General features: G+C 37.7%; 3 protein-coding genes and 2 pseudogenes across 5 annotated transcripts; 3 read left to right on the top strand and 2 right to left on the bottom strand.

The window, feature by feature from the left end:
- Positions 1-16,740: 16,740 nt before the first annotated feature.
- On the bottom strand, positions 16,741-18,210 carry LOC132314810 (probable F-box protein At4g22030). Its single transcript, XM_059813623.1, has one exon. It carries the CDS (start codon positions 18,136-18,138, stop codon positions 16,843-16,845), a length of 1,296 nt encoding a protein of 431 aa, XP_059669606.1. The 5' UTR covers positions 18,139-18,210; the 3' UTR covers positions 16,741-16,842.
- A 5,939-nt stretch (positions 18,211-24,149) lies between these two features.
- LOC132313840 (uncharacterized) lies at positions 24,150-25,214 on the top strand. The gene is made up of 2 exons (XM_059812784.1): positions 24,150-24,482; positions 24,711-25,214. The coding sequence occupies exons 1-2, from the start codon at positions 24,150-24,152 to the stop codon at positions 25,212-25,214; spliced, it is 837 nt and encodes a 278-aa protein (XP_059668767.1).
- A 5,695-nt stretch (positions 25,215-30,909) lies between these two features.
- On the bottom strand, positions 30,910-68,899 carry LOC132311134 (dihydrolipoyllysine-residue succinyltransferase component of 2-oxoglutarate dehydrogenase complex 2, mitochondrial-like). 3 transcript variants are annotated; one of them, XM_059808874.1, is made up of 16 exons: positions 68,743-68,899; positions 68,441-68,512; positions 68,238-68,315; positions 53,909-53,969; positions 53,746-53,773; positions 53,013-53,083; positions 50,289-50,321; positions 49,906-49,980; positions 49,749-49,804; positions 49,605-49,649; positions 49,222-49,497; positions 48,991-49,085; positions 32,851-32,941; positions 32,592-32,702; positions 31,550-31,744; positions 30,910-31,376 (listed from the first exon to the last, which is right to left on the bottom strand). In XM_059808874.1, exons 2-16 carry the CDS (start codon positions 68,492-68,494, stop codon positions 31,185-31,187), a joined length of 1,461 nt encoding a protein of 486 aa, XP_059664857.1. In that variant the 5' UTR covers positions 68,495-68,512; positions 68,743-68,899; the 3' UTR covers positions 30,910-31,184. The 3 variants fall into 3 exon arrangements, with proteins under 3 accessions (XP_059664857.1, XP_059664858.1, XP_059664859.1); XM_059808875.1 differs by lacking the exon at positions 50,289-50,321; XM_059808876.1 differs by lacking the exons at positions 50,289-50,321; positions 68,441-68,512; positions 68,743-68,899 and having other exon boundaries at positions 53,909-53,980.
- On the top strand, positions 67,425-67,534 carry LOC132315119 (U2 spliceosomal RNA; annotated as a pseudogene).
- On the top strand, positions 67,885-67,994 carry LOC132315120 (U2 spliceosomal RNA; annotated as a pseudogene).
- Positions 68,900-72,089: the final 3,190 nt, after the last annotated feature.

The raw sequence follows: 72,089 nt of genomic DNA, 5'->3' as shown, positions 1-72,089 counted from the left end.
GATTATTGTTTAATGATTTTGATCTTTGAGATGCTACACTTTGCACATATTCACACTTGCAAGAAGTCTGTGGGGTAGAAATTGGAAGTCTTGTTTTGTTTTGAGTTAGACTGAAATGACTAGGTAGAGTTGATAGTTTTGATAACCAAGGCATAGTGAAAAAAAAAAAACAGAAGCAATTTACTATGTAGGCAAAAAAAAAAATTCTTCACCAATGTGAATGAATAAGAAAAAAAAAACAAAAGGAAAAGAAAAAATGATGAAAAATGAAAAAAAGAGTAGAAAATGATCAAGTTCAGGTTTGTACTTAGAATGCTTAAGTGATTAAGTCTTTAGGGGTGTGTTCTGACACCTAATGCCCTAAGATTGTCTGGTCTGGGAGTCATTGGCTGAAAGTTTGTTACACAAGGGGTTTAAGTTGCCTAGACTACTTGAACAATTAAGTCCTTAGGGGTGTTTTAACACTTAACGCCCTAAGATCATCTGGTCTGGGAGTTGTTGGCTGAAAGTTTGTTACAGGGGTGATTTAGAAAGCTTAATAGACCTGAACATTGCACATATCCTTTTTGAAAAAATGCATACCTATAAAGAAAAATAAAATGCCTTGGGAGTTGAAATTTGAAAAGTTTGTTTGTGAATTGAGGAATAACAAGGAATTAATGCAAGTATGGACAGTAAGCCATACGTTAAATTGTAGGATCACTATTAGCAAGTGTTTCAGAGATTAAGATTGTTGAATAAATTATTAAATTGATATGTGGGGACTATGGTTGCTTAATTGAAATTGAAAGTTGAAAATGGGTCTGATTACATGATAGGTATACTTGCTGTATTTGATTGATTAATGAACTGATAATATGATTTGAAAACAGGCTTAAATTAGCTTGATGTGTAATAGGGCACTGACATGAGAAGTTTGTGGGTATCTTCACTGGAAACCCTCACGAGATTATAACTCGTCCACTAGGGGTAACTTAGGGGTTTAAAGGCTTGTTGCATAGGCTAAATGCAACCGTGATTCCCACAAAAGTGGCTTTTTAGTTCTATATTGCTAAGGGACTAGCAATATGTAAGTTTGGGGGTGTGATGACCGCTGAATATATGCATATTCGAGCCCCTAAATACATATCTGTTAAGGCCTAAAGTGATACTCCCTGTGGGTTCGACATCTCTTTTTATAGCACTATTCTGCAAGGAATCGTTCTATTGCGAGTAAAAAAATAACAACATATGTGCGTGGAAGAAGATCTCTTTATAATCCTCTCGTTCCTCTAGACCAAGAAATTGAGTCTTCTATTAGGAAATTAAGAGATTGTGAAAGGAGAACTATTCCCATTTTTTTTATTTCATTCTTAGTTGTATAGTTGTTTCATTTTGTTTCATTCTTTCTTCATTGTTAAGGGACTAACAATATTTAAGTTTGGGGGTGTGATAAGTACTAAAATATGCACATTTCAACACTTGATCTTGGGTTTATTAGGACCTTATTCTATCTTATTTTCCCACTTTAGTCTTATTTTACGTCATTTCCCCTTTTTAGGTGCATAAGGTTGACATGAGCTAACTCAATAGAATTAGAGCCTTGGGATGGTCAAATAAAGTCTTGGTGGGAAGATGGAGCAAAATGGAAGCAAAAGATGCAAAAATTTCCTCTATGATCTGTCGAACTTCCAGTGTGATTAATCGTACTTTGATCGTTCTGATAAGTGCTGAAAAGTGTACATTTAAACCCCTTAAGCTCGAGTATTCTAGGACCTTTATCTATCTTATTTTTTCGTTTTAGACTAATTTCATGTTTTTTATCTATTTCAGGTCAATAATATTAAAACGGGCTAAAAATGGCCTCTTAAGGCCTTTTTTGAGTCAAGCTAAGTCTTAGTGAGAATCTGGAGCAAAAGGAGGCTGATCTGGAGCAAAAAGAGGTTGATACTGAAAATCTGCCAAGTCTGATCGATCGAACCAACTCTGATCGATTGAAGAAAAGTTGAATGATCGAACCCTGATCGATCGAAGAAAAGTTGGATTGATCGAACTGTTCGCGAAAGTTATTAAAAAGCACATCTAAAGCTCATTTTGAACCAACTTGAGCTGTGCTTGAAAGAGGAGATCCTAGGGCCAAATTCTCACATTTTTGGGCTCTCAAAGCCTTATATATATGAGAGATTGAATCATTTTTGTTAGGAGATTCATATTTTTACATTGTAATTTCTATATTTTCATTAGTTTCTCTCTCTAGAAAGTTAGAGATTAGGGTTAGAAGAAAAAAAGGAAGTGGAGGCACATCTCAAGAACACATCTCTAAATCCACATACTCTCTCTCTCTAAAGCTTCAAAGAAGAAGAAGATGGAGCCATGTTTGGAGCTTGACTTTGAGGGTTTCATGACCACATCCACCTCCTCCATGATTGGCTAGATCTATAATTTGGGCTTGGATGAGCCCTAAGTCTTGTGTATTCTAAACCCTTGTATTTCTATTTTTGGGGATTTATATATATATTGTTGTGATTAGTGCTTAGCCTTATGATTGTTGATTTAATTCTTCCTTATGATAACCTATTTTAATTACATGTTGTCTTATATGTGATTATTTGATAATTGATCTCTACACTAGATTCTCTATGTTGGTTGTATGTCTATGTGTGATTAATTAAGGATTTAGTGATGGCTAAGCATGGGTTTTCATTAAATGGATTTTTCAATTAATTTGATGGATTATACTTATGCTTGATGGGTTATTCTATAATTTAATTCATGTTTGTAGGTAGGTAGACAATCTATTCTTGATTTGATACTCCACACTTATTATTGCAAATTCTACGATTCTCTAGATTGATGTGTGCTCTCATTAGACCCATTTGTTAACTAATTGATGGATTATACCTTTGTCTTGGTGGGTTATTCTACATTTAGTTTACTTGTTGGTTAAGTAGACAATTCACTTTTGCATTAGATAGTTCACACTTTTACATGCAAATTATGTTTATGTTTATGTTTATGGCCACATCTTGATTGCAATAATGTATTCCCCATTAATGGAAAGCAAGTGGCTAATCACATGAGCTTAGTGGTGATTCCAACACCCTAAGACCTCTCTTCATATTTCTTAAATCCCTATCTTTCACAGGTTTACTTTAATTGCATTTTAAATTAATTGCATCTTAGTGTAATCAATCAACCAACCCTCCTTTGCAATCATTTGGTACATTAGAGTCAAAGTTAAATTCCAACATGTATAATCTCTGTGGACGATCCCTACTCGCTATACTTCATTAGTTGTAGTAGTGGTTTTTATAAATGTAAATTTGACTAGAAAGGTTTCCGAAACCACATTCATATTTTGACTTTGCGAAGCGAGCTCCGCATTAAAAAGTCCATTTTCTTAATCACTTAGAAAGGGGCTCGTCAAATTTTGGCGCCGTTACCGGGGATTAACGGTTTTGTTGGAATTAGACTAGACAATAGTGTTCATTTGATTGCTTCTATTTTTATTTTTTTTTATTTTCCATTATATATTCTTTTCTCATTCTTGATACTATTTGTTAATTAGGTACTTGACTAAAAGGAAGGCAAACATTGGATCTTAAAGCATTCATTGGAGTTTATGCCCCTCCACCATATTTTGATCCTTATGAGATTGAGTCTAATTCATTTCATGCATCATCTTATTATGGGCTTGATCACTCTTTTAATCCTCCTTGTGACTATTACCCTCCCCCACCATTTTATGAAGAACCAATTCCACCACCTTCTAGGTACTCACCCAGATTTGAAGAAAAAGTGTTAGCTTTACTTAATGTGTATATTTTACAAACTCCACTTATTAATTCACATTCTCAAATTTTAGCCAAGCTTGAAGCTCAAGTTGAGCAAATTGCAAGTACTCTTTCTCGTCAAGAGGAGGAGGAAGAGACAAATGAAAAAATGGCAAGAACTTTAATTTATATAGATGAGGATGATAAGAGTGAAGAGGAAGAAGTAGCAAGTGAGCTAATGCTTAGCACTATCTTGTATAGAGGAGGAAGTGGTAAATGAGTTAGTGGCTAGCCCAATAGAGCACAACATGATTAATAGGGACTTTCCTTATTTTGATCATTATTTGATCTCGGCCATTGATACTTTAGAGAGTGAGGAGATGTTAACCACTATAGAGGTAGAAGAGGAGGAGGAGAAACTTGTTGAAGAAGGCCTTCCTTCTATTATCTCCAAAGACCCTCTTAAGACATGCTTTTTTAAAATGTATAAAAATTGTGGTTTTGACCTTGAAAGCTCTAAAAATGAAGTGAACTCCTTAATGGACTCCTTAGCTAACTTGGAAGGTAAGGAGATGGTGATTTTTGAGGAAGAGGTAAAGAATAAAGAGAAAGTGTTTCTTGATATTCCAATTGAGTCTTTGAAAGTGCAAGGCCGCTCATCATTGATTTTATTTTCAAGACCGAGGATGAAAGGAACGAAATCATCTCTTTCATTTCTTTTCAAGTCATTCTTTTGGAGGATGATTTCATTGTTGTAAGTGAGGCATTAAATGAGAAAATGGAAAAGAAGGTCAATAAGGATGTTTCATACCTAGTTTTTGATTCGTTCGACTAGTGAGTCGACCCAACGTCTTGCTAGAGATGTTAAACACTAGTATTCGTAGAGTTTAAAAACTCTATTCCTCCCTCATTTTTTTTTATTTTTTGTTCTTATGTATATTCTTCCATCCATTTTTCAATCTGTATTCTTGTTACCATTATTGGGGCTTAGCATAGGATTTTCTGCATGATGAGCGCTGAAAAGTGTGTATTTAAACCCCTTAAGCTTAGGTATTCTAGTACCTTTATCTATCTTACTTTACCATTTTAGATTAATTTTGTGTTATTTCCATTTTCAGGCACTTATCCCAAAAATAAGCTAACTCAGCCAAATAAGAGCAGAAATGAAGCAATTCTGGGATGAATCAAAGAAAGGAGCCAAGTGGAAGCAAAAGGAAGCAAAAAGTGGAATTCAACATCTTCGATCGATCTCAGATCAAAGTTCGATCGATCTAACATGATCGATCTCAGCACTTCAAGATGGATCAGAGCCATGATGACATTTTCAGAGATCTCAAAAGTTCGATCGATCCAATATCATTCTTCAATCAATCGAACTACCTTATCCTTATCCAAATGATTGATCTTATCTAGTTGTACCACCCTACCAATCACTTTTGTCCTTTCCCAAAAATATCTTCAAAATATCTCAGATTTATTTTTATCCAAAAAGGCGCCGCCATTGAGGATCGATCCAACTTCAGTTCGATAGATGAAAGTACAAAGAATTTCCCCCAATTACAAAGAGAAATTTTTCACTCCCAATGCTTTCTAACCCCTTTTCCCTCTCGATTTCCTTTATTTATAGACGGTTACAAACTCATCTGGCATGGGCCTTATCTGCTCCCTTTTGCCTGGACTCAACTTCTCTCATTTTAATATGGGCTTCTGCAATAACCTTATGGATCTGGGCCCATCCAGCGTGAACTTGCTCCATCCTGTCTATCCATACCCGACCCGTCCTTTGTAACACGGATCATACCAAGCCCGGGTCATTTTGGTGTCCTCATCTGCCCCCAATAATCTCTCCCCTCATTAATGAGGGTGAGATTATTGAAAAAACACGATCTTGGTCTGACGGCTTGGAGCAATGACACGAGGAATCGAACGGCTGGCACAAAAACCCAAGCTTCGAGATCTGCAGCGCCACTTTTTGCCTTGACCTTTTGAGTTCCATGTCGCCTTTACTTTTCCTCTTTATAAATTCCGGTCTTTCAACCTTCACCCTTCTTCTTATATCTCGCTTCTACTCTCCGCTGCCTTTCTGCACATTCCGGCGATCCTTTTTTAATTTCTCCGGCGAGTTTTTCATTTTCAATAAGTCTGGTTCTCACCCTTGTTGTTCGGTCTAGTTTCTCATGGTCAATCTTCACTTCATGAAGGGGTTCTGTGGTCAGAACTGGTGGCTCCTCCTCCCCATCTTTGCTGGGAGGAGGGTTCTATAATTGCTATTTTAGACTGGCATAACGGATAGGATTTTTTCCTTTTCCAACAGATTTCAAAGTTACTGAATAACATTCCTTAGTTGCAACCTGGTCCCCGTGTATGTCTATCACCTTGGTCCCATCTGGACCCAAACATCGTATCACTTGATGCAAGGTTGATGGGATGCCCTGAACTCTGTGAATCCATCCTCTGCCCATCAAGAGGTTATAGGATGGATGAATTTCCACGACCATAAAACTTTTAGTCAAAACTCACTCAGTAGCTTGTACTATCAATTCTACCATTCCAATGGGTTCCACTCGCTTCCTATCAAATCCGAGCAATGGATTTCCTATGGGTTTGAGTTTTTCGGGTTCGATCTCAAGTCGATCGAACGTTACCCTGGGCATGACATTAACACTACTTCCTGGATCAATCAGAACTCTTCAAACCAGGCATTCTGCAACTGTCAAACTGACGACTAATGGATCTTCATGAGGAATCTGAACGCGTAGCAGGTCCGTTCTATCAAACTTTATCGATGTGGACGCGTTCTGCTGGTGCAAAGCATGCACATTGCCAATCCTTCTTTTCAACTGGGCTTGGCATAACCGCGTTCTGAGCAACTCTTCTGACTCCGTCGTCTGTTCAAGCAGGCCATGAATTGCATTTATAATCTAAACAGGCTGAGAGTTATGTTGCTTCGGCCTCTGGTTCCGCTTGATCTGCTCAGTTGGGCGATCTACTCTTGTGCCAGACCTTAAACATAGCTTGCAAATTCCCCCTTTGCGATTAGCATCTCTACCTACCTCCTTAGGTTCTTGCATTCGTTAGTCTGATGTCCAAAATCACTATAGAAAGCACAATGTTTAGTTTGATCCCCCTGTTCAAAAGGTTACCTAATTGGCAGAGGAGGACGAAACTTATCTTTGTTCTCTTGGTATAGCCTTGCTAAGGTGACTCTGAGTGGAGTGACTGATTCCTCCTCCTTGGGCCTCTTCTCCGCCTTCCATGAGGTGTGACGTTGCGGCTGAGCTTGTTTTTGCCGGATCTTGGCTTTGGACTTCTCTTCCATCGAAATAATTGATGTCTTCCTCGAATTAGCTGCCTCTTCCTCCTCAAGACGAACAAAACCGTCAGCTCTCTCGTTCAACTCGTCCATGGTCTTTGGCGTATTAACCACCAAACTGGTGTGGAACGGCGTCCCCCAGTTCATTGCGAGTTTAAGTGCTTAGACTGCTGTGGACGGATGACACTCCATTACCATACTTTTAACGAGGTTGAACCGGATGAGAAAAGCTTGGAGCCGTTCATCCTCATGCTGCTTCATTGTAAAAAGGCTTGATACATCCTTAGCCGGACATTTATTCCCGTAGTACTGGCTTATGAACTTATCGCATAAGTCCTGGAAACTGGCGATTGAGCCCTGAGCCAGATTCTTGAAACAATTGAGAGCTGGTCCAGCCAAGCTCGTAGGGAAGCATTTGCACATCAAAGGATTATTGTTAGTATTCAGGGCCATTTTCAACTGAATATGGTAGATGTGATCGACCGGATCGGTTGTTCCATCAAACAGAATAAAAACCGGCATGGAGAACTTCTTTGGATTCAACGCGTTCAGAATTTCATTAGTGAACGGAAATGCAACCGTCCTTGCTAATGAGCGCAATTCTTCATTTTCCCTTGAAAACCATGACGGAAACCCCCGATCGGCAGATCTCTTTTCTGAACTGTGGTAATCAAATATTGCTAATGAAGGTCGGTAAGGCGGATCGAACGACTTGTCCTCCGCAAACTCACTCTGCCACGGTGACGCAACCTTATGTTCATATGCCGGTGCTTCCTCCCTCATAATCCGTTCGTGATGTGGTTCCAGATGAATAGATCCTTCTCGATCCTCTACTCGACGGACATTCGGAGGCAGATCACCGATTATAACTTCATCACAACATGGATCAACATGATTGACACCTTCTGGATCACCTTGACGATCAGCTTGGGACGGTAAAGCTCCCTCTCCTTCAGGAGGTGGCCTCGGAATTGCAGGAGCCTCACAACGCTCCATTCTAGCTCGTCGCTCTACATTTTCTTTCCTCAAAGTGTCGATCATGTTCATCAGCTCATCGAGCTTCATCTGCTGGCCGTTCTCCAAAGGATTTGAGTTCGCCTCTCCGATCATCATTCCAGATCGGAGCAAAGTCATAAACTGCAAATTTCTTGACCAGATCGGAGTTCCGCTAACGCGCACACACCAGATCTGAACTCACACTTGCTGAATTCAGTCCGCTACTGGCCGGATTCAGTAATCACAACAGATCGCAATTGTGCAGTTCGTCGGATCAAGCACAGATCTGATCTGCTTGGATCGGATGCCAACTTCTCGAAATCAACCGGAGCCTGGACTCATCGAGACAAATCGTACTGTTGCCAATGTTGATTCAGCTTTTGCAGATTAATCGTCTTCCTCGCAGGGTGCTTTGAATCGAATCGATCTGGAACAACATCAATCAATCCTTCCTGTTCTTCCCACATACGACGCCAATTGAAAGTACAAAGAATTTCCCCCAATTACAGAGAGAAATTTTTCACTCCCAATGCTTTCTAACCCCTTTTCCCTCTCGATTTCCCTTATTTATAGACGGTTACAAACTCATCTGGCCTAAGCCTTATCTGCTCCCTTTTGCCTAGACTCAACTTCTCTCATTTTAATATGGGCTTCTACAATAACCTTATGGATCTGGGCCCATCCATTGCTCCATCCTGTCTATCCATACCCGACCCGTCCTTTGCAATACGGATCATACCAAGCCCGGGTCATTTTGGTGTCCTCAATAGATCTCAGCCATGTTCGATCGATCCAAGTCCAAGGTTCGATTGATCGAACTTCCTCCAGTGCGAAAAAGTTAAATTTCCAGCTCATTGAAAGTTGTCCTTATCCAATCATTGGGGAATATTTTGTGCACGACCCCAGCTCATTTTGTGTGTCACTTGACCTACCTATATATAGAATCTGATACACTTTTTGAGGAGGATTGATCTATCACAATAGAGGCTATTCTTAGGGAGGAAGAAAGGAGGAAAAGGCTAGAGACACAAGCTTGGGAGCTCTTCATCAACCAAGGAGTAGATTTCTTCCATGGAGTTTTCCCTTGAGGGTTGGAGAAGCATTACCATGAGTGGCTAGACAACCTCTTGGGGCTAGAGTTAGCCCCAAGCATGCTTTCTACATGTTAATTTTGTGTATTATTGAGAGATTAGTGTTGTAATACATGTTTGGGCACTTTTATATATATAAAACCTCTCCAAACAAGTTATACCATCTCAATGTGTTTACCACGCTTATGTTGCGATGGATCTCCAAAATCTACTATTATCCCATTATCATTAAATTTAATGATAATTGACAATTTAACTTTAGGTACCTATTCCAAGATCCAAGAGGAAATTCCTTAATCATACATCAATGATTATCTAACAGTTTCCTTAAGGGTCAACACATATCCATAAGTATCTTTTTCTGATTGAACATCAGAATCTATGTGTCCGACTGAAATTAGTTTATGTCCAACACAAACTGTCTTTAATCTCTTGTCCTTCTCAAAAATTTGAGAAGGTGTGATATTTCCATCCAATACCCTCTACCAATATTGAATAAATATCAAACTGATCATACCAAACGCATGATCTGATATTCGGTCTTGCACACAACATAACATACTTGAGACTACCAACTTTCAAACCTTTTGGTACCAGTCTCATCTCTTCCTTTTCATTTGATGACTTGGGACATTATCCCTCTAGAAGGGGTATTCTAAGTATGGAAGGTAGAAAACCTTTTTTGTTGGAATCCTGGATATCAAACCTTGATAAGACCTTATACCATCCTTTTACTACCACCCTTCCTAGGGATGGCAACGGGGCGGGTTTGGAGCGGGTTTCTCTAAATCCCGCCCCGCCCCTTTTAATTTTTGTCAAGTCCATACCCGCCCCGAGACCCGCGACGGGTTGGATTTTCATATCCAACCCCGCTCCGTTAGGAAATACTGTACCCCCGTGCCCGCCCCACTAACAAATTTTTTTCTCCCACTTTTTGGAACTTAAACTCCTGCTATTTAAATGTGCAAAGCCTAGGAATGACACAACATAAATAAAATTATGTATCCTAATAAAAAATAAATAAATAACATACACATAACATAATTCAGAGAACATAATAAACAAAAATAAAAGTTTAATACAACCAAATCACAAGAAGTTCTAAGCTCCAACTTCCACCATAACCAAAACAAAAGCAAATTTAATACCAAGTTTACATCCCAAATTAGGATTATAAGAGATGGGTAATTGGGTAAGCCGCTAAAATAACTTATTAATATATATATATATATATATATATATATATATATATATATATATATGCGGGGCGGGGCGTGGCGGGGCCCCTAGGATATGTATATTGAACCCTTACCCGCCCCGTGACCCTCGACGGGTACAAAATTTATATCCATGTCCGCCCCAATGGTATAACAAGTGTTCCCATATCCGTTATTAACGGGGCGGGACGGGACGGGGCCCCGGCGGGGCGATAAAAATTGACATCCCTAACCCTTCCCCATTTTTCTCTCTCTCACACATATGGACAGACACCAACACACAACATACACACCTCTCCTTTCAAGAGGGGCAAAAATTGTGCCCACATCAGATAGTTCGTGTTTGTAAAGGGGTAATGATTGATGGCAGATCCACATCCAACTCGTGGATGATTCTAGAATCAAATTTGACTCTAATTTACCCATGCGTATAATACCTGTATCTAGGTCCCTAATTTATGGAATCATGTACTCTGTAAAGAAGTCTACCTTTTATAGTTCCATGATTCATGCACTCGATATGGAAATGTAATAAGTGTACTGTGTGTGTGTGTGTGTGTATAATATTCTCGTATCTCCTCACATAGACATAGGTGAGGCATTCTGAGTATCTCCTTGTCTATTTTTTCTCTTTCTATGGTATCAAACCCAATTCCCTTATTCACCATGGCTCAGAATTCGAGCAACAAGAATGTTGACAGCTCACTGCCTTTTCTCCTTTCTCCTTCCTACATCCTACACGTTATCAATGTCAATGCCATTATGGTAACTTTGTACTTTAGAAACATACCTTAATTAATGACTCAAAAATCTCATCTTCTTTCACAAATTTAATCTTTATACATTAAAGCACCTTTGTAATTTCAAAGTGACCTTGATTATGTTTTACTCAAAAGTCTCATTTTCATCCAAAGACTCCAACCAAAGTTCAAGAATTTTTTTTATCTATATAAGCATCTATTCAAGTATAAGCATCCATATGTATAAACGAATATATGTACATATATATTAGATAAAATAGATTATAATAACATTACAAACAAAATAAATATTAATACATCTTTAATTTATTTAAGGAGTACTTTGGTTGACCTTGATTGGTTTGACGAAGATTCTTAGTTAATAAAAATATAATTAATTATTATTACTTTCTTCATCTCAAAATAAGTGTAATGATTTTTTCTTTTTGTTTGTCTCAAAATAATAGTCTACTTTCTTTTTACAAATAATATATTTTACATCTTTCTATATATGTGTTTTTATTTTAAAATTTTAAACTTGAATATTCAAAATTTAAAAGGGCAAATTAATAATTTTCCAAACAAACAATGCATGTCCTACGTGTTCCCTTAAAAATTACTACTCTCCATAAACGACACTTAAATTGAAACGAAGGGAGTACTAGAGTGATGATATTGGTGTTTCAAAAAAAAGCCCTCATTATGTTTTAAGGGTTTCTCTCTCTCTCTTGTTTCCATTCTTATCTCACTTCTGTCTCTTCTTCTCGTGTATCATCATCTCCAACTTTTTTTCTCTCTCATAATTCTGAATTTTTCAACTTTTTTTCTCTTTATATTTTAAAATTTAATGAGGTCATTAAAAATTTGAATGAAAAATCAGATGATTCCTTGGAGTGAGATAACATTTCTTATATCTATTGTTATTTATATCATTTGCTAATACTTTATCAATTGGCATTTACATTTGAAGACAAATATGAAACCAATCACATACAATAAAAAGCTAAAGGGTCTTATCAAGAACTGGCAAATTGAAAGGAATAAAAAATAATAATATAAAAAAACAAAAAAAAAAAAAACAAACAAAAAACAAAATCATGACTAGAACTTTAGAGGAAACAAATTGATTTGTTTGCATTGATATTCCTTTATACAACGATGTTTCTTATAGAAGACATTACATTTATTTAGATGAGCATTCTCATACTATTTTTTTTTTTCTTTTTTTCAAAGATGGGTGGTTGGCAAATTGTTGTTTACAATGACTTCAACTTGTTGAACATATAGAACAAGACAAGAAAGAGTAAAATCACAAAACTTCATCGATTATTAAATTGGTGTAAAAAATTCCACTCAAATTAAAAATAAAAAAATCCTAAACTTAAAAAATATTATCAAGTTATCCTAAATTCATATGAATTAATAAAATCACCCTTATAATTTAATGTTAAATTAAAAACTAATAATATTATTATAAAATTATAAAAATAGCCAAGTATACTTCTTCAACAAAGTCACTTTCTAAAACTCTCACCAGACTCAACACCACCAACAAAAACGAGTTACAGCACCAATTCCACCACCACCCAAATCAAAACCATACCCGTCACCATACCCAAACCACGTATATCAGGGGTTGAGGGAGAAGAAACGGTGAAGAATCCCAAACTTCTCGCCGGGAGTGAAGAATCTATATATATATATATGTTTTTTTTGGTTAAAAGTGAAGAGTCTATATATGCTCTGTGTTGTGAGTATACTCTTGTAATTTCGAAGAAAGTTGGTCAAAGACATTAAACATTTACTATTCAACACATCTATTAAAAAGAAGGGAAAAAAAACGTTTATTAATTAGACAATAAAATAGTATTCACGTGAAACATTCATCTCGAAGAAAGTTGGTCAGAGCCACTGTATACGTTGCTTACACTTTCAGGTAGGACTAAATTAAGTTGTACAACTTAATTGTACGATCCCATGCTAGATATCTTATTATTTTTATTTTTATTTAATTTAGGATATATTCATCACAAAAATTTGTTGTAATTTCATCTCATAATATCAAATCATATAAATTTGTTGATTAAAAAGAAAATACAATTAACAAGGTTATCTGATTTAATTTTTTTTTTTTTTTCCCATATCTTCTCATAGAAATGTAATTCTACACATAATTTTTCCAAAGACAGATGAATTCCTAATTATATAAGCTCAAATAGAAGATCAAATAAAAGACTTAGGATGATTTGTAGTTGCGGTATAATTCCATCTCACAATATCAAATCATATAAATCTGTAGATTAAAAAGAAAATAGAATTAACACAATTATGTGATTTGATATATATATATATATATATATATATATATTTCACATCTTCTCACAGAAATGTAATTCTACACATAACTCTCCCAAATAAAGATGAGTTCCTGATTCTATAAGCTCAAGTAGAAGATCAAATAGAAGATGACTTAGTATGATTCGCAATTACGGTGTAATTCCATCTCACAATATCAAATCATATAAATTTGTAGATTAAAAAGAAAATAGAATTAACACAGTTATATATCTGATTTGACCTTTTTTTTTTTTTTCACATTTTCTCATAGAAATGTAATTCTACACATATTTCTTCCAAAGACATAAGAATTCCTGATTCCATAAGCTCAAATAAAATATCAAATGGAAAATGACTTAGTATGGTTCGCAATTGTAGTGTAACGAACTTTGACAAATATTGGTGTACGTGTGAATCAGTTTATAAAAATGTGTAATAATATCGGACTCATAAAAAATTGTTACGAACCAGACACTACATTGCATATCAGCCTATACAAAGAATCATGCTTATAAGTAGTCGAATAATGAAATGAAAAATAAGAATCTAGACATGCTCTGTGTGAACAATTAGGTAATTTTTATTTATTTATTTTTTTAGTATAAAAAAAAAAAATGAAAGACTGACTCCAAAAACTGAAATATCTACCAACTAGACGACGGAACTATCTACCAACTTCACTGTTGTAATTTACTAGTAAAAAAAAAAGGAGTTGGTCAAAGCCATGTACCATTTATTCAGCAGCTCTTACATCTATTGAAAAAACTATTAATTATTTGAACACTAAAATACTATTCACGTGAAACATTCCTTTCATATAAAGATGAATAGATATGCATAACTGAAATAATTTAAACTGTCAAAAAATAAAATCAAAATTTAAATGCCAAAACATAGTAATGTATTCATGATGAGAAAGACTTGTCAAATATGCCCACTAACTTCTTTATTTTCACTCCCACAAACAGAATAAATAAATTAAAATAAATTAAATTGGTACATAATCTGTGGTTCAATCCCGCTACGAGCCACCACTACAAAGCTGGCATGAATCAAGGAAGTTGCTGGAGATTCCTCTTCTGCCCCGGAATGGTCCAAAACAAAGATCTACAATAAGATCATTTGAAAATTAAGCTGATTTTTTAATCCATTAAAAAAATATGTCAAGCTAATTGTAGATTAATTGACATGCACAAAGTTGGAAAAAAAAAATATATATATATATATATATATATATATATATATATATTTATTTATTTATTTATTTATTTTTGCCGTATATATATATCTAGTCAGGTATGAGTCATGATGACATGGATTTAAAAAAGTGAACAAAAATATCACATATTTATTGTCAAAGACAATATTTTAATAAAATGTGACACAATACGTAAATAAAATAAAAGCATCTGTCCAAATAATCCAAAAGTTCACATGCACATAGCATCAAGATTTTATTAATGAATATTAAACCACAAATATAGACAAGAATTAATTAATAAATGTGAAGAAAATTATACAATTATCATTAATCTAATATCACAATGATCAATTTAGCAACCCCCAAACCAAGGTGATGTTTGATAAAAACTTAAGTCATATAATTCTTTTTAATTGATGTTGCTCTCATGTTTCGCGTGTTCATGTTCTCATGTTTCGCACATGTTTTTGCTTATATTTTTCACTATTTGTGATTTAATGTAAACCATGTTAGGCAAAAATGAAAGACAAGTTACAAGGTGTCAAATAATCGGATTAGTGCAAAAAACCCCATCTGCTATCGATATAGTGCAAAACAATACATGTGTGGTATAAAACCCCCCTATACTATCAATATGGTGCAATTACCCCCTATTCACATAAAAAGACACTAATACCCTCTCTAATATAAATTTTTGGGTTAAGTGCGAAAAATAACCCTGATATATAGGGTTTGTGAAAAAATAGTCCCTACTTTTTTAAAATGTGCATTTCAGTCCATAAAATTTAAAAAATATGAAAATTAATAAGCCCCTCTGTCCACTTTTTGATCAAAATTGACATAAAATAAATTCAAAAACCCTATTTTGCCCTTTTCATTTCCTATCCTACCCTTATCTCCTACGCTCCACCACCACCACCACCACTACGTTTATCCTGGCCATTCAATTCAACCCCATAATCAAAGTTCAGCGCCGATCTGTTGAGTTAACTCAGTATGTTATCAAACAAAACCATATCATAAACCCAACTGTTGGTGGCTGTTGGTGTTGGTGAAGGACGGCGAGCTCGAAACGCTGTTATTGTGTCATCGGTGATGGCAACTAATGAGAAAGGTCTGGATTTGTTGGTGTTTGCCATCCGGTGAGGATGAGAGCTTGCCGCCAGAGTTTGGTTGACGGTGAAAGGTTGAGGTCTCATTCTACAACGATGAGATGGCGAATGGTAAACCTCTTGAGGTGGCTCCAAACGAGAGTAGTTCGATCCGCCGCCTTTGAGGAAGAGGTTAGTGGGGTTGGCCAAGTACAGTCTGGCGGCGATGAGGGCCTCTGCGATGTCTATGAGGCTCAACCACTACTTTACTCCCTCCCTTCATTCCACCACCACATCCACTGCGGCCACCTCTGCCCCTTCATCTCCCTCCATCACCTATACCGCCACTACAGCTTTTAAAGCCGCCGCCACCTCTGGGGCCTCCAGGGCTTCTTCCTCCTCCAAAGCCCCTTCCTCCTCTCCTTCCATCACCTCTACCGCGGCCACCTCTGCCCCTTCCTCTCCCTCCATCACCTTTACCACCACCACGAATTTTAAAGCCGTCGCCACCTCCGAAGCCCCTTCCTCCTCTTCCTCCTCCGAAGCCCCTTCCTCCTCTTCCTCCATCACCTCGGCCGCCTCTGAACCCTCCCCACGACCTACAAATCAATCAACCAAATACAAAGAGAAAAAAAAAATAATAAATAAATCATCTAAAATTGTAATTTTACATTGTCTAATTTTTTAATATTATTTCATTTATATGAGAGAGGGTATTAATGTCTTTTTATGCGAACATGAGGGTAATTGCACAAAATTGATAGTATAGGAAGGTTTTATACCACATAGGGACTGTTTTGTACTATATCGATAGTAGAAGGAGTTTTTTGCACTTAATGTACCCAAGGGCAAAATAGAGTTTTGGAATTTATTTTACGTTAATTTTGACCATAAAGTGGTCAGAGGGGCTTATTTGTACATTTTTTGAATTTTATTAACTAAAATGCATATTTTCAAAAAGTATGGACTATTTCTATACAAGGTGGGTTTTTTTGCCCTTAACCCAGTGGAAAATACAAAAGGAATTAAACTGCGAGCCAGTGTTAGGTTGAAGTTGAGTATTACACATTTAACTCACAAAATTAACTCATACATTGGTAAAAATCAGAAGAGCCTGCTTGCAAACTCTTCTGTACTGGAATCTGCATTTCTTGAAGAAGAAGAAGAAGAAGTTGCAAGGTTTCTGAGCTCGGCCAAACTCCGACCGAGTTTCAAAGCCACTTCTGCTTCAAAGAGTTCCCCATTTTCTCTTCTGCCAACCTCTCCTTCCTTCAAAGTTGATTCTATTGTCTCCTCCATGAGCCTAAAGAATCCGGCCGAGCTCCGATACATCTCAAACACCATCCCAACCTGACCACCATGCTCTAAAGTGTTAACCACAGTGGCCAAAGCTCCAAACACAACTCCAAAAACAACAGCCCATGACCCACCATGCCAAGCCGATCCCGCGAAAGCAGACCCAATCGAGGCTAAACCAGTAAACAAAGGGCCACAAATAGCTAAAGCCTTGTTAACCTTCAAAGCCAATTTGCTTAGCCTCACATATTCTGCAGTGTCTTTCCTTCTCAAAACCCTAACAACCTCCTTCATCTCATCCTCAAGCGTCTCACTCCACCCATTGTTCTTCACTTCACCATTAACAGACGAATACTTGTCTTGTTGATGATGATCAATACTTTCCAATTGCTTTGGCCACCACTCACTAGGTTCTACTTCTTTCGGAAACTTTTGTAGCATTGCTCCTAGCAATGGAAGTGGATAAGCTCTATCAAGAGCCAAAACCTTCTCCATTGCATCGTTCACATCCTTCATCGTGGTCGGGACTCGAAGAGCTATACTGGACTTGATCTGCTCATGCAGCTGCTTAAATAGTCTAGCCGCATTCCGTTGTTCCTCTGCTAACTGAGAGGGTTGAATCTTGTTCATCGCCATCAGAAACCCAGTGGCAAACACATAGAGTAGAGTGGATGAGAGCTTTAAAGCCAAAAGTGTTGCTCCCAATCCACTCATTGCTGCGAGTCCTGCCATGGTTGCCGCCGCGATTGTCATTCCATTGATGGATGTTAGGAGAAGGTGGTTCCAGTTATCGCGCTGCGCTCCAATGTTCTTGTGCATTTCAGCCCTGTCTGCAACAACATCCATTATTGCATAGAGCTCTTCTACCACCTTAGAATTGGTGGTGGATTTATAAGTAGGTACTTCGTATTTTGTGAAAGTACTCACTCTGTGCTTCTGGGTTGAAGTTGTCATCATGGTTTGGAAGCCATTTTGTATGTTCAATCTATGAGGAGCTGAAAGTTCAGCTTTATGAAGTTTTTGGGAACAGAGATTAGCTTTGAATAGTACTTTATGGGAAGAAGAAGAAGAAGATGAGAGAATTGAAGCTTGAAGGGTGGCCATGGTCTGTAAGGTTAATTTGTGATATATATATATATATATATATATATATATTTAGTTGTTGCCGGTGTTCTGAGGAAGTTTGCGGACAGATAGATGAGTAGTGATTTTGTTTGAGGTTTCACTTGAGCTTTATATAGAGGTACTGGAGTACTAACTATGAAATGGCAGTGGGTTGGTTGGCCTTCAACGTTTTGAATGGCTATTTGGGTCAAAATCTTTTTTTGCTTTTTCTTGTGTTACTTTTATTTAAGGTTATAAGTTTGACTTTGAATGGCTATGGGAAAAAAAAAAACAAAAAAGGTAAATAAATATAAACACTTATGCACTAAAGGGTCAAAAGTTGATAGGAAGTTGGGAATGACATATTGCAGGCAAACTTTAATATTATTTTGGACAAATTACATTGATCTTCTTTAAAGTTTGGATAAATTACATATAAGTAGATTATTTAAAATTTATTATTTTTGATAAATTACACTGATCTTTGGAGGTTAGTCGCACATGGCACCTAGAGGAGTAGTGAAGCTGGTTGTGTGTGCTACCAAGTTTGGAGGGCCTTAGTATTTTCTTTTTTTCTTTTTTTTTTTTGAAGGCCTGGCTCCTTCTCCTCCTCTTTTGTGGCTTCTTCAGTTGCGGGTGTTCTTGCTTCGTGTCTGAGGTTGTTGATGGTTGTTTTGCGTATGTGCTAGGCATAGCGTAGGTTAAATGTGTTCTCAGGATTTAAATTCAGAAGAGCACAGTGAAGAAAAAAAAAATTTGAAGAATTTTAAGAAATAGAACGAAAAACACAAATAAGAAGAAAAAGAGAAAGAAAAATGATAGAAGTTTGAAAGAAAAATGAGGAACTTAAAAGAAATTTACAAAGTAAATGAAAAAGGAAAAAATTAACAGAATTTTGGAAATTTAGAGGGAGCATAATATACAAATGTCTATATACATGTACAAAAAAATTATAAAAAACCGGGGGGCAACACATTTTGATGGCATGTAAATTATAAAAATTACAAATGTCTGTTCTCCTATGTATGATGGGTGGTTGGGGATCTGTAGGACTGATGTGGTGGTTTCTAAAAGGTGTTGCTAGTATGAGTTTGTTGGGCTATTTTTAAATTGCAAGGGGACCAAAAAAACACAAGATGCTTATATTTTTGGAGGAAAAAAAACTTATAGCGAAAGTGTAAAATTCTTTTTTTAGATAGAATAATGATTTGTAGTGCCACAAATTTATGTGGGTGGGGTGCTAATGTTATCACAATGTTACTAATATTCTTAACGTCGTCATAACATTAGCCTGTTCATACATAAAAATTTTAATAAATAAATAAATTAGAAGTTTAAAACTCTTGTTTTAAATAAGATAATAATTTAGTGTGAAAGTCGTACAATTCAGATGAATTTATACCAGTGAAACTAACGTCATCATGCCATCAAAATTTTCTTGTAGAAAATTAATTTGGTTTGTCTGACCGTAAAAAGAAAATATGGAGTAACATATTTTACTTTCCCTTTGTGTCAGAGTTAGAATCTGCCCACGAGACAGCCGTTGATCACGTGAGAATGGTACAAGCCATGGCCGGCGAACGCGCCTCCGAACCAATGGTCCAATCCCCACGCGATGTTGTTGACCATCGACCAACTGAACCGCAATTTACATGCGCACCTTCTCACATTATGAATTTCTGCATATCATCATCTACTAATACTGACTTCTTTGTTTTTTTTGTTCTTTTGTGTAAGCAGTGTCATAGAGACTTTGTAGAAAGTGGCTTTTAGTCAAAGGTAGAAATTTCATGTCACCAACTGCCCACAAGAGCACAGACTCTTTTGTGTGGATACGGTTAAGACTTTTGTCTACGTGACAAACGACTTTTTTTTTTTTTTTTTTTTTGTTAAAAGTGACAAACGACTTGTTTGAATGTTTGTTTTTTTATTTTAGACACCACGAGGATATAGCAACATGGGGAACACGCATGTCTAGAATCGATGCGAATTAACACCGCAATTAAATGTGTCATAATTGGTTTTGACCTACTAATTTTTTTGCAATTTGTATAACAAAGGGTACATTTAGTAACGTTTTTGTTATTTGTTTTTGCAGTTTTAAGAAAATAGAAACATGATTTTGTTTTCTTGAATGAAAAAAATAAAATAAAATAATGATATTTATTAACGCTTGTTGTTGTCACAAATTTGAAAATATAAAACAATAACTGTATTTAGTAATACAACATATTTGCTATAAAATGTACATAATATTCTTTAAATTTTTTATTTTATTCATACCAAGAATTTTAGGAGTTAGTAATTAGAGGGGAGGGTAGATAACTTGAACACAAACTCTTAGATACAGAGAGCAACCCAACCACTAAGGTACCACACTTGTTTCCATTAATATAAAAAAGGCATAAATCTAGAAAATCTAATTTAAATTTATAAATCTTAAAAATACACAATACACTATAAGTACAAAATTAAATATACCAAGACAAAAATATTCTCACCAATTATGTATATAAATACATATATATGCATGATGTATACATTTATTATGTGATATATAATATATTTAGCATATGATAATTTATTATGAATAAAAATAAAAAATAAAAAATATTAAATAATATATCATATATGTAATAAAATATATATTTTGTTATAATATTGTAAATTAATTATAATTTAATATTTACATATAATATAACATAGATATGACATATAATAATATAAAATATCTACTGCTTAATAATTTAATAACATTATATTCTATATATAAAATAATTTACATTATTATTTAATATATTATATATTAAAATATATTTTTATCAAATAAAAAATAATATACAATATTTAATATATTCTGTATTAAAAATAAATATTTTTATTAACATTTAATATGCAACTTAGTATATAACACAAATAATATGAATTTTATTTGAAATGAATAGTGTCTGTGCAGTAACATTAGTAAAAACGTTTCTGCGCTACAGTGCCAAAAACATAAAAAATATCATTTTGATGTTTCCTCTTTATTCACAAAAATTAAAAACGTTTTCGCTTATAGAAAAACAAAAACATTTTATTGAACGCGATTTTTTTTTCTCGTTTGCCTTTTTAGAGGTTAATAACAAAAAACAAGAAACGTTTCTCGTTACTAAACGCAGCCTAAACTTGTTATATACGCGTCATATTTATGTTAAAAATGACCCGTTTAATTAAACGCCTAAACGTGTTGAATAAACATGTCGTATTTGTGTAAAAAAAATTACTTAAATGTGTCATATCGTATCATATCAAGTATTGACCCATTTATTAAACGGGTTATACGTATCGTGTTACCCGTATAATAATCGTGTCATATTCGTGTCAAGGTTTCTTGACACGAATAATAATCATGTCATGTTCTGTCGACTTATATAACAGATACCCATGCTATGACATGACACGAACACGACCTGCCAACGCGAATTGCCATCCCTAAATAGTTTGAGCTTGAATTTGAACTTGGCTTGCTAAGTAATTGGTTTGTGTTTATTTGTTTAATAAACAAATCTAAGTTTAAACATAATTTTTAGGAAAATGATTCTTGTACCGAATAGTTGTAGTAAATTGCTAGACCTACTCTTTTAATTGACCAATTATGCAACAAATAAGGAAGTGGAGTCCTCTATTTAGGTATATTTGGTATAAATAGCCAATTAAAAATTATTCGATTAGGCAATTCATTACCAGTATGCGGTATGAGTAGCACTTAGGGCTGCAACTTGAGCGTGCTAACCCAAGCCCAACCTAGAAATTTTGAAATTGGGGCTTATATTCACAAATCGGATTCATATTCAGGTTGGGTTTTGTCAAAACCCGAGCATATTCGGGTTAGGCCCGGGCTCAACTCGAACCCAACCCGAAACCCAAAAAAAATTTTTTTTTTTTTTTTTTTTATCTTTTCCTTTCTCTCTTCTCTCTCTTCTTTCTCTTTCTCTCTCTGCCGCCGTCCATGCACTTCTTGCAATCCTAAAACGAACGGCGAAGCTTGAAAGTTAAGAGGGGGGCATGCTTGAGAGTTGAGAGTTACAGTACCACTGAAGGGTCGGAGCTTGATCGTCCGGGAAGAAATTGCAGGACTCATCGCCACTAAAGAAATTGTGTTCCTTGATCTTCACAAACTGTGGCTGATATACTTTCTGGGCATCTCCCAAAATCGCTTTCGACTTCGAGAATTGGAAGCAATTCATCGCCGACAACAGCGACGAAAATGACAAGCAGTTGAATTTAAACATCGCGGGCGGTGGCGACACCGTGAACGGGTGGTTCTGAAATGGGTTTTGATTTTTTAAACAATCTGAAATGATATGCCGATATGGGTTTTAATATAGGTACTAGGTTTTGAACTTTTGATTCTTGCAGACAGATAGATAAATTGAAATATATGGGTGTTGAACTTCTGATTCTCGTTGATTTTGTAGTTTGCATTTGCACAGAGAGAGAGGGGGGGGGCAATTTCAGAGTTGAGAACAGAATAGAGATGGAGGTGATTGGGGGAGGCTGAAATGATTTGCCCTAAAAATATATTTATTTTTAATAATAATATAATAAAATATATATAATAGTATACGTACGTATATATATATATATATATATATATATATATATAACTTTACGAAAAAAAAATTAAAAAAAAATCAACCCATCAACCTGACCCAACCCACCCGAAAATATTTGGTTCGGGTTATGACCACAACCCATATTGGGTACAATTCGGGTTGTCCCAACCCAACCCGATTCGGGTTGAGGTTGGGTTCAGGCTGGGCTGGGTTAGGCCAGCCCAACTTGCAACCCTAGTATCACTACTTTAATTTTTAAGATTATTTATTAAATGAGTCAATCTGAAAAACCCTAATTTATTTATTAAATGAACCAATGTTACTTGAAAGCAATATTGTTTAAAGCCATTAAAATTTAATTTCCCTTAAAATTAGTAAATCTCAATTGTATGTAATATGTTTTATACTATTATATTTTCATATATTTGTCATGTTGGTGTCATATTGTTTTTAAAAAATTCTTATTGTTATATATATCTTATAAATGTGTGGGGTCCCCAAATGTTGTATATCATCCATGAGCTCACAGTTTTAGGCTTACAAAGGAAGGCAACATAGTGGCGTACGGAGGAAGCCAATTTTGAAGCCTACAAAAGGCATTGTGCATGTACTGATAAGAGATACAATTGAATACGAAGCAGTTATCTCTCTCACTCTCTCTCGTCCTCTCTTCATGTTCTCTCTCTGTCTCACTCTCTCTCTATCTGTGTGTGTGTGTGTGTGAAAATTTCTATAACAAATATTACTATAGATATACACACACATATTCATTACACGTTATCAGCACGAGGCTCTGTCAACTGAGAAGAAAATTCTATTTTTCTTTCTCACTTCAAAGGGTAAGAAAAATAATTATTTCTATGAAACTGTTGTTGTTCAAATTTTACATATAATTAAAATTGTTGAGCCTGCAGTCTCGCAACTATTTACTTATTTATTTATATTAGAATATTTTTGTCCATTCTTGAAAAGTAAATTGCTGAGCCCGAAGTCTCGCAAATACTAAATTATTTAATTTGCAAACTCGAAATTTTGCATATATTAATATACTCCTTGTGAGCCTGAAATTTCACAAATATTTGGTACTCTTTGCAAACCCGAAATTTCGCAAAATTTATTGGCCTGAAGTCCAAATGAATCTGAAATTCTTTGACCTGAAGTCATTTACACTGAGTACCCTTGCAAACCTGAAGTTTTGCAAAACGTAAAAATAAAAATTATATATGCCTTTTAGTGCAAACATATTTTGTTTTTTTTTATTGTTTTGTTTACTGAAAGCACATAATTAACTTTTGACATTATATATTTACTGACAAATCACATTATAGTGACTGCAATATTTTTATAATCTCAAATTGATTATTCTTTTGTGAAATAATTCTAACTATGTTATTTTATCATTTATAGTTCATAATGTCAAATCTTACCAAGCTTGAATTTGTGGCACATGATATCTCGGGCAAAAACTACTTGTCATGGATCCTTGATGCCGAGATCCACTTGGATGCCATGAATCTCGGTGAAACAATTAAGGAAGAAAATAATGCGTCCCTGCAGGACCGCGCAAAAACCATGATCTTTCTTCGCCATCACCTCCATGAGGAATTAAAAATAGAGTACCTCACGGTTAAGAATCCACTTACACTGTGGAAAAATCTGAAAGAACGATATGAGCATCAGAAAACTGTGATCCTTCCAAAAGCTCGCTATGACTGGATCTACCTGCGATTGCAGGATTTTAAAAGTGTAAGTGAATACAATTCAGCCTTATTTAAAATCAGCTCTCAATTGAAATTATGTGGAGAAAAAATCACTGATGATGATATGTTGGAAAAAATATACTCCACATTTCATGCCTAAAATGTGCTCCTGCAACAGCAATATAGAGAGCGCAGATTTACCAAATATTCTGAGCTGATTTCTTATTTATTGGTGGCTAAACAGAATAATGAGCTTTTCATGCAAAACCACTAGTCCCGTCCCACTGGATCTGTACCATTCCCAGAAGCGAATGTGTCATCATTTCACGGCCATGGACATGAACGTGGACGCAGACGTCGTGGTGGTCGTGGATATGGTCGCAATAGAAATAATTATAATAATCGTGGTGGTCATAATTCCTCATTGGTTCCCAGAAGGAACTCCACATCGTCCCACCAGAAGTGGAATCCAAATGCGACCAAGCAGGCAAAAGAAAAAGCTTTGCAGAACAAAGCTCCTGAGATATATGATGACAAGCCTTGCTATAGATGTGGAATGAAAAGTCATTGGTCGCGTACCTGTCTTACGCCCAAACATCTAGTTGATCTTTACCGTGTCTCAATGAATGATAAAGGAAAAGGAAAGGAAATTGAAATGAATTTTATAGATGACGACTTGCCTGTTGATATTACTCACCTTGATGTATCTGACTTCTTTGCTGATCCTAGTGATAGTATTAATCATTTGATTGGTGATGGAAATGTCCATACCAATTAATGTGTCCTTCTCTAGCATGTTATCCCGTGTGTGTTTTAGCTTATCTGTATCAATATGTCTCTATCTAGGTTGTACTATTATGTTTTTATTTTGGCTATCTTGCATGTAAATCTAGTTTGTATTTCAAGTTTGAAGTAATGAAATATATATTTTGTGTATATGAAAAAGCATGGATCTGACTAAGGCATTGACTGTACCCAACATAAATGATGAAGATATATGTCTGGCAAACAGTGCAACAGCGCACACTATACTCCGAAATAGAAAATATTTTTCGAGTATAACATTAGTTGAAGCTCGTGTCAATACAATATCAGGTCCAGCAGATCTAATTGAAGGCTCCGGAAGAGCTATCATTGTGTTACCATGTGGAACACAATTGAATATTGATGATGCTCTATACTCTACCAAATTTAAAAGAAATTTATTAAGTTTTAAAGATATACGTCTCAACGGTTATCATATTGAGACTATAAATGAAGGAAGCGTTGAATATCTCTGTATTACATGCCAGAAGCATGTATTAGAAAAACTCCCTGCTTTATCTTCTGGATTATATTATACAAATATAAGAGTAATTGAGTCACATGCAGTAACGAACCAGAAGTGCTCCGACCCAAATATTTTTATACTTTGGCATAATCGCCTTGGTCATCTTGGGTCAACAATGATGCGCCGAATCATTGAAAATTCACATGGTCATCCATTAAAGAACCAGAAGATTCTTTTAGCAAATGATTATCCTTGTACCACTTGTTCACAGGGTAAATTAATAGTCAGACCATCACCTTCCAAGGTCGTTGTTGAATGCCCACCATTTTTACAACGAATTCAAGGGGATATATGTGGACCAATTCATCCAGCGTATGGACCATTTCGGTATTTTATGGTTTTAATTGATGCATCAACACGGTGGTCACACGTAAGTTTACTTTCTACTCGTAATGTTGCATTTGCTCGACTCCTTACTCAAATAATCCGATTACGAGCACAATTTCCGGATTATCCAATCCAGACTATCCGTCTTGATAATGCCAGAGAATTTATATCTCAATCATTTGATGACTATTGCATGTCAATTGGCATCCTTATTGAACATCCTGTTGCACACACTCACACCCAAAATGGTCTTGCAGAATCTTTTACTAAACGTCTTCAGTTAATAGCTAGACCATTACTCATGAGAACTAAACTACCTGTTTCTGCTTGGGGACATTCGATATTACATGCAGCATCACTAGTTCGCATTAGACCAACTGCATATCATAGTTTTTCACCACTACAACTTGTGATGGGTCAACAACCAAGTATCTCTCACTTATGAGTTTTTTGTTGCGCTGTATATGTTCCCATTGCACCCCCACAACGCACCAAAATGGGTCTTTAACGACGACTTGGTATTTATGTAGGTTTTGATTCTCCATCTATTATTAGATGTCTTGAACCTATGACAGGTGATGTGTTTAAAGCGCGGTTTGCTGACTGTCATTTCGATGAATCTGTTTTCCCTCCATTAGGGGGAGAAAAGAAAAAGCCAGAAGAGCAACGAGTTATTAATTGGAATGTCTCGACTTTATCTCATTTCGATCCTCGCATAAATCAATGTGAACTAAAAGTTCAAAGGATCATTCATTTGCAAAGTATTGCAAATCAATTACCAGATGCATTCACTAACACAAAGAAAGTGATGAAATCACATATACCAGTTGCAAATATTCCAGCAAGAATTGATGTCCCTGTAAGACAGTCTATCAGTGTTATTGCAAATGCATCTAAGACACGCCAGAAGCGTGGTAGACCAGTCGGTGCAAAAGAAACTGTTCCCTGGAAGAGGAAAACACAAAAGAAATCAAATAAAGAAATTCGCACTCCTGAAGAGGTCACACTTGCAAAAGGAACAACGAAAATGATTAATCAATCTAAATTTTATAAGTAAGTAGCCCCAGAAGATATGCATGCCCCGGAAGTGGCGCATGCACCTGAAAATAATGAGATCTCAATAAACTATAGAGAATTGTGGGATAGAAATACAGTTATTATTAACGATATATTCTCCTTTGCAGTTACTCTTGATATTGCAGGTGATAATGAGGATCCTAAATCTCAAAACATCGAAGAGTGTCGATGTAGAAATGATTGGCCAAAATGGAAAGAAGCAATACAGGCAGAGCTAAACTCATTAGCAAAACGTGAAGTATTTGGACCTGTAATCCAGACACCTGAAGATGTCATGCCTGTAGGGTACAAATGGGTATTTGTAAGGAAATATAATGAGAAAAATGAAATTGTAAGATACAAAGCCCGACTTGTAGCCCAAGGTTTTTCGCAGAGACCTGGTATTGATTATGAGGAGACATACTCTCCTGTGATGGATGCAATCACATTTCGCTTTTTGATCAGTTTGACAGTCTCAAAAGCACTAGATATGCATCTAATGGACGTGGTTACAGCTTATTTATATGGATCACTAGATAGTGACATATATATGAAAATCCCTGAAGGATTTAAAATGCTTGAAGCAAATAGCTTGAAACCACGTACCATGTATTCAATCAAGCTACAACAAGCTTTGTACGGATTGAAACAATCCGGACGCATGTGGTACAATCGACTCAGCGAGTATTTACTTAAAGAAGGATATGTGAATAATCAAGTTTGTCCATGCATTTTCATCAAGAAATCAAAATCTGGATTTGCCATTATAGCTGTATATGTTGACGATCTAAATCTTGTGGGAACTCTTGAAGAGCACACCACGACTGCTAATTATTTAAAGAAAGAATTCGAAATGAAAGATCTTAGTAGAACAAAATTTTGTCTCGGCCTGCAGATCAAACATTTACCAAGTGGAATTCTTATCTATCAGTCAACATACACTGAAAAAGTCCTGAAGTGCTTTTATATGGATAAAGCTCACCCCTTGAGTTCTCCAATGATTGTCCGATCACTTGATGTTAAGAAAGATCATTTTCGTCCTCTGGAAGAAGGCGAAGAAGTTCTTGGTCCTGAAGTACCATATCTTAGTGCAATCGGTACTCTAATGTACCTTGCAAATTGTACCAAACCTGATATAGCATTTGCAGTCAACTTACTAGCACGGGATAGTTCTGCACCAACTCGAAGACATTAGAATGGAGTCAAGCACATTATGCGTTACCTTCGGGGAACGACTGATATGGGGTTGTTTTATTCAAGAAAATCAAAGCCCCAGTTGATCGGATATGCAGATGCAGGTTATCTTTCTGACCCACATACAGCCCGATCACAAACAAGGTACTTGTTTACTTGTGGTGGTACTGCTATATCATGGCGATCTATTGAAACAGACCATGACTGCAACTTCCTCAAATCACGCTGAGATACTTGCAATTCATGAAGCAGGTAGAGAGTGTGTTTGGTTGAGATCTGTTATACAACATATTCGAGAATCATGTGGACTCTCCTCAATCAAAGATAGTCCAACAATATTATATGAAGATAATACAGCATGTATTGCACAAGTAAGAGGAGGATACATAAAAAGTGACAGAACCGAGCACATTTCACCAAAATTCTTTTCCACACACGAGCTCCAGAAGAACCGTGATATCGATGTTCGGCAGATATGCTCTAGTGATAATCTAGCAGATTTATTCACTAAAGCGCTTCTAACTACAACATTCAAGAAGTTAGTGGACAACATTGGAATGCGTCAACTAAAGGATCTTCAGGATTGAACTAATGAGGGGGAGCAATTGATCAAAGAGGTATTAGCATACTATACTCTTTTTCCTTCGTCCAGGTTTTATTCCACTGGGTTTTCCTGGCAAGGTTTTAATGAGGCAGTTTTAATCTATGCAATACCATACACAAGAATACTGTACTCTTTCTCCTTCACTAGGGTTTTGTCCCACTGGGTTTTCCTTAGTAAGGTTTTAACGAAGCATATTCTTAGTGAAGTTTTGTGGACCCCAAGGAGGAGTGTTATATATATCTCATAAATGTATGGGGTCCCAAATGTTGTATATCATCCATGAGCTCACAGTTTTAGGCTTACAAAGGAAGGCAACACAGTGGCGTACAGAGGAAGCCAATTTTGAAGCCTATAAAAGGCATTGTGCATGTACTAATAAGAGATACAATTGAATACAAAGCAGTTATCTCTCTCACTCTCTCTCGTTCTCTCTTCGTGTTCTCTCTCTGTCTCATTCTCTCTCTATTTGTGTGTGTGTGAAAATTTCTATAACAAATATTACTATAGATATACACACACATATTCATTACACTTATTGCTTTGTCCATGTTATGTCGCATTCTTATCGTCTTGTACATACAGTTATTGCTTTGTCCATGTCATGTCGCATTCATTTCATCTTGTACATACAGAAATTCCTTCAGCACACACATGATTAACAAAAAATGGAATTTAAGATAGCTCATAAATCAACATTCAAAAAAAAAAAAAAAAAACTCTTTAATCAAATAACTGTCTCTTCATACATGAGGGGGTTGATAATGAGTAGGGGTGGCAATTATGTGGATCATAACCCTATCATTTCAAGTTTGTATCTCTCTTTTCTCTTTCTAGAAACCTCCACTGACCCCCTCTTTCAGTCGCCACCTCCCACTTCGTCTTCTCTCTTTTCTCCCTGCTCCTTTACATGGGAGTAGGGAGGTGATGTTTCCTGCCTCCCATAGGCTAAATAAAATCGGCGTGTAATAGTAAGTACGCTCCGTGGGAGGTTTTCACGCCATTTTTGCTTTTATTTTGCTAGATCTGCTTTGGTTTGGCTTGTTTCCAGCCAGACTGGGTGGCTCTGTATTTCTTTCTCCGACTAAATCTCAGATCTATGTCAATTTTTGTGTTCCTCGACTTGTGCGGGATTTTGGTAGTTTTTCCACCAGTCGGAGGCGCCTTGTGAATGGAGCTTTGGAGCAGTTGCCTTGCTGATAACCTGACCTTTATGTCATTCCTGTTGATGCTCGTCTCATGTGCTGGCTTCCGTTATTCTTCTCAACAAATCTGGAGACTGGTCTTCATTTTTCTTCTTTGTGCTTCAAGTTTTGTTTGCCTTTTTACGGCTTGCCTTTATTGCATCTTTACTGTCCTTTATAAATGTGTTGTGTAAATGCCGTATGGTAGTTCTCTTATTGCCAGGCCAAAAAAATAAAAATAATTGTGTCATTTAAATATAAGAGTATTGGTAAATCTAAACCCAACCTATTTAATAATCGTGTCAAAAACCTTCAATATTAACCCAACCTTTTTAATAATCGTGTCAAAAACCTTCAATATTAACCCAACCTTTTTATTAAACGAGTAAACGTATTAACTTGTTTAATGACGTATTTATCAAAACGAAACATTTAATATTTAATCAAATAATAAATAATAGAAAAATATTATCACTCTGAACCCAAAGAAAATTTATGTTAATATGACTTAACTATCTATAATAATTAGATTTAAACAGGTAACATATTACATAAGTCATATTCACGATTATAACATATTGAGTTAAACGGGTCATAAACGAATTACACGGGTTGAACTCCTCAACCCTAACCCGACATGACTAAGTAAAAAGATTAATCCGTATATCGTGTAAATCCGTTTATGACCCGAACTCGTTTAAAGTCTGCCCAAATCCGTTTATTTCGTTTCGTGTTCAAGTCGTGTCATAATTTGCCACCCCTAATAATGGGAGTACTCGGCTTCCATAAACACCACCATTAGATATAAAAATACATAAAAACACTGTTTGGGAATACAAAAATATGTTTGCTAACAAGGTGCCCCTCCCTCATTTCAAATTTAAACATAGCTCGCCGCAATTGAACAACTTGCTAAAACAGAGAATCAACAATGAAAAACAAAAACAAAAACAAAAAATTGTCAATCTTGAGAAATTTATTCTGGTTTGATGAATTCCGATTATATGAAATCCAAGTATATATCATGAAATCAAGCAACAGCTGCTGCTGCTGTCTTTAAATATCAAGGAGCAACCTCCGTGGATCCTCCACCACATCTTTGATACGGCGCAAGAAGAACACAGCCTCTCTTCCATCAATCAGCCTATGGTCATATGTCAGGGCAATGTACATCATTGGTCTCGGAACTACGTTGCCTCCAACCACCATTGGACGGGAAACTATCGAGTGCATACCCAGGATTGCCGACTGTCAAAAATCTAATTCAGATACTGATAACCAAAGATAAAGGAAAACAACGGAATTGACAATAGAGTAACCCACTTTTATGTAGTCAAATTAATGGGAAAAAAAAAATTCCAATTCAAGAGAAAAACCACTCTTTCATCAGATAATTCTCTCTATATATGAAGAGGCCATACCTGAGGGGGGTTGATAATGGGGGTACTCAAAAGACTTCCATAAACACCACCATTAGATATTGTGAATGAACCTCCGGCCATCTCATCAATTGATATTGATCCATCAACTGCCTTCTTAGCAAGAGTGTTGATCTCCTTTTCTATCTCAGCAAAATTCATCTTGCCAGCATTGCGGATAACTGGAACAACAAGCCCCTGAGGAAAACCAAAAGATCAAAGTCTGAGCCAAGAAGCTTAGCAAAATTCATACTTTCTTCCAAATATTTTTTATTATTGTCAATCAGTAGAGCAACTTAACACAAGCCACAGGAAGACAAACAAAAAGGACTGGGAGGAGTCGAGTGGTATCAAGCAGACAAAAAAATAATAATAAAAGGGGAACGCATCCCAAGAACTACACAACGGCTGAAGCTAAGAAAGGCCCTAAGAACCCAAGGAGCCCAACTTGAAATCGTCAAAAAACCAGCAGAAACATGCAACTTGAAATCAGTCAAGCTAACATGATACATATTTGAAGACAAGCTCCCCAGACTAATTTGAATGTAGTGTTGTTTATGGGACAAGAAAAAAAAAAAAATTTGTTTGTAGTATAGCCCATTTCTGAAAATATTTTGAAATAGATGAATTATACATATCAGACGTGGCTTCATTTTGCCAAAGGTTAATGGAAATGAACACTTGAAAAATAAAATAATGTGGCCGGCAATTTGTGCTCCCATATTTGGATTTAGATGGAACGAAACACCATATATACCTTTCCATCTTATAATTCAACAAAATATACCTTTCCATCTTAGTTATGCTGATAACTTCATCTGGCATTTCAAAAAATTCTGGGAATGTGATAAAAAATACAAAGCGCAAAAGGTATATTAGAAATGATGTAAAACACTAAGGGCTATTCAGAACAAGCCCCAAATTCACCCCACCACCAAGTAACAAGCCCCAAATTCTCTTTAACCTAAATTTCAAGGCATGTTCTCCATGTTCAATCTTTCTATATTATGCTAAAATTAGAACTAAATCATAGAAACTGACAAACCTTTGGAGTTCCAACAGCTATGCTAATATCTATGTAGTCTCTATATATGATATCATCACCATCAATAACCGCATTGATGATTGGTTGATTCTGAAGCCCACTAACAGCAGCCTGAAATTGGAAACAGGAAAATATATACATCTCAGAAATCGAACAATATACACAAAAAATTAAAAAAAGAATCTCAAATTCACACGTGCAAATATACATCTTCATCCATTTCCCATTTCTAGCTATTTAATGCAAACAAATTACATACTTTCACAAATCCTGACATAAGACCCAATTTCACTCCATGCTTTTCAACAAAGGCGTCCTTGTAATCAGAACGGAGTTTCATCAAATTAGTCCTGCAATAAGCAGCACATCAAGGAGGGAAATGATGTAACTATATTTTATCACAAGAAGCGAATGATAACCATATTAAGATTTGGAACATAATTTGAATAAATAAACAAAAATTACGTAAAATTACATTAATCTCTACTAAAGTTTAGGGTAATTTTCACACGCATGATAAGATTGGCCAAAATTACAGAACTAATCTGAAGTTTGACACTGAGATCTACAACCCCACTCCCGTCAGCTCGCCTTTAAAGCTGTTAACATGTATCTTTTGCAATACAATACATGCCCTCAGAGAGTTAAATGGTCAGAAAAACAGCCATAACAGTGTTCCTAACAGTATGGATTTACCATAATGAAAAAGATAGACATACCCTTTGTTAAATTTGCTAAAAAAAAAATCAGAACTTAATGGTCATTGCATCACCAGCAAAGCATTGCCCCTATCATCCCCATTCACCACCACTAATTGGCAAATATAGGCTGGAAAAAAGGAAAAACACATAAAGAAGAAAAGAAGAGAGAGAATGGCTGTTGGAGAGAGACATGTGAAATGGAAGGGGCAAGAAGATATCGGAGAGTGTCATGCCGGAGAAGGTTGTAGGTCATGGTGTGGGTTACAGAATTGGGAGGGAGAGTTTCAGACCCAAGAAATTGCCAATCCCTTTTTTCTGTCTGTTTCTCTGTAAATGGACCCAATCCTTATTCTTTCTAGCTATTATTGCCTCTTTAAATTTGACCCCAAAGTAACCAGTAAACCACACCATCTCTCACCAACTTCATTCTCTGCCTAACCCAGCATTGGCACCACCAATGGTGGGTGGTAATGGGTTTGCCATAAACGATGTATAAGGGGTGTTGAGTGGAGCCATGGGAGCTGTGCCAAAATGTGAGATAGTATAAATAAAATAACGCGAGAGAGAATCAGTATGCTCTCTCATTCTCTCTGCCATCACATTCTTTTCTTTTCTCCCCTTTCTCAGTTTTCTTCTTCTGCTTCTTTTTCTCCGATCTATTTTCAATCTCATAAACCAACTTGGTATCAAAATGACGAGGAGGGACTGAACCAACAAACCAGAAACAAAAGCAATGTTGATATCAGTGTACGGATGCTGACAACAGCATGGAAAAACCTGCCACCATGTTGGCCACTGTTCGGGGATCCTGATCTGACTCCATTTGCTATTTCTTTATGATTTTTTCAAAGAGTGGGTTTGAAGGAATCAAGATCTAGGGTTTCTTGACGCGATTTCTTTGCTCCAATCTGTAACAGAAGAGTTTGATTAGTATGTTTGTGCGGTTGTGCATATTTGAAGAAATAACTGAGTTATGGATTTTTATTTCTCACCAGGTGATGGGTTTGTTTATAAATCTGCTACAGTTACTATTCTGTATGCCTAATTTCAATCTTTTGATACAGTAGCACAAGGTTACACTTCTGTTAATCAGATTGTGTCTTCCTAGTGGTTGTTTAATATTCTTTTTTTGCTTATCTTGTGTGATTGGAAGAGATTAATTTGTATTTGAGACTGACCACGAGATGTCAAGAAAGTGAGATCTCCCAAATCCCAAAACAGGGGATAGTGGGTAACCGGCTTCGCAATATTGATATCACAGAATCTTGCCTTTGTATTCCTTCTTTGTACATGTCTGGGAGTGCTGGCGAGGCAGTACTAATGTCAAATACGCTACTCTCCAGATCATAACAATGAAGTTAGACAATGGTGATCGTCCATTGTCCTGCTCCTTTCCTAGGCTTTTTAGGATTGCTGTTGATAGACATGCCTTGGTTTTCAACTGTTATCGGCTTGATAACGGTAGGACTACGTGTGATGTGCAATTTCGGTGTCATTTCAAAGATTGGGAGTTGGATGATGTTTGTGGATTTCTAGACCTGGGAGCTGGATGGTAGAGGCGCTGACTCCATTTTTTAGGTGCCCTCTCCTCGGGAGATTTGAGGTTCATTACTTGCTCTATTGCCTTTTCAACTTCTATGGCTCTGATTTCCCTTGGAAGATGGTTTGGCGCTCGAAGACTCCTCTCAGAGTGGCCTTTTTTTGTCTAGACTGCAGTTTGGGCCAAGATTTTGATGACGGATAACCCAAGAATAAGGAAACAGGTTAATGTCAATTGGTGTTGCTTGTGCAAGAGGGATGGAGAGTATGTGGATCACCTTCTTTTGCATTGCCTTATGGCTCATGACTGTTGCAGCTTTATTTTTGGTTTGTTTGGCATCCAGTGGGTTATGCCTTGGTCTTCGAGAGGTTTGATTAACGTTTGGAGAGGCTGTTTTGTGGGAGCCCACGCTCGTGATTTTTGGAGGGCGGCACCCTTTTGTGTTTGGTGGTGCATTTGGAAGGGAGTAGAATAGAAGATCTTTTGACAGGGAGGAATCTTCCATTGGGGCTTTGAAATTTTATATTATTAGTTCTCTTTTTAGTTGGGGGATGGGGAGACATTGTAAATCTATAGAGGAGTTTGTTGATTTTTTGGGTTCCTTGGGTCCTTAGGACCTCTTTCTTTGGCTTCAGCTTTTGTGTAGCTTTCAGGATGCATTCCCTTATTGAATGCTTTCTAATATATTCTTACTTAACCAACCAACCAACCCAAAAAAAAAAGAGTAAAGGAAGAATGGGTTATCTGACTATTAAGATAAAGGAACCAAAGGTTGATCTCATATGAGAAATGGGAGGCTGAAAATTCAACGGTTATGTCATGGCTTCTTCACTCCATGAAACCATAAATTAGTAATGGATACCTATTCTTAAGAACCGCCAGGAAGTTTGGGATGCCGTATCCCAAAGTTATTCGAAGATAGGTACAGTGTTGTTAAAGGCGCGCCTAGCTAGGCTCACTGATGTTTACTAGGCGCGCGTCTCGGTTGCACCTCGTCCTGTTTGTGAGGTGCGCCTAGGCGCGCCTCACTGATATTTGCTTAAAAAAATACGATTGTTTTATTTCTTAAGCCAAAAAGGGTACTTTTGGCAACTTAATTAACAAAAAAGAAAGCTCAATCATACGATATAAGGAACTTTTGTTCAAAAGAATAAAAAAATAAGAAAGCCCAAGAGTCAAAGTGTTAACCGAACAACGATAGAATGAGATTGTGAGACGAAGACGAAGCCTTAGTTGCAGAGATGAACGACGAAGCCACGTCAGTTCTTTCTTTTCTTTTCTTTTTCTCTCTTCTCCTCTAGATCTCTCCTCTCTTCTTATCTTTGTTTACATCTCTCTCTTCGTCTAGTTCTCTCATCTCTCTGTCTTTTTTTTTTTTTTGCTCTGTTTTTTCTTTTTTCTTTTTTTCTTGTTAACATTTTTTTTTTTTTGTTAACATATTTATTTCTTTTTGTGCTTTGTTTTGCCATTCAAAAAACACATGTTGCTTTGCCTTTCAGGAAAACAAATTTGTACTCTGTTTTATGGTTGTTGGATGCTTGTATAGTTGATGGATTTACTTTTTTATATTTGATATTAATTTTTAGAATATTGATATGACTTATGAGATATGGATGTTATTATGGTAGTTTAAATTTTCAATTGTGCGTCTCACTTCACTCAGGTGTGCGCCTCGCGCCTAGGCTCCAAAGGACCTCTAGCGCCTTGGTGCACCTTGGGCCTTTAATAACCATGGATAGGTAATCTGGCACAAATTTATGATTTAAAGCGCCAATTCCATGACACCGAACAAAGAACTTTATCATTGGCAACTTTCATACTCTGCCGGATTTATGGCACGAGTTAGATCACTATCAAAGGCTAGATATGAAGTGTTCTGCAGATGTTGCTAAATTGCAGAAGATGATTGAACAAAGCATTTTTGAGTTTTTAGCTGGTTTAAATCCTGAATATGACCAGGTTAAATTTCAGATTTTAGGTCAAAAGCCCCTTCCCTCTCTGATGGGGGTATACACATAAGTTCAAAAGTGAGGAAAGTAGACGTGTTGTTATGCTCCAGTCAATGCCACAGAAGAGCTCTGCACTTGTAGCCTATACCCAGCGAGATAGAATGGAGGGACTAAGAAATATGGTAAGAATAAATTAATGGTAGTTGACAAATTGTTTTGTGATTATTGCAGCAAAACTAGACATGCTAGAGAAAATTGTTGGAAGATACATGGTCATCCTCAGTTTGGACGTAGAGGAGGTCGGTCAGGTGGTGGTTCTCGATTCCGTGCTCACCATATTACTGTTGTTATCTTCTTCAGCCACTACCACTCCACCAACTCAATGTAATACACCTACTCTTACTAAGGAGGAAGTTGAGAATTTCAAGCCCATAATATCACAATTATAGACTCCTGCAATAGCATCCACCTCTTTTGCCCACTCAGTCAACTTGTCTGAAGCTCTAAGTGCATTTTGTAGCACATTTAATCACCATTGGATCATTGGTTCAGGGGCATCCGATCATATGACTGGCTTGTCTACTTTATTTTCTTATACTAATTGTTCAGGTACACAAAAAGCTCAGATAGCATATGGTTCTTTTTCGTATGTCTCTGGAAAGATTTTTTTTTTTTTTTCGATAAGTATGTCTCTGGAAAGATTGTTGTAGACAAAAATAACCAAGTTGCTAAAGTTATGGAAGGTGCCGAAGAAAATGACAATGGCCCTAACCTGAGTGTTATTCCTAATTCACTTCCTAGTGAACCGGTTACTGCACCTCCAGATAGTCCTCCCAGTCTCCCCACAAATGAAGAAGCAGAAGCCGAGAGACCTAAGACTCCCACTTACAACGTGTACTCCAGGAGGAAAAAGTCCATCATCAGCTCACCAGCTCCAATTGTCAGCCTTGAAACGGGTAATGAAAATAATCCAAATTCTAGTTCTAGTTCAGAAATTCATTCTAATAATGACCTAGATTTGCCCACTGCTCTTAGAAAGAACTTGTACCCGACACCCCATGTCTAACTTTGTATCCATGCAGAGTTTATCACCACAATACTGAACCTCTCTCTCTGTCTCAGCAAGTTCCCTCATCTGTCAAGAAGCTTTAACCTCAAAACCATAGAGGGAGGCCATGAACAAGGAGATGAGAGCGCTGAAAAAAATAATAATAATAAGACCTGGGAAGTTGTTGACTTACCGGAAGGGAAAAGGACAGTGGGCTGCAATTGGATCTTTACAGTCAAATACAAAGTTGATGGCACTTTGGACAAATACAAGGCGAGGCTAGTGGCCAAAGGGTACACTCAAACGTATGGAATAGAGTACCACGAGACGTATGCACTGGTGGCAAAAATGAATACAATTAGAATTCTTGTATCTTTGGCAGCAAATAAGGATTGGCCTCTACATCAGTTTGATGTGAAAAATGCTTTCCTCCATGGAGACTTAGATTAAGAAGTCTATATGGATATTCCAGCTGGGTATGAGCTGAAATCGTGGAAAAATAAGGTATGCAAACTTAAAAAATCACTCTATGGCCTTAAGCAGTCTCCACTGGCTTGGTTTGGGAAGTTCACTAAGTCAATGTTAAAAGGGGGGTACTTTCAAAGTCAAGGTGATCACACCTAATTCATAAATGGGTCCCCCACTGGAAGAGTCACTGCCTTAATTGTATATGTAGACGACATTATTGTCAACGGTGATGACATTGAAGAAATGATGGCGTTGAAGATTTATTTAGCAAAAGAATTCGAGATCAAAGACTTGGGAAAATAGATATTTTCTTGGAAATGAAGTTGCTAGATCTAAGCAGGGGATCTTCATTTCTCAACAAAAATACACTAAAGATCTTCTTCAAGAAACAGGTATGCTCGGCTGCAAACCCATTGATACTTCGATAGAACCCAGCCACAAGTTAGGAGGAAAAAAGGAAGAAGAAATGGTTGATCGTGGAATGTACCAGAGAATGGTTGGAAAACTGATCTACTTGTCACATACAAGGTCGGACATCACATATGCAGTAAGTGTAGTGAATCAGTTTATGCATGCCCCACTTAGATCACACCACAATGCAGTTTATAGAATCATTAGATACTTGAAAGGGACATCCAGCAAGGGACTCTTATTTCGGAAAGATAAGGAGCTGAAATTAGAAGCATATACAGATGCCGATTGGGCTGGATCCATGGTTGATAGGCGGTCAACTACTGGCTACTTATGCATTATCTAGTGGCATTGGATTGTTGGTGTCTTTTGCTTGGAATGTTTGGGATTTCATGGGTTATGCCTTGATCTACGAGAGGATTGATGGAGGCTTGGAGTGGGTGCTATGTGGGAGGCCATGCTCGTGGGTTTTGGAGGATGGCGCCCTTGTGTTTATGGTGGTGTTTGTGGAGGGAGCGGAATAATAGACCTTTTGAAGGAAAGGAATCCTCGGTTGTTGTTCTTAAGTCAGCTTTTATTTCATCTTTATGTTTTTGGGGTTCTGGTAGGCTTTGTTCCTCCCCAGAGGAGATGATTGATTTTATTTCTTCTCTGGGACCATAGGATCCCTTTGTTGTCATTGGGACACATTCCCCTTTTGAACGTTTTTGAATGAATTTGCTTAATTATCTAAAAATAAAAACTACTAGCTACTATACCTTCTTAGGAGGGAACTTAGTTACGTGGAGAACTAAGAAACAACCAGTGGTTGCTCGCTCTAATGCAGAGGCAGAATTCAGAACTATGGCTCAAGGGATATGTGAACTAATCTGGCTGAAAATGATACTCTCTTATTTGAGGGTAGAAGTGAAGGACCCAATGATGTTGTACTATGGTAATAAAGCAGCTATAAATATAGCTCATAATCCAGTACATCACAACTGGACTAAACATGTGGAAGTGGATAGACATTTCATCAAGGAAAAATTGGACTTGGGACAAGTTTGCACTCCATACATTCCATTCTCTAAACAGATTGCTGATGTGCTCACTAATGGATTATCTAGCACAATTTTTCATCAAATTGTTGACAAGGTTGGGAAGCAAAATATCTTTGCACCAACTTGAGGGGGAGTGTTGGAATAGTTGACTTATTATTCTTTCTGTAAATAGGCTGCAAAGATACGATTGTAATTTAGATCCTAGTTTTTAGCTCTTAATTTAGGAGAGTAAGGAGAGTTACCTGGATTAGCCTAACGTAGGTCTACTCTTGCACGTATATATATCTGTGCAATTCTTCTATAATAAAGGAGAGTGGTTCATTCTTCACAAACTAACACTTCTCTATGTCAATAACATTACAAAACATCTAAAAGGTAGTGTAACTTTCTTTCCCTCACATGGTGTCTTTCATGACCAAGTAACGAGGAGGATCATTAGCAGTGGTAGAGAGAGGGATGGTCTTTATTTTTTGGATGCTAAATTGGAGAAGATAAATCAAGTTCAACAAGCACTTCAGTCAACAAGCTGTGATTACCTTATGGATCAGATTTGGCTATGGCATCGACGATTAGGACACCCATCATTTATTTTGTTGCAAATACATTTTCCTTCTTTATTTCCAAGAATAAATGTCTCCAAATTTCATTGTGAATTGTGTGAACTTGCAAAACGTCATAGAACTTCATTTCCTTCAAATTCTAATAAAAGTTTCATCTCCTTATGTTATTGTTCATAGTTATGTATGGGGAGTCCTTCGCATGTTGCTAGTTTATCTAGTTTCAAATGGTTTGTTACATTCATTGATGATTATTCTCGTACCACTTGGGTTTACTTGCTAAAATAAAAAAGTGATGTTTCTATTACTCATCTCGTTTATCACTCTTTAATTCTTTCTCAATTGCGTCCACACCCAATACTTATAAAAATAAAATAAAAAAATTTAGCCCTGGCCTATTAATTTTCCTTCATCTTTACATGTAGGAAATTAAATAAGCCGGTGAGGTGGTATTCGGCTCGTCACTCTGTAGCATAGTTGTTAAAGGGCGCAAGGCGCCTCCAGGCGCCACCATGTCGCCTCCAATGGCTTAAGGCGCTGGGGTTGAATAGGGCGGCCGCCTTTGTATAACAGGCGCAAGGCCACAGGCGCACAGAAGGCGCGCCTCTTGAAAAAGGGAACTTTTTTATAGTTGTTTTGTTATTTTTTCAGTTTTGTATTCTTTATTATTTGTTTATTAATTGTTTATTATTACTTTTTATTTGTTTATCACACAACTTACGAGTTACAAAACGAAAAAATAAAAAGAAAACCAAAAGCAAAAGTGGAAAGAGACAGATCTGCCGGCATCGAAGACGATATCTGCGAAGCTCTCGAATCTGCCAGCTCTCTCAGTCTCGGTCCTCTCAGATCTGCCGGTCAGTTCTCCTTCTCTCTCTCCTTCTTTCCTCCTCTCCTCCTCTCTCTTCTTCTTCTCTCTTCTCTTCTCACCGAATCTCTGTCAGATTTTTTTTTTTCTCTCTTCTTTTCTTCTTCTTCTTCTTCTTTTCTTCTTCTCTCTTCTTCTCCTCCTTCTCTCTCTTCTTCTTCTCTCTTCTCTTCTCTCGTCAGAATGTCAGATTTTTTTTTTTACTCTCTTCTTCTTCTCTCTCTTCTTCTCCTCCTCTCTCTTCTTCTTCTTCTCTCTTCTCTTCTCAGAATGTCAGATTTTTTCTTCTTCTTCTTCTTCTTCTTCTTCTTCTTCTTCTTCTCTCGGCTCTCTCTTCTTTCAGTTCTTTGAGTTCTTTCCTTTTGCTTTTGGCAGATTTTTTTTATTTATTTTTATGCTTGTCTAGAATCTGGATGATGTTGGTCCTCTGTTTTTTTGAGGGTTTTTGCGTAGTTGTTGTTTCTGTAGATTAGTGCCTTACTGCCTTGCATGTGTTTGGTGATGCGCCTGATTGATTTTGTTTACTCCTTATTAAAACAGATAATAGAGATATACCTAATCAATCAATCATGGTGCTTATAGAAAATTAGATTGATTTGATTTGAAAATATAGCACATCCTTGATCAGTTGATCCTTGTGGTTTTTGCAAGATAAATTCATAATTTCTATTTAATGCATCCAAACATGGTGCTTGCAACTTGCAAAATCGTTTTATTCGTGCTTAAATCGTGCTTAATCAAAATTAGATTTGATTTGACTTAAAAGTAGTAATAGCACATCCATGTGATTTTTGCAAGATGAACTCAAATTTTCTAGCATCCAAACATTATTGCAATCTTTATATATACTATTGCATCTTTAATACTTTATTGGGTGGGTTTTGTTTTGTTTTTTTTCAACGCGCGCCTTACTTCAGTCGGGCGCGCGCCTCGCCTTGCGCCTCAGGCTCCAGGAGGCATTTGCGCTTTTGTGCGCCTTGAGCCTTTAACAACTATGCTCTGTAGTTGGCTACTTTAGCTAAGGTTACCTCCATCAAATGAATTAAGTTCTCAATCTCTCCAAAAAGCTTCTGGTGTCTTCAAGGGATTTGATTGACGTTTGGAGAGAAAACAGTGTGTGGGCCCACGCCCGTGATTTTTGGAGGGCGACCCCCCTTTGTGTTTGGTGGTGCATTTGGAAAGAGCGGAATAGATCTTTTCGATGGGGAGGAACCTGTTGACTTTAAAGATATAATCAAATCAAGAGTAAGTGATAAAGAAGAAGAAAGAGGATGAGAGAAAAAGAGAGAGAGATGGGGAAAGAATGAAAGAATACTTTCATCTTTCCACCACATTCTATTTATAATAACAAGTTTAAGAAATAACACATAAGCCCCTATATAAGTAATAACAAATAAGCCCCTGACAACACTCCCCCTCAAGCTGGTGCAAAGATATCTATCACGCCCAGCTTGACTAACATATTTTGCAAGCAAGTCTTGCTCACACCCTTAGTCAAAACACCAGCATCCTGATCATGTATATTGACGTATGGAGTACAAATCAGCCCAAGACAAAGTTTTTCCTTGATAAAGTGTCGATCGACTTCAATGTGTTTTGCCCTGTCATGTTGAACTGGATTGTGGGCAATGCTAATAGCAGCCATGTTGTCACAATACAACTTCATTGACTCGCGACCAAGATAACCTAACTCACCTAACATCGTACGTAGCCATAACAACTCACAAACTCCATGTGCCACGGATCTGAACTCAACCTCTACACTAGATCTAGCTACTACAGACTGTTTCTTGCTCCCCATGAAACAAGATTACCTCCAACAAATGTGCAATATCCTGAAGTAGATCATCAATCTGTCATAGACCCTGCCCAATCAACATCAGTATAGGCTTCAACACGCAAGTGGCCATGATTGCCAAACAATATCCCCTTACCAGGTGAACCCTTAAGGTAGCGAAGAACGTGATGAGCTGCCTCAAGGTGAGGTGTACGTGGAGCATGCATAAACACTAATCACAGTAACAGTGTAGGCAATATCCGGGCGCGTGAGAGATAAGAAAATCAGTCTCCCAACCAATAGCTGAAATCTTCCCACATCATCTAATGGGTCTCCATGTATATCACTAAGCCTATGGTTCTACTCAATGGGAATAACAATACGTCTAGCTCCAAGCCTGCCTGTTTCAGCCAACAAATCTAACACATACTTCCATTGAGAAATGAACACCCCTTTCTTCGATCTGCACACCTCGATGCCAAGAAAGTATCTCAATGATCCAAGGTCTTCAACCTCAAACTCTGTCCCCAAGAATGACTTCATTCGACGAATCTCTTCTAGATCATTTCCAATGATAACAATATCATCAACATATACAATAAGGGCAGTGGTGCAACCCTGGTGCTTCTTGATGAAGAGAGTATGATTTGCCCGACTCTGTGTGTAGCCTACTCTTTTCACAGTAGTGCTGAACCTCCCAAACCAAGCACATGGCGACTGCTTTAACCCATATAAAGCTTTATTTAGCACTAAATTCTAATCATTGGCAAGCTTAAACCCTGGTGGCATAGTCATATACACCTCTTCCTCCAAGTTACCATGAAGGAAAGCATTCTTTACATCCAGCTGATGTAAGAGCCAATTCAAATTATCCGCCAAAGAAAGAAGAACACGTATAGAGTTCATCTTGGCAACTGGAGCAAATGTTTCCAGATAATCAATTCCATAGGTCTAAGTGAAGCCCTTTGCAACTAACGAGCTTTATATCTCTCAATTGTTCCGTCTGCATGATACTTTATTGTGTAGACCCATTTGCAGCATACTGGTTTCTTACCCATAGGTAATGGAACAATATCCCAAGTACCATTCTTCTCAAGGGCCTTCATTTCTTCAAGCATAGCTTTCTTGCATGGAGTTTGACTGAGAGCATCTGAAACTCTAGAAGGAACGGATACAGAGGAGATACACGAAGTAAAAGCATGATATTAGAGATAAGGCATCATAGGATAAAAAATGAGATATGCGATACTTTGTACAACTACGAACACCCTTACTATAGGCAATAGGGACATCAAGATCAACAAGAATGCTATTGGGAAAAGAATCAGGAGTATCAATGTCAACTAAGGAATTACCTGGATCGAGGGAGACTTCTTGGTCCTGGGGTGAGTCCATAAATTGTTTTGCCCTCCTAATGTAGACAATTGGATGATTTCCCTACTGCAAATCATTAGTGTTAGAAGGGCTAGACATAGGCCCCTCAGTAAGAAGCTCCCCCTGAATGGGAACAGGCAAAGGAAGGGGGCATTCCCTTTGAATGGACAACGGATTCTCTACCTATACAATAGTCTCCCCTTGTAGAGAATCCCAAATAGTGGAAAAAAAGGAACAGACTCAAAGAATGTAACATCCATGGAGACAAAGCGATGACGAGTGGTAGGGTTATAACACCGATACCTTTTCTGAGTGGCGGAGTATCCAAGAAAGACACATCGGATTGCCTTAGGGTCCATTTTGTCCTTGCGATGATGAATGTGAACATATCAAACACAACCAAACACTTTCGGAGGGGCTGTAAACAAGGAAGTGTCATGGTGTAAGACAGAGAAGGGGGATTGATAGCCAAGAACCTTGTAAGGCATGCGATTGATAAGGTATGTAACTATTAAGGTTGCATCAACCTAATAACTTTTAGGCACTCCCATCCCAATTAGAAGAGAACGGGTCACCTCCGTAATATGACGGTGTTTTCTTTCAGCTACACCGTTCTATTGTGGTGGTGTATCAACACAAGAGGTTTGACGGACAATCCCGTTATCAACAAAAAGGAGGCAAGACCACCATACATAAACTCTCCTCCATTATCAGATTGAAGGATTTTGAGGGGACAACCAAACTGAGTACATACCATCCTATGAAAGGTTTTAAAAATGGAATGAACTTCATCTTTGGTTTTCATAAGATAAAGCCAAGTATATCGACTAAAGTCATCAACAAACACAACAAAGTAACGAAAACCAAGTAACGAAGTAGTAGATTCAGGACCCTACACATCAGAATGAACAAGTTGCAAAGGAGCAGTATTTTTATTAATACTAGTAGGATAAGAAACACGACATTATTTGGCAAGAATGCATGTTTCACAATTTAACTCAAAAGATTCAACAGAAGCAAACTGGGGAAGCATATGCTTCAAAACTGGAAGAGGTAAATGACCTAGTCTATTATGCCATCCCATTAATAGATCTTTATTGCCATTAGTATTCCTAACATTAGATTGATTTGGAACATAATATGAAGTTGGCCTCGCGTTCAGCAAATACAAGCCATTGTCCTCACGTCCACTTCCAATCGTCTTCCCCGTGTCCAAGTCTTGAAACACACGGTGAGATGGAAAAAAGGTTACACTACAATTCAAGCCTTTTGTAACAAGACTAACAGAAAGGAGGTTATTGGTAAACTTTGGGACATGAAGAACAGAGGATAAGGTAAGATTAGGAGAGGCAGAAACAGTGCCCTTCCCCGCAATGGAGGTGATGGTGCCATCAGCCACTCTAACCTCATCCTTACCAGAACATAAACTGTACGAAGAAAAATCAGATGCCATACCAGTCATGTGATCAGTGGCTCCTGAATCAATAATCTAGGGTGGCCCACCAGATAATGTGGAAACCTAATGTGTCGAATGAGAGGTACCTGTTTGAACGAAGTTAGAGGCGGAAACGGAAGAATGTTGTGCTAGTAGGTGTCGGAGAGCATCAAGTTCAGCCCCGGACAAAGAACTCGATGGCCCTTAGGAGGCATGACCAGTAGAAGCAGTCTCACGCTCTGCAGTATGTGCCGTAGAAAACCACATAAATGGACCAGGCCTTGGCCTAGCATTCGCATTAGCAGGAACTAGAGTAGGGCGACCGTGTAGATTCCAGCATGTTTCCCTAGTGTGGCGCGTACGCCCACAATGATCACACCTCAACTTGCTTTTGTCATCCTGTTTCCCTCCTTTTAGAGGATTAGGCTTGTTCCATTCTTGTGTGGCAAGAGCAGACCTCTCAAACAATGGTACTTTCGGCTCAGGCTTAGTGTATACAGGTGCAAACATAGCCTTCAGTCTACTCTCCTCAGCCTGAATATACGAAAACACATTTCTAACAGAAGTATGGGCTGGAGAACTGCCCAACACTTGTACCCTGGCATGCTCATATCTTAGATGCAGACCACCCAAGAACTCATAGATTCGATTCCTTTCTACCATAACATGAAATGTTTTAACATCAGTTGCACACACAGGTATGTAGTCTTAGTAGTGATCTAACTCTTCCCATTTACCACGTAGAGTGTGGTAGTATGTAGCAAGAGTTTGGTCTTCCTGCTTAAATCTTGAAATCTGTTGTTGGAGTTCATAAAGTTTTGCAAAATTACCAACCGAGGAATACGTCTCTTCCACAACCGTCCATAGCTCTTTAGCTGTTTTCACAAACAAAAACCCTTTGCTGCATTGACTGTAACAACCACTAATTTGCACTCCACTCTCTAAATTCAGGATCACTCTTGGAGGGATACGTGACAGTCCCTCCGATATGGTCGATCATCCTACGACCAGTGATATGCATACGAGCAGAATGAGCCCACTCCATATAGTTCGTCTCATCCAGCCTAACAGTCGTAATACAAAGACCTGGACGGTGATTACTACTACCTCCCAATACTGGAGTCAAACTAGGAGAAGACCCAGCTTCTTTTGAAGTCACCTCTGAGCCAGACATTTTATCAGACAGTTTCTGGGTATACAATCCTCAGAAACAAAAACAGCAACAAAATAAGTAGATAACCACCTCTCTAACACACAAAATTCAACTAAAAAGATTACCGTCTTCTGAGATGCATAAAAAAACGACCACACAGTCACCACACAAGCCCTATAAAGCAACAAAGTAGACCATACCAGAATCACGAACGACGAAGAAAAAGCCGCTTGCAGAACCCCGTGAACACAAAAAAACACCAATCGAGACTGCAATAGATAAAAACAAGTCCAAAAAAAAAAAATTGAGGCCTCACCCCAATCCCCGAGCAGGGGCACGCTGCCCCTGCGACCCCCAGCCAACTCTCTACAGTACGTGTGGATGTGATTAACACTACTTCCTTACAAACATATCTCATCTTGGAATCTCTTCAAAACCCTTCACATCCACTGGGGTTTACACAAACTTGCCCTAGGGTTTCAACTACAAACCTAGAGCTTTACAAACCATGCTCTGATACCATGTTGACTTTAAGATATAATCAAATCAAGAGTAAGTGATAAAGAAGAAAAAGAAAGTAGATGAGAGAAAAAGAGAGGGAGATGGGGAAAGAGAGAAAGAATGAAAGAATACTTTCATCCTTCCACCACATTCTATTTATAATAACAAGTTTAAAAAATTACACATAAGCCCCAACATTATATAAGTAATAACAAATAAACCCCCGACAACAGAATCCTCCGTTGGGCTGCTGAAATTTTCTATTATTAGTTCTCTTTTTAGTTGGGTGATGGGGAGAAATTGTACATCTTTAGATGAAATTGTGGATTTTTTGGGTTCTTTGGGTCCATAGTACTCTCTCTTTGGCTTCGCCCTTGTATAGCTCTCAGGATGCGTTCCCCTTTTGAACGCTTTCTAATACACTTTTACCTATCTTAAAAAATAAATAAATAAAATAAAATAAATAAAACTTGTGGTGCTTGATGCCAAAGTAATTAGCAAAAAGAAGCTTGAACCCATCATCAATATGTCACTGATTTACCGTGAACGATATGATTTTGCTAAAAAAGTTCCTCCCAACAAGACTCAAGCAAGCAAGAGTAGATAAGTTAACTCAAATCGAACAAAATATTTTCAAAATCTTCACAAGGTGGATCCCCTTTCTCTTCTTCATCGTTTTGGATCGAACAGATCCACTAAATGAGATGAAATTCAAGAGAAGGAATTAACAATAAGAGGTTTTAGATCTCCATTTTCTGGGGAAGGCAAACTACTATAGAGACCAAGGAGGAGAGTTTTTAGAGAGAGGGAGAGAGATAATAAGCCTTTCTTTTTTTTTTTCCCCCATTTATTGGATTTCTACCATAGAAATCTATGGTCAAATATTGTATATATATAAATAATCATTACATATATGTACACATACATTGGGCTTTAGAAATGGAGAAAAGAAGTGACGAAAAAGAAAAAGAGAATGACATGGACAATGGATCTGGTACAAATAAATGTATTTATTTATATTTTCATTTTCTTAAAAATGAGAATATTTAGGTGATTTTATGCGACTTAACAAGGATAGTAATGTCTTTGCATCCAATACAAGGGCAAAGTTGGTATTCTAAAATGTCATTTTGTCGATATCAAAAAAATCGTTATTCACTACCGTTGACCATTAATGGAGGGGAAAAAAAGCTACAAGAATATTTCTGACAATGAAGGTTATTGTTATTTCTAAAACAAGAGAAGAGGTACTAGTAATTTTGACAAACCGTAAGGGACTAATTAAAATTTTAGTCAGGTTGGCTAGGACCTCCAAAACCTAGAGCCAACCTAAATCAATTAGACCTCAACCAGGTCAGTAGACATATGGTTATAAACATGCTTTCGTTTGTGTTCTGAGTCATACACTAGAAAGCAAATATATTCCTGTCAACTCTAGGTCAAACAGCATCAATCCCAATCAATCTTAATTGAATTGAACCCCAAATATCAAAAACAAATTCCAAATAGGAGGAAATTCAGCATGGGCCACTGGTTGTAAATTACAAACGGATAAACAATGTGGACTTTAGACTTACATATCAACTTCATTGAACGTTGTCAACAGTGCAAATGTGTTTTGCGAATCTTTCAAACGCGTTGCAACTCGTTTTCTGAGCCTTGTCATAGGAACCTGCAGTCATGATTGTAAACATATTGAAGAAAGATGCTCAAGATTTTCATTTGAATATTCTACAAAAAGATAGAGTGACATTAATCATTTCTAAAGTAAAATATTTGGTATATGAATATGGAACTATGAGACTCACCCGTCTTTCCCTTTCTTTAGGGGGAAGCTGGGGTTCTGTAGCTGAGCGTTTAGGAGGTGGAGGAGAAGTTGTCTTAGGCTTCTGTATGGCAGGACTAGCTTCAACTTTAGGCTTTTGCATCTCCTCTTTTTTCTTTTCAGCAGGAGGAGATGGTTGAGAAGCAGCTTGGTCTGATGTCTTCTCAGAAGGAGCAACATGACCTATACCTTCACTAGACTTTGAAATGACAGCAATCTTAGTACCTGGTTCCACAGTATCCCCTTCCTTGGCTACAAACTACCAATGGTTCACAGATTCAGGATCTCATTGTTCAAAAGAAGGCAAAGAAAAAGTGAAACTTCTCTAAAGGTCATAGTAGTAATTCAAACTTGTGGATATTTTACCTTTTGGATTACACCAGCTTCAGGACTAGCAACATCAATAGTCACCTGATGAAAGATAAACAATCCAAGTATTAATAGTAATCAGTTCTACAGCCAAATTTAGAAGCTTGAATTAAAATATCTAAATGTTACTTTAGAAAGTACCTTATCCGTTTCAATTTGAGCAATTGGCTCATCAACTTCTACTCTGTCACCAGGATCTGCTCCCAAAATATCAGATGCAAACACAATTAAGCACTTAATTCACAACAAATGAATATATGAATAGAGGAAATTGCGCAAGAAATTTTGAGTAACATACTCTTCAAGAATTTCGCCAGAGTGCCATCACTTATAGATTCACCCATAAATGGGACAATAGCATCAATCAAATCACCTTCATTACATATTCAAAGTTTATTTCAAACAAGGAAAAAATTTGCAACCTTAAAGATAACGAAGAATTAAACATGAAGATGATGGTGCAAGTATAAACAAGTGCCACGTGTTTAAATTTTATATGCTACTTTAACCGCATGTTGCACATCTTTAGATTTCAAGCAGACAAGCACCATCTTCTAAAGCACTCTCAATAATCACCCCCACACTTACATTTAGCTGACCTGTCATACCATGAACATGTGCTCTTTGGTACACAAATACAATCTAAACAAACTTTAGTAAGCACTGTGGAAGGTAACGTACTTGTCACACTCCAAGGAGACAGCCAAACTGATGCTAGTCCAAGCGAACACACAATAAAAAAATATAAATAAATAAACTATGCCAAACAAAGTTCTTTTTACAACAAGTACAAACAAATAAGGAAAAAGAGAGAGCAAGAAGGACTTCAAATTATTTACCCAATAAAAAAAGGACATCAAATTTAAATCAAACAGGAGCATTGGAGACTCAAAAATGGAACAAATGAAAAACATATCCAACACCTAAATTTCGCCAGCATATAATCAGGTCATTTCAAAATTGACTAAACCCTAAAAATAAACCCAATTGATTGGAATCAGACTCACAAAGGAAACATTAATAAATAGTTACCACAACGTCAACAGCATAGTTGTTAAAGGCACGCATAGGCTCCAAAAAAATCCCCAGGCTCATCAAGACTCAGCTATAGCGCCTCAATCTAGTACATGCCAGACCCCTTCAGTCAGGCTCACATAAATCGCTCAGACTCACACCTTTTAGTAGGTTCCAGACTAAAAAAATAAAAGTACACCTTTTAATATTTACTGATCGATTCATATCATTTTGCTTTTTTATCAAATGACTACTAAATTAGAATGTTCTATATCATATCATGATCTAATGTAATGGATCATATTTTTTAACATTATGAAATATTTGACAAATCCATATTTTTATGGTTAACTACTTACATTCCTTGCATTTAGTGCTTGATTACAAATATTTACGATAATATATTAATATGTGTTTAAAATTTTGCAAAATTATCATTTTTAATTGTTTCCGATTTATAATCACATTTAATTTGGTTAATGCATATGAAATGATTTATGAACATTAATTTACCTAATCCTCTTAGTTTATATATCAAAAATCCCATTTTTTTTTTTTTTTTAAATTTGTGTAGTAAATCTTGAGTTGTTCTTATTGTATATTGATTTTATTGAATTCATAGGCAAATAGAAAATATATATATATGTTGATTTAGCTAATTTATTGACATGTGTTGCATAGTTTATCCACTGTCAGATTTTCGATTTTGGTTAATGGGTCTCCTACGCGATTCTTTGGTAGTTCTCGAGGTCTGAGGCAGGGGGACCCTCTTTCCCCATTTTTGTTTATTATTGTTATGGAGGCCCTTAGTAGGCTGATGAGAAGGGCTGTGGATTTGGGGTTTATTAGGGGTTTCAAGCTCGGCCCTGAATCGGTTCAGCAGATGGAGATTTCTCACCTTCTTTTTGCGGATGATACTATTGTTTTGTGTGAGGCAGAGGTGTCCCAGTTGCAGTATTTGAGATGTGTTTTGGTTTGTTTTCAGGCTGTCTCTGGTCTGAAAGTCAATGTGGGTAAAAGTGTGCTTGTCCCTGTGGGGGAGGTGCAGGATGTTGATTCTCTGGCTGCTGTTTTAGGTTGTGGGACGCGACGCTTCCCTATTTCTTATTTGGGTCTACCGCTGGGGGACTCGGCAAGGAGGGTGGGAAGTTGGGACCCGGTGATTGAGCCGGTCGAGAGAAGATTGGCTGGTTGGAAAAAGCAATATCTCTCCAAGGGTGGAATTGGATGGCACTGGTGTGGATTCCTTGTTTTGGGTGCCTTCTTCTAATGGGACGTTCCAGGTCCGGTCATTCTTTGTGCGCCTCTCTGGGTTTCACGGGTTGCCCTTCCCGTGGAAGACGGTGTGGCTCTTTAAGGCGCCCCTTAGGGTGGCCTTTTTTGTGAGGACTGCAGCTTGGAGTAAGATTCTGACTTTGAACAATTTACGGAAGAGAAGACATATCATTGTTAACCGGTGTTGTCTTTGCAAGTGTTTTGGGGAGTCCGTGGATCAACTTCTGTTGCATTGTCCTGTTGCTTATGAATGTTGGAGTCTTTTGCTTGGTTTGTTTGGCATCCATTGGGTCATGCCTCAGACTTCTCGAGGATTGCTAGATATCTGGAGGGGCCAATGGGTGGGGGCTCAGGCTAGAGACTTCTAGAGAGTGACCCCTCTTTGCGTTTGGTGGAGTCTTTGGAAAGAGCGGAACAGAAGATCTTTTGATGGGAAGGAGTCCTCTATTGGAGAGCTGAAATTTTCTATTATTTGTACCCTTTTTTGTTGGGGTTGGGGGAGGGATTATTCTTCTTTAGAGGACATTGTGGACTTTTTGGGTTCTTTGAGTTCATAGATTCTTTTCGTGTATATCTCAGGACGCGTTCCCCTTTTGAACGCTTTCTAATACATTTTACTTATCAAAAAAAAAAAAAAGTATTGCATAGTTTAATTATTCTCTATACACTTATAACTAATATGCATCTGATCACACGCGCCTTACTTCGATCAGGATCACACCTTATGTTGCGCCTTGCGCTTGGGCTCCAGAAGACCTTTGGTGCCTTACCACAACCTTTAACAACTATGTTTAACCGCGCGCGGGCCGCCGCGGGGGGGGGGGGGGGGGGGGGGCGAGGGGTGCGGAAGAGATTTCTTTGAAATAAGGCCTGGTTTGCAAGTATTAGTTTTCTTACATCGTTTTCTCCTTCTGACAGAGTTATTTAGATTTTGAATGCAAATTGATTAAATCTGGCCAAAACAAAGCCTATATCTTTCAACAATATCACAAATACACAATAAAAATTTACTGACATAAGTACATACATACATGCGTATATATGCAAAGCATGCGTACAGAGACATGCTTATCAATAACGGAAAAAATCACCACGAAAGGCATTTGATTATCACACCATTGTCTGAAGAAAACAGCCTGCTTTGTATGTGCACAGTAGCCCTCGACTGAAGACTGGCAATAGCTTCCCTGCACACAGGAAATTTATATGAACAAATATGAAGAAGCAGAAGACCAAGAAACAAGAACAGATCCATTTTTGGAGGACTTCTTCAGTATTTCCTTCTCTTTCTATTTCCTATTTGAATAGCCCGATATGGACTTTGAAATCAGCAATAAGGTTTCTCAACCCCAACTCCAGACAACTACAGACACCATATAACTTATTTGGTATAGTTATGTGTTTGATAATTCTTATCCCAACCAGATAGGGGAAAGCCTTGGTTTCAAAGAACTTCCGTTAGTTTGATACAACGCAAATTTGGTTAAATTTCATGGTTTAATGTCATGTTTTTTTCCGCATCATATATTACAAACTAATCACTTATAAATTTAATGGTTTAATGTCACGTTTTTTTGGGCATCATATATTACAAACTAAATTGGGAAATGCCTGGGATGAGTGATTTACTAGAAACCAAGTTGGGTACAGGTCAAGTCAGTGTAGGATTAATTACAATGACAAACAAGTTAAGGTTTTTGCCAACACATCCTCTTGGGGGGGGGGGGGGGGGGGGGGGGGGGGGGCCGCTTGCATCCCTAGATTTTTTTTTTAAATAAAATATATATATATATATCACTATGAACTTCATCTAATTGATAAAATAAAATGGTAAGCACGTATCACCAACCTTATTGGCCTTGAATTCAATGGGTGGCCTATCACCAAAAGAAAAAGAGGAACAAATGAATTAATTAGTTGCAAAGATAAAGGAGAAAATCACATGCATCAGCTTCTGCCATGAGGGTACAGTAATAAAGCTGGCCCTGGCCAAAAAAATATTAAAAAATTACCTGGTGAAATGAGGTGACAGAAGTTTCGAGCATGACCTAAACCTCTTGGATGACATGATATCTGTTCACATGCTTGAAAAACAAAAAGTATAAACATTTTTTATACAAACAACTGGAAGGATCACCTTCCAGAAAAAGGGAAAAAAAAAATGGAAAGATCCCTCAATCTTGAAATAGCTACTTTCACATTCAAGTAGTAATGAAAAAGAAGTCTAACAACATTGAAATATATCATAACTCAATACAACAAAAGTATTACTGTATTAGTAATAGTATTTAATAACAATGAATAAAATAACAATAAGAATCATTGAAGAAATGATTCTTGTGTCACAATTTGAAAAGCTTCCCCAATATCTTTCTAGAAATTACCATTTGTCAAGGCTAATTTGCTGATCGAATGTGGAAAAACATCCACACTGTGGTTTCATGAGAGAAACATCAAATATTAAAGAATAGTTGAAGAATAATTTGACTTTGGTTCCACAATTATTGTTTCAAAATCTCCTGCTAGTTGTTCCCAACTTCACATTTCCAAATCACGGTTTTCTGATTATGGTGTCCAAGTCCTTCCTTGAGATCACAAGGCTTCCTCGTCTGAATCAGGGAGGTTTTGTCAAGCCAGCAAGACCTTTTAAAGGACCCTCAATTTATTAGGATGAAGCTTCAATTGGAAGACGTAGGGAGGCTCTCGGGGCATGTTTGGTTGGCAAATTTGACAAGGAAGTTGGAAATCAAGAGCAGATTGCTGAATGGGCTGGCTGGCAGAGCCAGGAAAATCTCATGTGGGGTAGGAGTTTCGCCATTGCCAGACTCTCTTCTTCCCTTTCGCCTCCCTTCACAGTCAGAGGCTAGGCAAGTGCTCAGGGAAGGGCGTCGGAACTGGGGTAATGCAACATTGCTGGTGGATGTTTGTCTCATTTCAATGCAGTGCCTAAGGGTGATAAGCCCAGCTTGGCTACGCCTCATTCAAACGGGCCAGCACACTCTCGAACCATGAACAGAAATAAATTAAAAGACATGCTTCTCGATTGGGCCAGGTGAGAGTTGGGCCAAGGCAACGCGATGGGTTCACTCGCGTAGGCCCAAGGAGAATTCCAAAGTTCAGTCTCATTTTTTTGGGCCGCGATCTGGGGCTTTGGGATGTCAGTCTGATGGACCTATTTTGCATAATTCTTTTGGGCCTCTTCAAGATGGTCTTGACCTTAATGTTGTGGAAGGCCATGCGGAGGAATTTCTTTTGGGCTTAATCAGTATGGGAGTAACTTTGATTTTGCTAAGCTTATTTGTGGGGATCCTATAAGGAGCTCCAACTCTTCTGTTCTCCGAGAAGAGATTCAACCGAGACAAGACAAAGAAGGCAAACAGGGAGATTCTTCAGCTATTTTTCCCATTTTTCAATCTCATAGAATGAATCAATCCATGGGTGGAATCTAGTAGTACGTCCCAATTTCCAGGTATGTGCTCTGGCCCAAACCACATGCTCGCTTCTCCCTCTTTTCCTTCTTCTACTCCTTCTTGTGGGGTGTTGAGGAGTGTTGATGGGGTGGAGGATGGTGGTCTGTTGCTGGATTTTCAGAAACTCATCCTGGTGGAGGAAGGGGATTTTGAAGGCAGTATTGAGGAGGTCAGAGGGGAGCTGTCCGACGACTCTGAATTTTCAGGGGCTATTTCTTGTTACAAATCCAGTTTTGATGCGGACAATTGTGGGTCATTGAAGCTCCTGCCATGTGGAAAGGAAGATGGAAGTGTTACTCTGTGTGTGGGACGTGAAATCCAGCTGCTGATTATTGGGGAGACTGCTGATGTCTTGCGATCTGATTTGAGAATTCATTGTGCTGGGGGCGCCTGAGGCTAAGGCAGGTGCTGCAGTGCCAAGTGCGGGGCTTGATGGTGATAAAAGGGGAGGACAGAGAATTTTGTTCGCCTGATGTTAGGGAGTATGATGAAGAATCTGTGCCTTCGAGAAATGATTCCTGGGCCGTTGCTGATTGCTGATCTATTCTGGATCTTCCACCTCCTGTTTGGGAGAACTGCGATGCTGGTAGAGTTGGTACTATCAGAATTGATACTCCCTTGGCAGTCATCAGGGAGGTTCAAAGGGCCTCTAATTTGGAATGTTCAAATGAAGAGTGGTTTATGGACAGTATTGAGGGGGCCAGTAAGCTTTTGGGGTTGTCATGTGATGGGGAGGATTAGCAAGTTGAGGGTATGTTTCAAGCAGTGTAGGTGCTGGTGAAACAAAAAAAAAAGTCAGTGCTGGAAGGGGGGGGGGGAGCTGAAAAATCTCATTTCCTATGTGAACTATGAAGGGAGGAGTGGAGGAGGGAGTGAGAAGAGAAATGGGGGAAGGAAGGAGGGTGGCAGAGATTTTGTGTGCTCATGAAGTTCAAATTAGTATCATGGGATGTTCGGGGCCTTAATGACCCGAACAAAAGGAAGGTGGTGAAGGCCCTGATTTGCAAATGGGGGATGCATGTGGTGTGTTTGCAGGAATCTAAGCTGGATAACTCAACAGATAGGGTTATGAAATGTTTGTGGGGAGGTAGATTTGTGGATTGGGAGGTGATTAATGCGGAGGGGACTGTAGGGGGCATGTTCTCTGGGATAAGAGGTGGGTCTCGAATGTAGATTTGTGGAAAGGGAGATACTCTTTATTTTTGTTTGCTTTGGAGGAAGATGGTTCGCAGTGGGTATTTTCTGGAGTGTATGGTCCAGGAGCGGATGTGGAGAGAAGAGGGTTGTGGGAGGAGCTGGGAACAGTTAGAAGAAGATGGTCTGTTTCGTGGTGTGTTGGGGGGATTTTAATGCTATTCGGAAACCTAGTAAGAGATCGTCAAGGGGTGGTTGGTCTGATGCTATGACGGAGTTTTTGGACTTCATTGAGTCTCATCTCTTGCTTGATCTCCCAAATGGAGGGAAGCCTGTTCACATGGTCCAGTGGGCGGCAATTCCCCACTCTCGCGTCTGGACAAATTCTTAATTTCTGGAGATTTGGAAGAAAAGTTTCCAGATGTGTCCCAGGTGGCCTTAGCGCGTGCAGTTTCTGATCATATTCCTATCCTTCTTGACTGTGGAGGGGTGAGAAGAGGAAGAACCCCATTTAGATTTGAAAACATGTGGCTTCGAGTTGTGGACTTCAAAGAAAGCGTTAGGGCCTGGTGGACTGGTTATGAGGGTAGGGGCAGCCCAAGTTTCCAACTTGCAACCAAAATTAGGCATATGAAGGGTGATATCAAGGTTTGGAATAAGAAAGTGTTTGGCAACCTTGAATGGTGCAAGAACAGAATTCTCGCTGAAATTTCAGATCTGGATAAGAAAGAGGGAGTGGAGGAACTCAGTGAGATGGAGGTGAAGAGGAGGGAGGAGTGTAAGGCTGATTGTGGTGAAATTGTGGTAGTGAAGGAAATATTGTGGAGGCAAAAGTCTAGAGCTCTGTGGCTTAAAGATGGTGACCGGAATACGAAATTTTTTAATCGCCTTGCTAATGCTCGTAGAAGGAAATATCACATGGGGTAGAATCCAATTTGATGAGGTTATGGCAACCAGAGAGGATGACAACTGGAATGGGTTCGTGTCTTACTATGATCAGTTGTTTACGGAGACAGCTGATTGGAGAGCTATGCTTGATGGTCTTGAGTTTACAATTATCTCAGGTGGGGATAAAGATTAAAGATTGGCTTGAGAGACCGTTCGAGGAGGCGGAGGTTCTGGAAGCTTTGAGGAATTGTGATGGGGACAAACCTCCGGGTCCGGATGGTTTTACTCTTGCTTTCTTCCAACAGAATTGGGAGGTGGTGAAGACACAGGTGTTGGGAAATATTGGTGCCTTATTTTTTTGTGGATGGTTATTTTGAGAGGAGCTTGAACACATCCTTCATTACCCTTATTCCTAAAAAGGGTTGAGCGATAGAGGCCAAGGACTTAAGGCCCATCAGTTTAGTTGGGGCAGTGTACAAGATTATCGTGAAAGTCTTGGCCATTCGTTTGAGGAGAGTTTTGGATGGAGTGGTCTCGGAATCACAAAATGCGGTCGTTGGCGGGCGCAAGATTCTGGACTCGGTTTTAATCGTCAGCGAATGCATTGAGGCTAGGACTAGAAGTGGTGAACCAGGGATTGTTTGCAAGTTGGATATTGAAAAAACTTATGACAACGTTTGCTGGAATTTTTTTGTTGTATTTGATGCAGAGGATGGGGTTCGGGCACAAATCGAGGAAATGGATTCATCATGGCATTTCGACAGCGCGCTCTTCTATCTTAGTGAATGGTTCACCAGCTGGATTCTTTGCTAGCTCTAGAGGGTTACGCCAAGGGGACCCTCTCTCCCCTTTTTTATTCATCGTTGTTATGGAGGCCTTTAATAGACTAATGAGGTGGGCAGAACAACTAGGCTTCATACAAGGCTTTTCGATAGGACGTAACTGATATACTACATGTGAACAGTGCGTGAACAGTGTTTTCTAGTACCATCCGGTGTACGAGACTTTTTACAGGCTGGCAAGGACATTTGGACCAGCAAAATGCAAGGTATAGAGTTAGAAAAACGCGAGCCCCACGTGCATGATAGCAATGGCGCTAGCCACAGGTAACAACGGTTTGACTATTGAAAATACGTCGCATTTCCATTTTCCCTCCTTCTCTCTTTTCTTGCTCTCTCTCTCTCTCTCTTCTAAAGTAGTGGGTCCTTTAAATATGTTGCCAAAACTTCTATCACTATATCATGCAAATGCCATAACTAAATATTACAGCTAGTCACGTCAACAATGGCTATAACCAACCAGTATAGCAATGGCTATACCGGATGCCCTAATAGTTTAGTGTCTGTTTTAGGAAAGTTTTCATTGTTTTAATTTCCTAACGGCCCGTTTGGCATGCGTTTTGTTTTAGGCTAAAATAGTAATAGTGTTTTTGCTGTAGGAGTGTTTTGGAAAAAAATCAGAAGCACGTTTGGGAACGATGTTTTAGGCGTTTTGTTTTTTGCCCGTGTTACGCTGCTGTTATGGTTTTGGGCCATGAATAGGTGTAACTTTCTGGTATTTTGGTTTTGGGCCACTATTCACGAAGTGTTTTAACACTGTGTAAAATAAAACAAGGCTGCACCAAACATGTTTTTGTTACCAAAATTGACACTGTAGCAGCCCAAAAACAAAAACAGCAAAAACAAACACATGCCAAATGGGGCCTAAATGGTTTTGTATTTGTTTTAGGAACGTCTCCACTAATTTAATTTCCCATATAGTTTAGGATTTGCTTAGGCCTATAAATACATGCTATTGTAATAGTTTAGGGTCACTTATTACTTTTATCAATGTCACTTTCCTAAAATAGACACTAAACTATTAGGGCATCCGATATAGCAATGGTTATACCGGATGGCTATGCACAATTTTTTCCCAGCCACGCCAGCCTAATTGCTAACGTGGCTAGCAGCAATATTTAGCTTTGGCATTTGCACAGTATAGTGATAGAAGTTTTGGCAATCTATTTATAGGACCCACCACTTTAGAAGAGATAGAAATGAAGAAAAGATAGAGAAGGAAGAGAGAGGAGAGAAAATGGAAGTGGGACCCATTTTCAATAGCAAAACCGCTGCTACCTGTGGCTAGCGCCATTGCTAGCATACATGTGGGGCCCACATTTTCCTAACTTCATACCATGCATTCTACTGGTCCAAATGCCCTTACCAGCTAGTAAAAAGCCTCCTACACCAAATGGCCTGAGGAAATTAAAACAATGAAAACTTTCCTAAATAGAAACTAGAAAACACTGTTCACACCACTGTTTATGCACTGTTCACATGTACTACATCATGCTCCCCTTCTTTACAAGAACTCGCCCTCGAGTTCAACAGTGGCCGTCCTTGTATTTCACTAATGGTTCATCATATATAAGTATGAACAAAATTTTGTACCACTGACGACTTGACCTTCGTACTTCATAAACTTGCTTCTAAGTTGCCCAATCCCAAAAGAACACCAAGTGTGACAAATTAATTTTCCTTAGCAACTCAAAAGTAAGGAAATTGTTTTGATTATAGGTGCAAAAATTCGACCGGAGCATTACAGGAACCTTCTCATTGAAGACTTCCGTAAAGTTTTGCGCTTCAACGACTATAAAGTTCTCCTTTTCTCCACCTTTAGGTGGACAAGCAAACCATTTTGTCCATGAGGGACATCTTAGTATAATTTCGCAGGGAACATGCATATTAGAACAACAATCAACTATGTCTTTATAAATGACATCACCCTCATTTCGAGCGCATACCATGGCAGCACCCCTAGTCTTTGTTATCATGTTCTCAACTTCTTCAATCTCATTAGTACCATTGCTCTCCAAATATGGGTCTATGTAGCAATAAGTGTCCCCACATCCCATGCCAACATCATCTTCTTTGTACTGCTCTACACCTAATTCTTTCAAACTATCCCTTTTGTCCAAGGACTCCATCTTTGAAGCTTTATTATTCGAAGTCCGTTGAGATGCATCTATTGTGACTAAAGTAAGGACAATTTCATCATCCTCAACTACAAGAGGTGGAGCAACACAATTTTGCTTTTGATTAATCTCAATAATATCACTTGTTGCTTTAACAAAATTATTTTGACCTTCCTTGATGTCACAATCCTTATTGTAAAATTTCTCCATACACTCTTTTGACAGAAGGATTCTCTTTCCGAAAATTCTGATATTTTTTGTACAACATCTGCTCATAATTTGGTGGTAAGAAATTAGCCATCAATAGTTGTTTCATCTTGTACCACGACCACACAGGTTGTTTTCGTTGCCTCCTCCGATTAATTTATGTTTGTTTCCACCAAGCTAAAGCCCATCTTTTAAATTTAAAGGTTATAAGCGGAACTTGCTTGTTCTCGGGTATCTAAAAAACTCGAAAAAGTCTTCAATTTCTTCAAGCGAGTCCAAGACATCTTCAATATCAAGTTAACCACAGAAGGTCAATTTTCATCTAAAAATCTCGATGATTTGCTTCAACCCCGTGATCTCCATTTGTTAGAACAATACCTTCAATATGATCATCACTCGAATTAGACCAAACGTCCTGTTGAAACTGGCGCTAATTATTAGCACGCTAAAGATGACCACGTTGATTTCCAACCCTTTGTCGTGGCTGATTCACACCATCAGGTGTTGGGATTATATGCCCTACAAGCCAATTATTTATTCGATATTTTATTAATAAATGTGATATTCATGCATTAGGCTTTACATATATTTGTATGAGATACATTATTGTCCTCAAGTTGCATTATAGGTGACTTAAGTGTGTAAATGAGATTTACACACAGAAGATTTGGGCTCACCGGTTTCTTGCACCTTGGCATTGTTCACAGACAGTGATAAAAGTTGGGCACTTTTATCTGTAAGACTGTAACACGCTTGACCTCTATAAGATATGATGGTTTGTCTCGACCATTGGGGTAGTTGACTCTAAGGCAATATGTTAGTGTGCTTGGAGTACACTGAACTGGATCACTGTAAGATCACACCATACAAATTACTATTATTATTTTAGTGTGATTCTTATCTACTAGATACATTAAGCTCTAAATCCTGAGAGGTTTAGTGGACTCAAGTTTCAATATTGGTCACTTTGACTTACCAACATGTGAGATCTTTTAAGGTTAATACCATGGTATCTTGGGTGGCTAATGTTGGAGCTCTAGGAACACAAATGCTCAACATGGAATCCACACTCTTTATAAGAGTTAGAATATCCCCTTGATGCAATTTAATAAGTTTGATCATTGGAACCTGACCAGGGCATTTTAGTAAAATGTTTACTAAATTATTTTTCTATTATTTATTTAGAAAAATATTTATTTTGAAAAATCCTTTCTAAAAGAATTTAATTCAGTGATCATAAAGATTAAGTTGGTTACTCAAGGAATATAAAATATAAGTAAGCCTTAGGTGGGACAGTATATATTTTTCTGGGGCTACTTATAGATATTCGGTAGTGGAGGGGCTTATACGTAATTATTTAGTACACAAGGCCTTGTCGTAATTTCTAAATCCTAGAGTGCAATTACAATACTATTTGTGGTGCTTATTGTAATTATTTGTGATAACTCTATCTCTATCCAATTAGAGCTAGGATAAAGAAGCCCTCTTGGATCCTTATCTCTAGACCCAGACTTTTTAACCGATTTTCTCAGATCATATATTCCGTGAGATAGCGATACAAAATATTGTATCATACACTATCCAGAATACAGAGAGTGAGAGAGAAGGTTAGGTTCCACAAAACCTTCATTGGGGTCATAGAGGTGAAGACTCATTGGTATTCAAGGCCAAAGGAGAAAGTGTTCAATAACGCTGTGATACAAAAATAGTGTTATTGTATTAGACGATTATTCAATCGTCCAAGGTATGAGATCCCTTTACAGTATTTATTGATTTGATGAAAAATCACGTGGTTACGCTCCTGAAATTTATTAAATGCTTCCGTTGTGCCTTCATCAGGTTAGTCCTAATCATGCATATTACGAACTTGCACACAATTCGTGGCTTCAATTAGACATTCAACTGCCGTCTGAATCTCTTGTTTTAGTTCCTGATGCAATTGTTGACATTCTCCCACAGTCACCGCACGTTCTCCTTGATCACCGTCCATGGAGAATGGCTCTGAAACCAACTTGTCCAAATGCTTCATACCATGCATTTTACTGGTCGAAATGCCCTTGCCTGGTAAAAAGCCTCCTACACCAGATGACCTTAGGAAATTAAAACAATGAAAACTTTCCTAAAATAGAAAACACTGTTCACACCACTATTCACATGTACAACATCAGTAACCCCAATCAATTGGCCCCCTCTCACTTGCTTTTTGTGGATGATACTATTGTCTTTTGCAATACCATTTGAGGTGCGTTTTGGCTTGCTTTCAAGTTGTTTCCGGGTTGAAGATCAATATTCAGAAAAGTGAGATGGTGCAAGTTGGGGAGGTTGAGAATATCCATGAGTTAGCAGGGATTATAAGGTGTGGTGTTGGGTCCTTTCCGATTTCCCATTTGGGGCTTCCCTTGGGAACTTCGACGAGGAGGGTTTCTGTTTGGGATCCAGTTGTCGAGCAATTTCAGAGGAGGCTTTCAGGTTAAAAGAAACAATACTTGTTAGAAAGGGGAAGGCGTACCCTCGTGAGAACACTCTTTCGAATCTTCCAACCAACTTTATGTCCCTTTTCCCGATGCCTATGACGCTAGTTCGTCGTCTTGATCAAATTGAGCGAAATTTTTTTGTGGGAAGGCAAGAGAGAATAGTTCAAGTACCATTTGGTTAATTGGGAGAAAGTATGCACCCCCATCAAGAAGGGAGGTTTGGCAGTCTGAAAGTTGGAATTGTTTAACAAAACGTTGTTGGGAAAATGGCCATGGAGATTTGGGGGTGAGAGGACTATTCTTTGGAGGCGTGTTATTGATTGCCCAGTGTTGTTAAAGGCGCGCCTAGGCGTACGCCTAGGCTCGAGACACAGGTCTAACGCCTGTTGTCATACCAAGCTCACTGATGTTTACTAGGTGCGCGCCTCGGTTGCGCCTCGTTCTATTGGTCAAGGCACGTGCGCGCCTCGGTTGCGCCTCGTCCTATTTGTCGAGGCATGCCTAGGCGCGCCTTGCTATTTTCTGTTTTTTTTTTAATGATTGTTCTATCTTTTAAGCCAAAAAGGGTACTTTTGGCAACTTCATAAACAAATAAGAAAGCCTAAGCATATCAGAGAAGGATCTTTTGTTCGAAAGAATAAAAAAATAATAAAGTCCAAGACCGAACATAGAAAGAGTAAGACTATGAGAACAACGATGAAGCCCTAGTGGCAGAGACAAATGACGAAGCTATGTCAGTTCTTTCTTTTTCTTCTCTCTCCTCCTCTACGTCTCTCTCCTCTCTTCTCCTTTACTCCCCTCTTCTCATCTTTGTTTACCTCTTTCTCTCCGTCTAGTTCTCTTCTATTTGTCTTTTTTTTTTTTTTTTGGCTCTATTTTTTTTTTATTTTCTTGTCATCAATTTTTTTTAATAGATTTATTTCTTTTTGTACTCTGTTTTGCCTTTCAAGAAAAAAAATTGTGTTGTGTCTTACGGTTCTTAAATGTTTATATAGTTGATGGATTTATTTTTTTATATTTGATATTAATTTTTAGAATATTGATCTGACTTGTGAGATATGAATGCTATTATGGTAGTTTAAATTTCAACTGTGAGCCTCACTTCACTGAGGCGCACGCCATGCACTTCGTGCCTAGGCTCCAAAGGACCTCTAACGCCTTGGTGCGCCTTGAGCCTTTAATAACACTATGCATGCCAATATGGAGAACATTATGAAGGGTGGTCTTCTAGGGAGTTGAGGTCGCCAGTGGGTGTGGGTTCATGGAAATTTATCCGGAAAGGATGGGATGAGTTCTCCAAACGGATCCAGTTCAGAGTTCGAAGTGGGAGAAATGTTAGCTTTTGATTGGTGCGGGACTTTGCTTTGGCTCGTAGGTTTCCTTGCCTTTTCAAGATCTCTATGAATAAGCATGTTGCAGTTGCTGAGCATTATCAGCTTGATAATGGGAGGGTGGCCTGGGATTTGCAGTTTCGTAGAGATTTTAATGATTGGGAGCTTTTGGAGGTCTCAGATTTCCTAAGTTTGATCTATAGGCAGGTGGTGGAGGGAGTGGGTATGGACATTATGGTGTGGAAGGGAATCCCGAGAGGCGTGTTTGAGGTTAGGTTGTTTTACCAAAGCCTCATGCAGTCTTCAAGCCCCACCTTCCCTTGGAAAGCTATTTGGAAGACTAAAGGCCCATTGAAGATGGCTTTCTTCACTTGGGCCGTTGCCCTTGGAAGCATTCTCACTCTCGATAACCTCAGAAGGAGACGTCAAATCGTGTTGAATAGATGTTTCATGTGTAAGAAGTCGGGAGAATCTATGAATCATCTTTTGTTGCACTGCCCCGTGGTAAGGGATGCTTGGTCTATGTTCTTCATTTTTTGTGTGGATTGGGTTGTTCCAGAGTCCACGGTGGATATGTTTGAGGCTTAGAAAGGGTGTGCAGTGGAGAACCAAGTCAGAGACACTTGGTGGTTCACTCCCCTTTCTTTATGGTGGAAGGAATAGGAAATCCTTTGAGAGCGACACTCCTTCTCTCCTAGGGAACTCACTAAGTCACTGTGTCTTCCGCGCCAACCATTCTGGTCCCCTTCTCTCAAATTCAATATACCTTGGATACCAGGGATCATTTACTTCTGACATATCCATTTGCAAAGGGTATATGGAAGTGGTTTCTGGACGTGTTGGGGTGGACTGATTCTCCACTAGATGATGATATTCAGTTTTGGGATTGGTTTACTTGGTGTAAGCAGAACCCTCACAATTCAAGGCTGTAGCAACATTTTTGTGGCTACTTTGTGGGGTATATGGCAAGAAAGGAACCGTGGAACCGGAACCGGAACCATGAGAACCGAAAACCGAATTTCCGGTTCTCACGGTTCCGGTTCCGGTTCCTAAAATAAGGAACCGTTGAGACCGGTTCCAGTTCTGGTCTCACGGTTTGGTTCCGAAACCGAACCGAACCGATATATATATATATATATAATTATACTTGTGGGCTACTAGTACTGGGTTGTGGGCCGTGCTGTGGAGTGTGGGCTGTGCCGTTGTAAGATCTGCTCAAATAATCAATTGTTTTTTCAGATTTCAGATTATTAATTATTCAATTGATTCAATTTATCAGATATTGGATAAAATATTAAAAATTAAAATCACAAATTTTGTCTATCAAAACTCAAAACTCAAAACCTAAACCTAAGTTTACCTAACATCTCAAACTCACTCCGCGGCTCCGCCTCCCCTCCTCTCCTCTCCTCTCAGCCCTCTCACTATCTCAAGTCTCATCTAATCAACTCACTAGTCTCTACTCTCTATCTTCTCAGAACTCAGAAGTCTCTATCTTCTCAGATCACACTCGCGACTCTCGCGGCGCCAACTCGCCTCTGAGTCAGTGATTCGTGGATTCGGTCGGATCGGTCTCTGTCTTCTCAGATTTGACAAATCTTCGGCTTCCGATCTCAATTTGGTAGGTATTTCAGATCTGACAGATTTTCTTTATATTTCTTGATCATCCATAACAACGTTGTTTTATTAACCTTTTCCTTTCAATCTTAAGTTGTTTTGTTCCATAATAATTTATTTTTATTTGTTAATTTAATTAATCACATCTTCTTTGGTTATATATAACTCCATGAATGCATATATTGTTTTCTTTACTTATTTTTTCTTTTCTTTTTGGGTAAATAATTTTCTTTAGTTTCTTGTTTATATATAGATATATGTAATTATTTTAAAAGGTTGACAAAGGTGGGGAAGATGCTTTCTGTGTGAGCAGCTACAATGGAGGAGTCATTGCTGTTGCTGATGATGCTGTTGCATAATGGACTATTAGAATTTCATATCAACTATTAGTGAATGATGTTGGATTGTTGAATGTTGATTCAGTTTTTTTAACTTTTTTGCAATTCTAATGGAGTAACGTTTTTCGATTCGGTTCCAGTTCGGTTCCACTGTCCACGATTCCGATTCCGGTTCCATTTTTTAGGAACCATTGAGACCGGTTCTGGTTTCGGTTTCGATTCTAGCACGATCCGTACCGAACCGAACCGTGTACACCCCTACAAAATACAGCTTTCTGATTTACCTTTGTAATATCCTCCTGCTTTCCATTGTGTGTATTGGAAATGGGCATTCTCTTCGTTTGCTTATTTCTTTTCTTTTTGACTGAGGGTATGCCCTCTATGCGCCTATAATTCCTTTTTCTTTTCTGTTTATACAACACCAATTATGGAAAAATAAATAAATAAATAAAATAAAATCAATATACCTTGTATTCTCTCTTTTTTTGGGTCAATGGGCAAAATTGTATATTTTTTGATATTCTTTTGGATTTTGTAGATAGCTTGAAATTGTAGTGTCGCCTTGGGCGCCTTATGTTCTTTGGGAGTGCTCCCCTTTTGAGCGCATTTAATGAATTTTACTTATAAAAAAATAAAATAAAATAATAATAATAATAATAATAATAATAGAATAATTGGACTCTGCAAGTGATAATAACCAATTAGAAGTTACCACTTACCATAGCGGCATAGCATATGTCTATGATTGGTAAAGAACTTTTTTCCAATAAGGATGGTACAAAAATTCAGAACTATAAACTAAAATTACGGATTACTAAAACTGACTTTGCGAAGGCATAGATTCGAAATATATATACAATAATTCCTTGATTGCTTGGCAATAAGAGGTTGGAAATGACAACAAACTGCAATATTTGGTCTTAAATTTTTCATTATCCCGGACCAAATAAAATAACCACCTCTGTTCAGCATTCCATAATATAACCATTTGGTTGGTCCAAACACTTATTTATTTGTTGGAAACAAACATAGCAGAAAGCATATGACTTAAAATTTCATTTACAATTTTATTCCTCAGTTTTTCTCAGCAATTAAACATGAAAAAGTAAAAAGATATCTTTCTCTGCCTTTTGGCTAAGATTAAGTGTAATATCTCTTCTTATCAGTTTAATAAACCCGAAAAACTGAAGAGATCAAAGCATATAACTAGATGCCCAACTTTACCAATAAGGATGGTACAAAAATTCAGAACTATAAACTAAAATTACGGATTACTAAAACTGACTTTGCGAAGGCATAGATTCGAAATATATATACAATAATTCCTTGATTGCTTGGCAATAAGAGGTTGGAAATGACAACAAACTGCAATATTTGGTCTTAAATTTTTCATTATCCCGGACCAAATAAAATAACCACCTCTGTTCAGCATTCCATAATATAACCATTTGGTTGGTCCAAACACTTATTTATTTGTTGGAAACAAACATAGCAGAAAGCATATGACTTAAAATTTCATTTACAATTTTATTCCTCAGTTTTTCTCAGCAATTAAACATGAAAAAGTAAAAAGATATCTTTCTCTGCCTTTTGGCTAAGATTAAGTGTAATATCTCTTCTTATCAGTTTAATAAACCCGAAAAACTGAAGAGATCAAAGCATATAACTAGATGCCCAACTTTACCAACCCAAATTTCTTCTTTTTGTAGTTATTGAATAGTAGTTTATTATAATCATAAACTCATTCAAACGTCAACTGAATATAAATCAGATTCAAATTTTGCTACCGAACTTTCAATTCTAGATGATTACTTTGAGATAAGTGGATTAGTGTAATGTTTCAGCATCTCACTCATTCACATTATTACAACGCTCTCCATCATATTCTCCCAAGAAACAAAAGCAACAAACTAAATCAATCTGTACCTCTTCTACTGCATTTGAGCAAACTCTAGGCGTAGACACTACAGGCTGCCGAATGGTATGAAATGACTGCCCTAAAACCTGGGAAAAAGCACAAAATTCTTCTTCAATATAATATAATTGGGTCATCAAAGACCACCCTTTAAATTAATGTGTACATATTTATACATAAAAACACGTAACGACAAATAAATTAGGGTTTCTACCGAAGAAGAAAAGCCTCCACAAGCGACTCTTCGCCTTATAATGCCCAACATCATCGGGTCAGTCTCTTAAGGCTGTTTTCAAGATTAAAAGAAACAAAATATCAAAATTAACAAATCACCCCTGAACAATATTACAATAATTAAGTAGCACAAACAATGTTACAAAAAAACAAGCATCCATACATGTGTGTATATAGAGAGAGAAAATAAGAAATAGAGATCAAAATGAAAGCATAGAAGGCTGGACATTGAAATAGATCTAAAATAATGAACAAGGAACAAATTGGATTCAGAGGTTTGACCTGATTCTCCAAATGCAATTAGGTATTGTTTGAAGTCTTCCAAACACTGTGCGAGAGAGAAGGTACGAAGATGTTCTCTGCAGCTCTCTTTATTCGACTTTGCTTGCACCTACAGTGATTCAAACGAGCTCAAGAGCACGTCTTCCTTTGGAGATTTTTCTAGGGTATTGAGCGCTCACATTCAAACTGTCGTCCGAGTCTTTTTTTTTTTTTTTTTTTTTTTTAAGGGTCGATAATAATGCCATGTTTGGTGTGAGTGAATGGAATCAAATAAAATAAGAATGGAATGTTTTTGTTTCCATTCTTTAGTTTAGTAACTAATTTTAAAATTGGGATGATGATTCCTGCCTATTATCCGAGAATGGTGATTCCCACTAATTCATTCCACTAATGTTGTGTTTTGTGTGCAGGAATTGAATGAATTGCAAGTGGGAATGGAATGGAATAGTCATTCTCATTCGCATTCTACTGTTTGGTTGTAAATATGAAATGTGTATGAATACAATGATAATAACCATTTTAGTGTCTAGTTTGACCAATTTTAAATTTAAAATGAAATAAATTTCAAACTGAGTTCTCCAAAATATCGCGATTAGTAAAACATAAATTAAGTCAACAAAATGACATCCTTTTATAATTTTTAAAAAATTAGAAAATGTGGTAGTGGCGGTGGTGGAGGTGGAAAGTGGTAGTGGTGGAGGTGGTGGTGTTGGAAGGCGGCGGTGGCAATGGTGGAAGGTGGCGATGGCAATGATGGAAAGCGGCAGTAGTGGAAGGTGGTGGTAAGAGTGTTGGTGGAAGGAGATAATGGTGTAGGTGGCAGTGGAAGGAGATAATGGTGTAGGTGGCGGTGGTCATGGGTGGTGGAAGTCAATGGAAGTGACAATGGTGGTAGTGGAAAGCAATGGAGGTGGCGGTGGTGGAAGACGGTAGCAGTGGTGGTGGAAAGCGTTAGGATGGTGGTGGTGGAAGGCGGTGGTAGCGATGGTGGTAGAAGGTGGTGGAAGGCAATAACGGTAGTGGAAGGTGGTGGTGAAAGGTGGTGACGGAAGGCAGTGGTGATGAAAGGCAGCGGCAGGGGGTGGTGGTGGTGTAAGACAGTGGCAGCAATTGTGGTGAAAGGCGGTGGCGGCGGAAAGCGGCGGTTGTTATGATACCCCCGAATTTCCACGTGTAGGTTGGCCAGGCCCACACCCGAAAACACGGGAATATCAAAACAATTTAGTATTTAAATGAACACATAATACAGGAAGAATAAATCGTTAAACGAAATTCTATTAATAAAATAAAACCTCCTTGACAAAAATAAATTTCATAAATTTAAAATTTTAAAATACAACTCGAGAATCCTATAAGTCAAGGACCCCTAAGCCATAAATTACTAATCCACCAGTTTATACATAATATCTAACAATAAAAAAAAAAAAAAAAAAACAATACTACTTAAAAGTAAACAAGACGAGTAGATGAATGACAGTCTCCCAGCTGCGGATCCTCAACCTCGAGACTGGAACTTCTAATAACCTGAAAAATAAATCGTGGGTTAGACTCATGAGCAAGTTCCCTCTACCAAGTCTCTGAAAACCAATAAATAAAACATCTCTAACCAAAATCATCCTAATTAAAGTTTTAACCTTTAATATAAGATGGTACATATATATTATATATATAAATATATAAAGAATATGTTCATTAATATATTTCTTGAAATCCAAGACCATAAACAATGATAAGACTACCTCCATATTTAAACTGACCATCAAATACATTTCACTTTTAAGAGAAAACTCCTTTAAACCTAAATTCCATATTTAAATAGTTATTTAACCATTTAAATAATAAATAATAATTCAAGAAACATTTTCCTTCAATCCAAATCCCAATATCCACCAATGTATGATCTTATTTATAAATATCACCTAACAAAGATTTATATTTTGGCAACTCATCCATGCCTTCACTAATATTATTTTATCAATACCATAAAGTAATATATTATCCATTAAACATTAGTTTATTATAATATAAGATTATTTATCACCTCTAACTTATAAACACAATATCCATAGATGTATATTTAATCATCTAACTTACCTAGCAATTTATTTATAATTTGGCAAATCATCCATGCCTCCACAAATATTTATTTATGTTTTGGCAAATCAACCATGCCTCTAGAAGTATGTTTATTTATACGATAGCAACTCAACCATGCATCTATAAGTAATACATTTATACTTTAGTGTGATACCCCTCGATTCTAGAGCCACGGGTGATCAAGTCCGAGCACAGATCCGAGGGATATCAGACAATTAATATATAAACAAGCAAGAATAAAACTGAATTAATAATAAAATAATGATACGCTGAAAAGAATTCTAATTGCAAAACCTCCAAAATAAAAGTTTTAATATAAATAAACTTTCCAATCCGTATAACTCGGGAATCCATCTAGTGGACCCCTAATATTTCCAACTGGTAAAACATTTACAAAATTAAAATCCAAAACCAAAATAAGAAAGAAAATCCTATGTAATCGGAAGAGTGAGTGACTGTATCTGCATCACCATGATCAAACCCTAAGCCTGGTACTCACGAACACCTGAAAAAAAAAGGTGGGTCAGGCCCACATGCAAGTTCCATCCTACTACAATCCGTACATAAACCCGATACGCAGATACATCCTAGATAGCTCGGCAATATCTACAATAGTCCATAGATATATATATACACACTATAGGATGCTCACTAGCCTATAACATAGTTCAGCCTGGGTAGAAGGTGACATATAAAACACGCTTTTTAGCGGCCAAGTACCTAGACCCACCAGGGAACATTAGCTATATCTAGCTACTCAACCTTTGCAATATACGCACCCTAACCGTGATCAGGAGACTCAAGCTCGTATCACAGTACCATAAATATATATATAAATTCCTTCCTAATGCCGAAAGATAAAACAAGCATCCATTATGTCGTTCAACTGTTTTAGTTGACAGGACATGTATCCATGTAGGAGTTAACTATTTTAGTTAATCCATTCCGTATGTAAGAAGGGGTAGGACTTAGCTCTTTGATCTAATCCATCCCTGATATGTCACCGTCCCATACCGGTACATATAATGCAAATGATCCATAAACGATGCACATTCATTAGAACATCAAATAAATCCAAAAACTAGCATAATAGAAAACAGATATTATTAAGATCCTATTATGCATCCAGTATATGATTATAATCATTAATCCTCCAAATAAATTGTTAAAGTATTGATAAACAATTTATATTATCCACATCCATACAATTGATAAAACAGAAGTTAAACAGTTCATCAATTAACATCCAT

Source organism: Cornus florida, unplaced genomic scaffold (genome assembly GCF_030987335.1).
Source record: "Cornus florida cultivar Cherokee Brave unplaced genomic scaffold, ASM3098733v1 CherokeeBrave_3.0.0_Hap2_Chr06, whole genome shotgun sequence".
In the NCBI taxonomy this organism is placed as follows: Eukaryota; Viridiplantae; Streptophyta; class Magnoliopsida; order Cornales; family Cornaceae; genus Cornus; species Cornus florida.
The sequence above is the reverse complement of the archived record's forward strand: the minus strand, read 5'-3'. Positions and strand labels throughout refer to the sequence as shown.

Excerpts from the sequence above, each read along its gene's own strand:
- LOC132313840 (XM_059812784.1), top strand. The coding sequence starts at position 24,150 with ATGTCAAATCTTACCAAGCTTGAATTTGTGGCACATGATATCTCGGGC. Across the intron at positions 24,483-24,710 it reads GATTGCAGGATTTTAAAAGT|TCCCGTCCCACTGGATCTGT; the intron begins GTAAGTGAATAC and ends CAAAACCACTAG.
- LOC132311134 (XM_059808874.1), bottom strand. The coding sequence starts at position 68,494 with ATGATGTTGGGCATTATAAGGCGAAGAGTCGCTTGTGGAGGCTTTTCT. Across the intron at positions 49,805-49,905 it reads TCTGGCGAAATTCTTGAAGA|ATCCTGGTGACAGAGTAGAA; the intron begins GTATGTTACTCA and ends TTTTGGGAGCAG. Across the intron at positions 49,086-49,221 it reads CTAAAGAAAGGGAAAGACGG|GTTCCTATGACAAGGCTCAG; the intron begins GTGAGTCTCATA and ends TCATGACTGCAG.
- LOC132314810 (XM_059813623.1), bottom strand. The coding sequence starts at position 18,138 with ATGGCCACCCTTCAAGCTTCAATTCTCTCATCTTCTTCTTCTTCTTCC.